General features: G+C 45.8%; 1 protein-coding gene across 2 annotated transcripts; it reads left to right on the forward strand.

Moving 5' to 3' along the window:
* Positions 1-5,111: 5,111 nt before the first annotated feature.
* On the forward strand, positions 5,112-28,904 carry NKX2-2 (NK2 homeobox 2). 2 transcript variants are annotated; one of them, XM_063633549.1, is made up of 4 exons: positions 5,112-5,325; positions 13,690-14,391; positions 15,318-15,629; positions 27,126-28,904. In XM_063633549.1, exons 2-4 carry the CDS (start codon positions 14,133-14,135, stop codon positions 27,434-27,436), a joined length of 882 nt encoding a protein of 293 aa, XP_063489619.1. In that variant the 5' UTR covers positions 5,112-5,325; positions 13,690-14,132; the 3' UTR covers positions 27,437-28,904. The 2 variants fall into 2 exon arrangements, with proteins under 2 accessions (XP_063489619.1, XP_055121800.1); XM_055265825.2 differs by lacking the exon at positions 27,126-28,904 and having other exon boundaries at positions 15,318-17,359.
* The last annotated feature ends 42,957 nt before the right edge of the window (positions 28,905-71,861 follow it).

Consider the following 71,861-nt stretch of genomic DNA (forward strand, 5'->3'; position numbering starts at 1 on the left):
ATCCAGAATAATTCCATGAAATGCCAATGCACTCTGTCTGTATATCTTTTTCTAAGTGTTTTACTTCCAATATTTACATTTGCATGATGCCTTCAAGGAAAAACCTAGCCTCATTATTTATTCTCCATGTTGTACCTGCCAGAGCAATATGCCCTGCCTTGACATTCCCTTTCTTAGTGGGGTACTCATAACCCCCAAAGGGATGAAGGACAAAGGAAAAGGAGGGGGCACTGACTGTGATCCATGCAGTGCGAGAGAGAAAGAGCTAACCTATGGTGAACCCGCTGTGATGAGACAACTGCCCCACCCTCTAGACTGCCTTGAGCCTGGAGGCCTCCTAGCCACAGGACTCAGTGCAATTCAGTCCTATTCCAGCCTAGGGGCTTTGCATCTGTAAGATAAATACATCACAAATATAAACCCTCCAACCAAAAACCAAAGGATCAGATTTACATGTCAAATTTAATACTTCTCTAAACCAGAGTTACTGGAAAGTGACATGATTTTCCACTGCAAACCTCTAGTCTTCTGCTGCATCTTTTTACTGGAAAGCAATAACAGGATGCCTGAGTCAATCATTTATTTAGTCTTGAATGCCAGCAGCTGAGATAAATAGTGTCCCTCATTGCCACCAGTAGAATGGACCGAAGAGAAGGAAAACACTACAAAGGAAAACAAAATTAAAAGAAATGGAAATGGAGGAGAAAAACCAAGTACATGTAGAAAAAAACAGGAGAATTCAGACAATGAACGCTACAAGCCTCTAGGTGAAAAGTTGTTGGAGAATATGGGGATATTTACTCAGTGACAAAGAATATTGAAACAATGCCAGAGGTCACTTATCCCTCAGTGACTTCTTAATCACTTACTAATTCACATAAGGTGATTTGGTGGTCACCACCTTAACCAAGTGATCAAACTTAGCCTGTCTAATAGAAGAACATGATTTGCCTCCTAATGAGATACAATGTGACACACTACAATGTGACATTCTTCCCACAAATGTGTAGCATATGCCTCATCATGACTCCAGATCTGGCATCCAGTTTCCGGTTATGCAGGGGTAGGGGAACAAGGCAGATAACACCAGGAGAAAGCAATCTGGCATATCCAGAATGTAGGGTGTTCTAAAAATGCCTTGGGTTCTCAAAAGTCAATGTCAGGGAGGGAGGGAGGAAAGGAGGGAGGGAGTAAGATAAGGAAGACTGTTGTAAATCAAAAGAGCATAAGGACATTAAAATATGTTGTAAACCAAATATAGTACATGAGCCTTGAATAAGTCCTGGATCTGGAAAAAATAGACTGGATATAAAAATACATTTTGTTTTTGGCAAAATGTGAGAAATGTAAATAAGGAATTAATATCACACAGTATTATGTAACTATTGTTAATTTTTAAGATGTGGTAATGGTGTTGTGATTATATTGAAGAATTGTATTCTTAGGAGATTCCTGCTGAAATATTCCATGGGGAAGTTCCTGCAATCTTCATTCCAAATAGTTCGCAAAATGAAAGTGCACTTATGTAGAGTGATAAAGTATATGTGGCAAAATACTAACAAATATTGAATCCAGGTGGAAGATACCCAAATGTTCACTATTCTTTCAACTTTTCTGTGTGCTTGAAAATACTCAGAATAAAAATAGGGAAGATGGAAAACAACTTTCAGGATCACCTGTCTTCCCCCAGTGCCTCCCTCCCCTCCTAGCTTCTATCCCAGCACCTTCTAGCCCAGATAAAAAAGAGATGCATTGGCTTTTTAAATAGCTTTATTTTATTGAGATGTAATTCATACACCATATAATTTACCCATTTAATGTCTGCTGAATATGGCTTTTAGTGTGTTCACAGATTTGTGCAACATCACCAAAATCAATCTCAGAGCATTTCCCTCACCCCAAAAAGAAACCCCACACCCCTCAGCCCTTACTCCCCAGCCCCCCAGCCCCTATCTCCCAAGCCTAGGCCACCGCTAGTCTAGTTTCTGTCCCTAGATGAATTTGATTGTTGCTTCTTGAAGATTTTATACATGTTGCCAAATTCTTTGGCTGTGGCCAACTCTTTAACAAAACAATCTGTGTCCTGCAGTGTCTCTTATCCCAGTTCTCTGGTTCTCTGCAGGAGATAAGAAGGAACTGGTATTACTCTTGGCTTCTGAAAGCCCAGGAGCCTCATAAGACCATGCCTCTTGCCTTCTGGCTATGCTGCTGAAGGAACTGAAGGAAAAGCATCAAGTCTGCTGGAGAGCACATTCAACCTTTCACTTGCTGAGGGCACACGGAGAGGCATTGCCCATCTTCAGCTCCCCATTGTGCACTGGGATCTTTGCAGTTGCATATTGCTTCCTGACAGCCCTTTGTGGTCTGGGGTTGGGGTACTTACTTCCTTCAGACTCCATCTCAACTCTCACCTCCATGGTGCCTCCCTGGAGGCCACATCTGAGGCTCAGGTAAGGTGTGAGCAAGGCACTTAGCTTCCTTAATTGAATCAACTGCATAGCAGTGCCAACAGCTACAACAAGCAAAGAACTTCTCCATGAGAGGACCTTTGAATAACTCTTTTCAAGACAATTCCATTATATCCTATTTCAAGTCAAAAGGCGCTAGAGTATTTATTTCAGCTGATTGTGTGTTGACTTGCAAGTGAGAACTGATCACTCCCAGAGGGGAACAACTATACCTGATGGTGCCTTTTGGAGGGGGCTTCGTGGAGGAAGGTTTTTCCAGTGTGAAAAGTCTGTGAATTTTGAGTCCATGAGTAGGACAGGAAGGTTTCTGAAGTAAGAATAGCATAAAAGATGGTGGAACTAAGAACCGCATGCAATCTGTTAAGGTTGGAGGGTGTAGTGTATGAAGTTTAGCACCAGATTACTGAATAAGCCCAAAGAGAAGAAACAGGAGTTGTATCTAAGCAGTCGTATTTCATTTATGCTTGCTCCCCACTGCATCTTCTTTGTCATGGATTTTTAGTATCAGTTACCTAGTAGATGCCCTGCTACATTTGCTGGTTTAAAATGGGTTTACCTAACCAGGGAATGATGTAAAGCCTGCCTTGATGTACTCTTTGCTTCATGTATCTCAGTTTTCCACCCTGGGAGCACCAGACCCTGACTTTCTAAGCTCCTTGTCTGCATCTCAGTCCTCTGCCTAGCACATATCTGTGGTACATGCAGGAAGAAAGCATGAGCCTCTTCACAGGGCACTTGTGAGACAAAGACACCCATTCCCACGAAGACTACATATGTGAAGGCCTGCCTTCAAATCCGCTTGTCTAATTTTGGTCATGAAGCAATATTTTCATCCAAAGAAGCAATTGATCTGTGATCTCAGCGCTTCCACTTGGAGGTAATGTAAACCCAGAAATAGACCCTATAGTTTGGTTTTTAACCATAAATAAAGATGTAAAAATCCAAGAAAAAAGAGTGAAAAATAGTATAATTTCCCAAGATCAACCACTCCTGCAGGCCTGAAGGTAGCCTCAGGTTTTTCTGCCATTAACTAAAGCTTTCTAGGAGCTCATCTAAAGCCCAAGAGAGCAAACCCAGAGAGTCACTGTTCCTGCTCAGCACTTCAGGTTAAGAGGTTCATTTTATAGCTCTTTTTGCCCCTATCAAATGGGTCCCTCCTCCCCACCCCCAGCCCATGTTGGTTCTCCCCTTCTCTCCCACCCTCTTTCAACAGCATCATTTTTCCACCCTTAACAGCCATCTAAGGATAGTTATCCAGTGAACACAGACCTGGGTTAACTGGTAATAGTAAAGTCAAAGGCTTATGTTTTTCCCTGCAATAGGGCAATATTTTTCATCTCTTATTTTCCTTGGCCAGAAGGAAGATGTCATTCAGGGAACCCCAGGTGTTTTGAAGATGAAAAGGAAGGTAGGGGGCCTGGCTCAGTGCTTATTAACCACAGAGAGAATTTGGTTCACTTCAAGAAATAGTAAAATAATGGCAATGGAGAGACAATGCCTCTTAATGAATTCATGTGAGTAAAGTACGAGGTGACCAGTTTGGGGACATGCAGTCCTGAGGCTGCCTTCTGAAGAAGGAAAGCAAAACGATTGTTTTCTATTAGAACAGAGTATTTACTTCCTTTTCCTGCAGCACCCAGGGCCACCGGATTCCATATTCCGAGGCCAGGGCTGCCTCTCCCAGTGCTCTGGCTGCCCTTCAATTTAAATAAGGCAGGTGACATGCGACCACCGGCCCGAGGCAAGAATAATTTCAGGTGCTCCCTCAGCCAGGTGAACTGCTCCACTTCCCAAAATCCTTTCCTCAGGGCTCAGGAGACCCCACCCTCAAATCCCACCCACCCACAGAGTTGGGCATCTCTAGCACACTACCCTTGCTGTGTCAGACCGGGTCCCATGAAACGTATCAACCGCCTGGAAAATAAAACAACCTCCCAGGGGCTCGTAATAAAAGGAAGGCAAGAGCAGGGGAAACAGGAAAGCTACGGAAATAAACCCCAGAGACTGCCTTTAATCCTGGACAGGTGGCATTTTGGCACAAGCGCACTGAAATCACTTTCCTCCCCTGGGCTGCAGGGGTGAATCCCTTTCCCGGGAAGACCGATACCCCTCAACCTGGAGAGGAGATCGTGCCGGGGGAGGAGCCTGGAGCCGGGGCGAGAGGTCTGTGACCTCCCGCGAAGTCGTGCTATCGGCCTTGGATCCGCGTATCTAGTGTAAACGCGGTTTCACACATAAATAACGTGCCACATCTGGCCCTTTGGTTTTATGGCGTCTTAGCGACCGAGCAATTTATAGATGGCGACCTTGTTAACCAGCAGTCCGGGCTCGCCAGGAGCTGCGGAGTCCAAGGCACTGCTGGGGAGGGAGGAGGGGCGAGGGTCAGGAGAAACCTGGGGTGCTGGAGGGAGGGAATCTACCGGCGCGTTTGGGGGCAGGGGGCCGAGGCGGGGTGGAAGCCCCCTCCCCGCAAAGCCGACCATGTGGCAGCTGAAAGAGCCATCGAAGCCCAAGTGTGTTTGCGCTCATACCCAATTTATTACCACTGAACATATGGCCAATATTTTGACTCACGTCAGTCCGGCAAGGAAAACAAACAGAGCGCGCGCGGCGCGGGGGAGCTGCCCCCTCCACTGGGGCTGCGCGGTGGCCGCGGGGCCGGAGCTGGGAGGGTGGGGCCGCTGGGCCGGGAGCCTGGAGCCAGGAGCCCGGAGCCGGGAGGGGGAGCGCTCGCCCGCCGCGTCGAGCCGCCGCCCGAGCGCCCGCGACTCCGCAGCCGCCCGCGACTCGGGATAAAGAACGGCCGGGACCTGCGCGCTCGCCCAGCCGAGGCTCCAGCGGCGCAGCCGCGCTCCAGGTGAGCCTCTAGCTGGCGCGCGTTTCCGGTGGACGCGGGATGGGGGTGGCGCGGGGCACCCGGCGGAGCCCGGGAGCCGCAGCGGAGCCCGGCGGTGGCGATGGAGGAAGCCCGGCGTCGCCCTCGCTGCCAGGCGCTGACTGTCTGGTCCTCCTGCCACAGCCGCCCGGCGCGGGAACGCGCTCCGGGCACGGTCACCGCGGCCTGCCAGCAGAGAGGGGTTTCAGGGCACCATCGTCGCCGCCGAGCAGCGCCGGAGCTCGGGTTCACGGCGGACCCCGGTTATGAGCCCCTCGCTCTCCCGGGTCCTGACTTGGCTCAGTCCCCAAGCCGCGTAGTCCGGACGCAGCAGGTGGGCAAGTGCGGGGCCTCTGAAGTTCTCCCCGACTTCGCGGATCACGGCAGGAGTGGGGAGCACTCGAGGACAGGCAGAGCCCCTCTGTCGCGCCTGCAGTCAGGAAAAGTTTTACCTGCCGCCGAGGCCAGGTGCTCCCGCCGCTGCGCACTTTCCGGTGCGGTCAGGGAAAGCGGGACTGTCCAAGGGGCTGGGAAGGTGCGGGGCTGGGGGGTGGAGGAGGAGGGAGGGGCGCGGCACCCGCGGCGGTCCCCGCCTGCGGTCCCCTGAGCCCCGCCTGGTAGGGCGCGCGGTGGGGGAAGGGCGCAGAGCGAGGGGGGTCCGGGTAGGTGGAGTACTAGATAAAGACGCGCCTTGAAATGCGGCGGGGCTGTCGCCGCAGCTCCGGGAGTAGGAGGCGGAGCGGGCGCGCGGAGCCCCTGTCTAGCTCCCTCCGGATTGCTCGGGGCCGGTTGCGCCTCGGCTGGCGGGGCCGCGGTGAGGAAGGGGCGGCCGCTGCACCCACCTCCACCGGGTAAGTCGCCCCCTGTGCGTCGCAGGGGGCTCGGGATCGGGGATTGAAACAGAGGCAGAAGTCCCGAAGGTAATTTGGAGATGGCGCCCAGTGGAGACAGGGGCTTCTCCTCAGGCGGAACTGGGACGTGAGGGGACGGTGGTGATGACCAGGAGGGCAAGTGGTGGGAGTCGCAGACAGGAGGAGCCGGGGCTGAGGGCCCGCGCCGTGGACTGAGGTCTCTGGAGAGGCGACTGAAGACTGGAGTTTGGGGGGCGAGTGTCGCCTGGGCCGCGGCCGGCTCCGGACAGTTCTCGTTTGTGTCAGTAGAGATCGCCAGAGGATCAGAAATGAACCTCGGTGTGGTCCTTGTCTCCGAGGGGCGCCCCCTCCGCCCCAACCTCCTCCCACAGCACACACGCACACACTACCAGGAGGCTCTTTGGAGCTCCTCTGGCGCCTTCTCGACTTTAGTGGCTCTTGGGGCTGGAAAGGGGACGTTGCGTCTAGGGGAAGGTTGTGAACCTCTGGTGCTCACACTGGAGAGAGAGAGACAGAGCCCTAGGAACCCCCCTCTGTGCCCGAGGGCCCAGGGGTGCATTCCCTGTCCTTCCCGGACCCAGCCCTTAGCTCGAGCTAAGAGCGTGCCTTCCCCGCGCCACCGACAACTACTTTTCACATCAGCCTGCCCGACCCAGCTTTAAGTGTTGAATGCTAACCCGTTAGGAGAGCCGCTTGTTTTCCAAAGTCTTGTGGTAATGATTTTGTCACGTGTTAAGAAGTAAATTCAGATAAGAGAGTGCTTTCAGCGCGCGTTTCCTGGAGAAACCCAGATCTCCCGTATTGAAATCGCCCTCATCCGGGAAGGTCGGGCTTGGCTGAAAGAACGTTCCTGAAGGCAACACTGACGATGCGTAATCTCATTGTAACATATTTAATCATTAGAGCAGCGCGAACGAATAAAGCGAAGGAGTTCGCCCAGGGGGACGTGGCATTTGGTTCCCCAATAAACCGGTGATAATGGATTGGCTGGGACAGGCTCGTTTGGCCCGAGGGGGGCTTAAAGCTAGGTTTTTAAAGAAAATATTGGAGAGAGGCCGGTTCCATTTTGTAGCGTGCCCGGAGCCACAGTTCGTGTTCAATTTAACATCCATGAAAGTTAAACGGCTTTCCTCGCCTTTTATTTTATTGGATGCATTTTTAAAGATCTCATTAAAGTGCATTTATCAAAGTCCTAACATATGCCCGCAGGGTCTTATGCCCACACAATGAGGCTGATTAATAGAAAGACAAATACTAATTTCTATTACTATTTACATCCTCGGGAGATATTTGCCCCTTTTGTGGTGGGAGGGAGGCAGATTAATTGGGAAAGTATTGTATATTTCGCCTTGAAAAAGAATAGGGAGAAGGGAGCTCACCTAGATGCCTTCCTCCTGCACCCACAGTTAATCGCAGGGAGACTCCAGGCTCTAGGTCCCAGTATCAGTTCTGTCCGTGGCATCAGTGGGGTTCCCGCCACTCTGTAGGAACGGGGTGGGGATTTTCCCCCAGACACAGAATCTGAACTCAGTCTCTAGGCCTGGAGAACTTAGCTACCCAACTCCTTCTTAGTTGACTTGGGAGGATTGTCCATCTGGGAGGCATCCACTCATTCTTCCCTTCCTGGGGCAATTTAAAGAGTTAATATAATATGGACCAAAGGAAAAAAAAAAAAAACTCACCTTAGGCTTGAACCCAAAGTTGGCTGAGATTTCCTTTCTTTTCACACTAGTGCCCACTTTCTCGTCCACCTGTCCAATGGCTGTGAGTCTCTCCTGCCAGAGATCTGCCGGGCACGGTCTGGCCTCTCCAAAGTTGCAGGCTCACACAGCTTTAGGCCTCCCCAACCCAGAGACTCCACTCTGCCACCCCACAGATAGAAGGGATTTCCTATGACCCTGTTTCCTTCTCCGGGGGCAGAAGGTGAGGGCAATTGGAGCTGGGACTGATTTTCATATTCTGGTTAGCAAAGGTCCCAGCACGGGGTAGTATTCCTGGGGTGCATTCCCCGATTTCTTTCATCCAGGACGTGAGAGCTGACACCTCTGCTTCCTGCAGCCCCTGCTCCCGCATTGGAAGGCGAAGCCAAAGTGGGGCTGTTTTGGAGATGCCATCCTTAAGGTGAACGTCTTTATCGCCACACTCAGGGACCAGATTGGGTGACATTTTCCTTCCCCATTGATTTCAAGTGCATGCCACGCTCTGAGTCTCCAACCCAAGATAAAATAAACCTTCCCCCTCCGACAAAACCTTTGTGTCCGCGCCGTTAATCCTTGCTGGAGCAGGAAGGTGCAACGCGCTTTGTTTCCGGAGTGAATGAAGACAAACGCTTGCACCTTGGCGCTAACCAGACAATAAACTAATCCACTTGAAGGTTGTTATCTGAGATGGGATGTGCGAGGGCCTGAGAGCTCAGCCACATACTGTACCAGGAAAGGAGTTTCTTTTCAACCCTTTTTCATTCCAAAAAAAAAGACGAAGAAATGAAATGAAGTCCAACAAATTAGTGTTTCCAAATAAAGGGAAAAGACCTTGTGTGTTTAATGATTGGAAGCGCTTTTGTGGGTGGGGAGTGTGAGGTGTGCCGCCTAGGGCTGCTGAAGCTTTGGGCTCCTCAAGGTCGCCCCCTCTTTAGAGCAGTCCCCAAGACCCCATCCCCCATCCCCGAAGACTTTTTCTGCCCTTAACTCCCCGGGAGGACAGGGGGCAGGTACCCGCACTGCAAGCTTTCACCACCAGCTTGAACGGGGAAGGATGCGAACCGAGCGCCGTCTCCCAAGAGGTGCCCAGAACAGAGATGGGGGGAGGGTCGAATGCCGTCCACGGAGCCCACTTCTTCCACAGGCACAAGAAAGGCTCCCCTCCGTGGGGTGTGCCGAGGCCTCGCCTGCTCTCCTGTATCCTCCTTTCTTGCCTGGTTTGCTGTTGTTTAGGGCTCACCCCCACAACAGGGGGCGTAAAGCTGAGGCGTGGGAGGACAGGAGCCGGGAAAGCAGGGTGCCTCTGGGCGGCCCCCGTGCCCTGGAGCACAGAAAAGGCGCTCGTGTTTGAGCTACCTGGGAAAGTAAACAGGTAAACACTGGGCCGACTTAGAGGGCCACTTGTCCTGGAGTGGGGCCACTTAGCCTGTGTACTTTCGCCTCCCCTCCTGGGCCTCCGGCGATTGTTCAGCCTCCCTGCGCCCGCTCCAGCCGCCTGAGCCCGAACTCAATTCGTTGCGGAACCCAGAGCAGCAGAGCGAGCGAGTCACTCCTCTAGCTTCCAGGGGCACAGGTTCTCTTCCTCCCCTCTCCTGCCTTTCCCCCGGGCCTAGGACTCCCAATGAGTCCGTTCTCAACCTAGGAAGAATGAATAGAACTAGAAATGTGTACGGAACCTGGAGCCCCAATGCTGATAATAAAGATGGAGTTGGGGGGTCCAGCTGTTCAGGTTACCCCAGCAGGGGTGCGCGGTGTTCTGGACGCTAAGGAGACACCAGGCAAATCTCCTCCGGCCCGGGGCACGCTGGGTTCAGAACTTCCAGCACCCGCCTTAACTTCCTCCCCAAGCATGCAGCAGAACGAGGCATCTTGCAGAGTGCCTACGAGGTCTCCAGACCACGGCAGCTCAGCCCAAAGCTCAAACCCAAACTTGACGGAATGGAGGACGTTGAACTCGCTTGGGTGCAAGATGGTACCTGGAAAGAATTTCTAAAGAATGCCGAGTGGGGGAGACGAGGAGCTGAAACTGGTGCAGGCAGACGCTGACAGGGGACAGAAGCTCCCGGGCTCTAGAAGGCCTAGCTGTGATACTCGCGGGGATGCCTCTTGGGGAGTCCTCAGGATGCAATCACCTGTTTAATTGGGACAGAAAAGGTGCGTTTGGCGCCTGGCCCCTAGGCTCTTTGGGCGCAAGCCGGGCTCAAGAAATTGAGGAGACACTGGACTGTGCTCTGGGCACCGGACTTGCTCTGGCCGCCAGCCGGGCCTGCGCAGGCCTCCCGGCGTCCACAGGCCGCTCCTGGGGGACTTATATTTTATGATCTTCCACTAACAAGCCCAGTTTCTCCCCTTCAATTACCGGCCTCCCAGCGGTCTCCCTGCGCCTTTTCAATTGCAAATGTTAACGCTCTGGAAACGGACGCGGGAACCACACGGACGAGAAGTGATGGGGAAATGGAGTCTCAAGGTCCCAGGAGAGGCTGAGTGCTGTGGACCCGGCAGCACCGATCGCGGAGGAGGCAAGGCGGAGGCTCTCTCCAGTTCTCTCCCTCCTTGCCCAGCTGTCCCCAGGCCAAGGGAAAGAAAAACTGGAAGACTAGCTGGGGTGAAAGTGTAGGAGGGGCCGGAGTCCAGGCGGCGTCCTGCGAGGGCAGGGGACGTGGGCGCCTCAGGTGCTCCGGCAAGAGGACACCGCAAGCTGAGACCCAGAAGGATTCGGCTGGTCGTTGAGGCTAAGGGGCAGGAGCAAAGGCAAACCCGACCTTTGAGAACTGGGCTGAGGGCCTCCCTCTCTAGGCGCCTAAGGCAGCACTCCCTCCCCAGGATTAATTCCAGAAGCCAGGATTCCCCTAGGAAGGCAGTCCTCTCTCAGGTGCTCTGCGGACCTTGCAGGCTCCCACGGGTGAAGGGAGGGGACTTGATCAATAGCAGCGGTGCTGATTTAGATCCTTGGAAGAAAGGCCCACTATGCTGGGGAAGAGGGAGAGAAGTTGGGAACTACATGGAACTTCAGCGAGGTGGTTCCCAGCTGAAGAAATGAACACGCTTTGGGAGGCCTCTGCGGGCACTCCCCCACCTAAGATGGCTCTGGGAATATGCCAGAAACGACACTTGCTGCCAAAGACCCCTTTGCCACCTGACCCAAGAATTTGCCTGGCCCAACCAGGCCCTATTCTGGGTCCCCATCCTGGTGGCTGCCCTGGACCCCAAGAGAGCCTCCACCCCCTTAGGACTGAGGAATAAGAGGAGGAACAAAAGGTGGGTCTTTGCTGCAACGCTTGGGTTGAGGAACTTTTTTTCTCACCAGTTATGTATTTAGCAGCCGAGTAACAATAGCAGTGGCAGGCCCACTCCCGCCCCTGGATCCAAACTCGGCGCTTCCCCGACTCCTGGAGAACCAACTTCCCTCCTCCGACGGGGCAGAGAGACGAGCTCCCACGTGAAAGGGCGGGGGAGGGGGGGCGCTGAGAAAGGGACGGAAAGCGAGCAAAAAAAAAAAAAAAAAAAGCACGAAAAGTAATGGGTTCGAGGAAGACGATTCAAACAAGTTTCTATTTCTTCCAGTGGAAAAAAGGGGGGAAGGAGGGGGAGAAAGGAGAAAAGAAAAAGTAGGAGGAGAAAGAGGAATCGGGGAGCGTCGACATGAAGGGGTTTCCTTAATATTGTGGACGGATTCAGAAATGAATGAAGAGATAGTCCATTGAAAAGGGTTGAATGCCATGACAACTAGGAACAACCTTAGATTTATTCCAAACAGTTAGGACACATTGAAAGAGAGCGTCAATCATGTATTATTTCGCCACTGAAATAAATGCAAAAACCGAGCCGGGACAAAGGCTTCCAACGGGAGCGGGACATTTGTCTACATTTCGCTCATTGTCCGCAGCTTAGCAATCGGTTTGTATTTGTGTTTGCCCGGGTCCGACCACCCAGGACGCGCCGACGAGGGGCTCGCTCTAACCTGGGCCATTGTCACCCACGTCACATACTGGGGGCGAGGCAGCGAGGGCTGCAGAAAGCCGCCGAGCGGCTCGGGGAGAGGTGCCCTCACCCGGCGCTGGCAACCCGGGGGCAGCTGGGGCGCGGCGGCGGCCGCGGCAGCTGCGCGCGAGGAGGACCCGGCGCCCGCGCTCTGCTTGGCCCGCGCGGAGGCAGCCCAGGTTGTGGGAAGACTAGACCTGGCCCCCGCAGGAGTGGCCTTCTGTAACCCTCCCCGCCCCCAGACAAAGCTCCTTCCTGACACTCCTCTGGGATGAACGAACATCAGGTAGCCAATCTACCCCGCTGCACCCCCCCAAAAAATTTTTAACTAGAAGGAGTGGTAAGTGCGGCGTGGTCTTTTCCTACCCCAGCGCCGAGGAGGAAGTGCAAGTCCCGGGAAAGTTCAGTTCCCAGAGCCGAGAGTGGTTGAAAACTTCACACTAACCTGACTTAACCTGGAAACGTGGAGCGCGTACTCCGAACGCGCCTAGGGAGTCCAAAAGGAGACCATACTAAAGAACTCGAGTGGGAGAAGAAAACTGGGGAGAAAACGCAGCATCGTCGAGCCACCCAGCGACCCCCCTCCCTCGCAGCTTTCTGGGTCCTCACCCAGGCTGGAGACACAACCCCCACCCCCACCCCCGCAATCCCGCCCCGCCGCCTTCCCGCTGCTCCACCTCTAGCCGGAGGCTGGAGAGGGAGGGGGCCGGAGAGGGAGGGATAATAGAGGGCAGGAAAGAGCAGGGCCGTCTGCCCTTTCCTCCACCCGGGGAAGGAGGCCCGCGGAGCTCAGAGGCACCAAGGCCAGGGTCCGACCCCAGCCGAAGTTGGAGCTCCTCGCTCTTACCCCGCCCTCCCCGGGACCGCCCGCAAAGCAGAAAGTGAACTGCGCGTCCTCCTTGGCCGCAGAGAGGTGGAGGCGGGGGGTTGGGGGTGGGAGGTAGGGGGAGGCGGAGTGAAGGAAATAAATGAGTCTTTAGCAAATAAAGGGCGGCTGGAAGGGGGCGGGTCGCTTGGTGGTGGCTCTGGCCGGCCCGGAGCGGAGCTCTCTCCTGGGTTTCGGGCTCTCTCGCGGTTAACTGGAATCAATTACTTGCCTTGTCATTTCTAGCACTCATCCTTAAGCCTCAACCAAAATATTGACCTAGGAGGCTTACAGAAGTTGGGCTCTTGCCATTTGAACCGGATCTTGTTTAGGGAACCACCAGCGATGGAAAGGAGAGATTTCCGCAGCTCGGCCTTCGCCCCCTCCCCCTTTTCCAAAGGCGCCACAAATAGCCAATTTTCCGGCTTGCAGGGGGTGGGCGCGCGGGGGCAGGGAGGTAGGAACCGGTGAATGTTAAAGAGGATTTTTTTCCTCCTCCTGGTTTCTGTTTTGTTTTCTCTCCTCCTCCTCCCCACCCCCACCTTTTTTAAGATGCAATTTGTTAAAACGGCCCTTTCAAGTGTGTGGACTCGCGAGCGACGCGGTGGCCCTTTGTATGTAAATACTGGGTTTTAAAAAAAAGGCTCGCCCCGTCTTTGCAATTAATTGACACGTTACACCTCTCATCTTGCTCTAGAGGGCCGTTGGCTGGGAGCGCGGAGCTCCCCAAAACCCACAATTTCACATCTGCAAATACTGTCTTCATCCACTTGACTCCCAAGACCCGCCCACACGTGGCCAACCTTTGCGTTTTTAATGTCTCTTCCCCCTTTTTTCCACCCTTCTCCCGCTCCCTCTCTCGCTCCCCCTCCCTCCCTCTTTCTTTCCCTCCCTCCCTCTCTTTCTCCCCCTCTCCCCCCCTCCCCAGGTTCGTGAGTGGAGCCCAGCCTTATATGGACTGATCGCTCGGGCAATGGCCCATTTTTTCCTCGCCACCAGCCGCCACCGCGCGCCGAGCGGCCGCCGGAGCCCGAGCTGACGCCGCCTTGGCACCCCTCCTGGAGTTAGAAACTAAGGCCGGGGCCCGCGGCGCTCCGCGCGCAGGCCGCCCGGCTCCCTGCGTCCATTTCCGCGTGCTTTCAAAGAAGACAGAGAGGCACTGTGTTGGGCTTCATTTTTTTCCTCCCCATCCCCAGTTTCTTTCTCTTTTTAAAAATAATAATTATCCCAATAATTAAAGCCAATTTCCCCCTCCCCTCCCCCAGTCCCTCCCCCCAACTCCCCCCTCCCCCGCCCGCCGGGGCAGAGGAGCGCCACGAATTGACCAAGTGAAGCTACAACTTTGCGACATAAATTTTGGGGTCTCGAACCATGTCGCTGACCAACACAAAGACGGGGTTTTCGGTCAAGGACATCTTAGACCTGCCGGACACCAACGATGAGGAGGACTCTGTGGCCGAAGGGCCGGAGGAAGAGAACGAGGGGCCCGAGCCAGCCAAGAGGGCCGGGCCGCTGGGGCAGGGCGCCCTGGACGCGGTGCAGAGCCTGCCCCTGAAGAACCCCTTCTACGACAGCAGCGACAACCCGTACACGCGCTGGCTGGCCAGCACCGAGGGCCTTCAGTACTCCCGTAAGTAGCAAAACTTGGCTGCTGAGGCCGTGGTCCCCTCCATTCCTGCGGCCGCAGCCCGGGATGGACGCTGAGAGTGAAAGGGGAAGGGGCCATGTAAGCCCGGACCCCCTCACTAGGATCCGTAGAAAGATTTTTAACACTTGTATAGGTTGTCCTCTGCCCTCCTCTTCAAGCCCCCTTAGTTCCGGGAAAGAACTTGGTCTCCAAAATTTTCTTCAGTGCGAGAAATTAAGGAGAAAGAGGGAGCAGGGCTATACCTCCCAGGGGCTGGTATATGATGTCAACCGGGACTGATGGCTCCAGCCACAGCCCCCGGACTCCGGCCGCTGGGAGGGACTGGCCCGGAGCCCTGTAGGTAGCCAGCGAGCCTCGTCCGGGTACGGGTGGAGGGTGGGGAGGCTTCGGGTGGCCCGGGTATAAATAGCTCACCCTGCCCCCTGCGCGATCACAGAGGACGCTTTGTGCAGTGCAGGGGGTGTCTAGAAGGCCCGAAAGCAGAAACGAAAGCCCCCAAAAACCTGCCTTAAATGGCCGAGCCGATCAATGCTGGGATTGTGGGGTTTTTCTTTTAAAAATCTGCCCACGTCTCGCCAGAGAGGAAACCGCTTAAGGGCGCCGGAGCCCTTAACCTGCGATGATCTTCAGTGCCACTCCCCCCCACCAAATTCTCACCCACACTATGTGAGCCCCTTGAAACGCGAGCCCCTAGCCCCCACTCCTGCGGATTTCCCTCTTTACCCTGGGAGGCCCCGACGTCTTCGTCAGGCGTAGAGCAAGGCAGGGGTCATGGTAAAGGCAGCAGGACTGGGCTGCCAGGCGCGGAGGTCCAGGGTCGCACGGAGGATCCAGAGTGCTCCGAGTCTGCTGCAGGCTGCGCGCGGCCTCCAGACGCCTGAAGCGCTTCTCTCTCCCCCTCCCCCCAGTGCACGGTCTGGCTGCGGGCGCGCCCCCTCAGGACTCAAGCTCCAAGTCCCCGGAGCCCTCGGCTGACGAGTCACCGGACAATGACAAGGAGACCCCAGGCGGCGGGGGGGACGCTGGCAAGAAGCGGAAGCGGCGGGTGCTTTTCTCCAAGGCGCAGACCTACGAGCTGGAGCGGCGGTTTCGGCAGCAGCGGTACCTGTCGGCGCCCGAGCGCGAGCACCTGGCTAGCCTCATCCGCCTCACGCCCACGCAGGTCAAGATCTGGTTCCAGAACCACCGCTACAAGATGAAGCGCGCCCGGGCCGAGAAAGGTATGGAGGTGACGCCCCTGCCCTCGCCGCGCCGGGTGGCCGTGCCCGTCTTGGTCAGGGACGGAAAACCGTGCCACGCGCTCAAAGCCCAGGACCTGGCAGCCGCCACCTTCCAGGCGGGCATTCCCTTTTCGGCCTACAGTGCGCAGTCGCTGCAGCACATGCAGTACAACGCCCAGTACAGCTCGGCCAGCACCCCCCAGTACCCGACAGCACACCCCCTGGTCCAGGCCCAGCAGTGGACTTGGTGAGCGCCGCCCCAACGAGACTCGCGGCCCCAGGCCCAGGCCCCAGCCCGGCGGCGGTGGCGGCGAGGAGGCCTGGGTCCTTATGGTGGTTATTATTATTATTATTATAATTATTATTATGGAGTCGAGTTGACTCTCGGCTCCACTAGGGAGGCGCTGGGAGGTAGTCTGCGTCTCCTTGGAGTAGCAGATTACACCCACCCAGCTCTGCCCATGCCTCTCCTGCTGAACCTTTGGAGAGGGCGGAACTCTACGCCGTGTTTACAGAATGTTTGCGCAGCTTCGCTTCTTTGCCTCTCCCCGGGGGGACCAAACCGTCCCAGCGTTAATGTCGTCACGAGAAAAAGACAGACCCCCCACCCCTGCTTTCGTGAATTTTGTAAAATATGTTTGTGTGAGTAGCGATATTGTCAGCCGTCTTCTTCTAAAGCAAGTGGAGAACACTTTAAAAATATGGAGAATTTCTTCCTTTTTTTAAAAAAAATAAGAAAATGCTAAATATTTATGGCCATGTAAACGTTCTGACAACTGGTGGCAGATTTCGCTTTTCGTTGTAAATATCGGTGGTGATTGTTGCCAAAATGACCTTCAGGACCGGCCTGTTTCTCGTCTGGGTCCAACTCCTTTCTTTGTGGTTTGTTTGGGTTTGGTGTTTTTTTTTGTTTTTTTTTTTTGTTTGTTTTTTGTTTTTTTTTTTGCGTTTTCCCCTGCTTTCTTCCTTTCTCTTTTTATTTTATTGTGCAAACATTTCTCATATAAGGAAAAGAAAACCCTGTAGGCAGAAAACCCTCTGCCCTGTCCTCCGGGCCTTGAGCCCCGAACTTGCAGCTCCGCTATTCGGCGCGGTTCCCCAAGAGCGCCGGGCGCAGAAAGCTTTCGATTTTTTAAATAAGAATTTTAATAAAAATCCTGTGTTTAAAAAAGAAAAAAAGAAAAAATCCCTGCCCTCCTGTTTGTCTTACTGCGCCGGGCCAGAGGCCTGGGCCTGGGAGCCGGGCCCGGACGCCCGCGGGGCTCTCACAGGCGGTTCTTCTCGGGCGGGGAGGCCGGGGGCACCGGGGCCCTGGGGCCAGCGGGGCTCCCGGTGCAGGCCCCTCCGACCACAGGCTACACCCCGCGCCTAGGATTGGGGCGGGGACGGGAACGCTCGGCCTCCGGCCTGCGAGCGGTCGGCCGGAAGCCCAGGGTCGCCCACCCTCCCCGGCCTCTCCCCGGGTCTCGCGCGCTGTCTGAACCCCGGGCGGCAGCGTCCGGCTGCGGGAGGAAAAGTGACTTCGGGAGCCGCAAAGGCGAGGAGAGCAAACCCCCCTCGCCGGCCCAAATCTACGAGTGGCTCCTTCAGCCGGAGAAGCTGTTGAAGCCACTACACTCGATGACTTTCACTTTGTTGCATTTGACTTACCTCACACTAAGAAAGTGGGTGAGTGGGGGTCTGAGGTTAAGACTGGCTGCCTTCTCCCCACTCCCCACCCCTTTTCAAAATCTGCGGGCTGGTGCTGACCTAGGAGACCGCTAAGGCTGGGGGTGGGAGCGGTCAGGGCGCGCTAGGCTTTGGCTTAGGGGGCGTAGGGGGAGTACGCGGGGTCCTGGGCTCGGGGGAGGGAGGGGATACTGCAGCCCTCTCTAGGATCTTTGGCCCCAGGAAGCCAGGGAGCGAGAGTCTTTGGCAATCCCAGCAAACCGTGCCTCCCCCTTCCCTTCCGCTCCCATCCTTTCCAGGCTTCCAGGCCTCTCTCCGGGGACTGGATCCCGGGCCACCTCCCCTCTAGCGTTCGGCGGTGTGCGGTCCCCCCAAGTCAGCCCTTGAGCGTGGGACTGAGTGGATTGCTAGGAAGTAGAGGTTTGGGGGTGGGGTGAGCGCCCGGGACGGGAAGTGGGCACACAGCCCCGGGCTCGCCCGGGAAGGGCGCATCCATCTTTCCGGCGGGGAACTGATTCCGTCCCACCCTTGTTGCTGGGGGCAGATCTCCTTGGCGGATGCTGGCGCACACTTGGCCACGCGGGGGAGCGTCTTAGGAAGCCTGGCGAATTGGAGGATGAGCCTTTCTCCTCTATCTCGGGGGTTTCTAAAAATACTTGGGGCTCTGTAGCTCAGAGCCCAGCGGGTGCTGCGAGACGCTGGGGGACTGAAAGTCGGCGCATTTGGAAATTGTATCTCTGTTCTCTCTGAAGCTGCACCACCAAGGCTGGGGGGTGGGGTGGCAGTGAGGAGGCCGGGCAAAAGGAGCGGTCCCAGCTGACTTTCTCGCTCCCTCTAGTTGATGATCAGGTTTAATTCAATATCTAAAGCAAACATGATTATCCGTGCGACCAAATCTGTGCGTCGATAGCACTCAGCGCAGCAGCGCAGGGACGCGATGACACTTTATTCCCACGTTCCACACCGCCCCTGGATAATTGAGGGCTCGGAAGTCTTTCTAACACCCCAGTAAAGGTCCTTTCCCATCTCCAGGCCCATCCTCCGGGAAAGGGCAGTTTTTCTAAATGCTGAAAGGTCTCCCTTTGTTCTCCACACTAGCTTGGCAATGTTTGGGGCTTATGTCTTACTGTTTTTAAAGGCCAATGAATTTCTCCCAAATAGTTTGTTGTGCAATAATTGAATGCCCAACGTGCCCTGGTACTAACCACTCAACATCCACTTACAACTTCCCCTAGTCCCAAAATCCTCTGGGAGGAAAGGTGAGGGTTTCAAGTCTCTTGGAGCGGAGCTGTCAGAAGGCCTGAGGCCATTTTGACTCTTCCAGGCCCCAGGGTTTCCAGGGTGAGAATGATCACAAGAGACCCTCAGGTTTCCAGAGAGGAAGGGTAAAGCGTGGAAGGTCCTCACCCTGGCAGGCTTCCACCACTTGCCCATTGAGGACACATTTGGAGCGGTGGCCAGGACCGCGGGTCTGCAATCTGGGTGTGCGCTCCTGCGGCCGTCCGGGAGCCCGGGAGGTGGGCCCGGCGCCCGCCTCTCTCTGTCCTCGGGTCCCCATGGAGTCAATAAAAGCGCCTGTGGAGCCCTGTGTGGCCCTAACCCCAGCGCCCTGGGAGCGCACCCGGCGCGGGGTCCGCTTCAGCAGTCTATCTTCGCCCAATCTACAGCGGGCGGTACAAAACCTCACAATGGGAAAGCTGGGAGCCGGAGATGTTAGAGGCGTGCATATTAAAAAGGGACAGAGAAAGGATCGCGGGGACAGAGAGAGGGGAAGAAGGAGAAGGGGCCCGCCCCCCACCCCCCGCCCCACCCCGCACCATTCAGCGCGCTTATCGCGGGCAGTGAATCCCGGAGTCAGGCAGAAGTCTCCTTGGGGTTTTGTTGGGCTTGTCACTGGGTCCCTTTGTCATCCGCGGGCTCCATGCTGGATTCCATATGGCCAGCTGGACCGAGGGAGCGCGAGGAGGGACCCGCACAAAACCTAAATTGTGTCCGGCTTTCAAACCCTGTATTGTTGTCTGTGAAAGGAAGACGCATTAAAAATTCGTGCTATATCTATTGGGGAGGAGGCTGGAGGAGGGGAGAAAAAGCCACCCCTGTCTTTGATGGCTTCAGAGGCCGCTTGCCCCGCCTAGGCCCCGTGACACTGAAAGCTGGATCTCTCTCATTCTGTCTCTCTCTCTCAAAATCTCTCTTTTTCTCTCCTCTCATAATCTCGCTCTCAGAATCTCTTTCTCTACTTTCATAATCTCTTTCTCTCATAATCTCTCTCTCTTCCTCACTTCTCTCCTTCCTCTCTTCTCTCTCCTTGACTCTAACGCTGGGACGGGAGTCCGCGAACCTGCGCCTTCAGGGTTTGGGCTCACTTACGCGCACTTTGCTCACTCCTGTGTGTGTATCAGGAAACTAACTTCTGCCTGGGAGCTCTGCACCATCGGACCGTCCTGGGACTCAGGAGGCAACTCAGGGTACCCAGGGCCTGGGTGATGCTTGGTCCCCTACGGGCTTAGCGGCTCCTGGGTAGATGAAAATCCACCCCCCTGATTTCGCAACCGACAGGCCCCGAAGCGACAGCGCGCGGAGCCGCCCTTCCACTCACCGCGACAAAGGTTCTGAGAGGACAAGGGTGCCGCTCAGTCCCGGTCCCAGCTACACTTGGGCTGCAGCCGGTTCCAAGGCGACTTGCGCCCTGCCGGGCCACTTAGTTACCAACCCCGAAGAGCTAAAGACGCGCGCGTTCATTTGAATTACGCGCGGGGATCCATCCCACTGGCCTCTTGGTGCGATCGGAAACCACTTCAGAAACTTCTTCCAACAGCGTCTCTCCCCAGTTTGGAGGAGGGAGATACTTCCTCTAATTTTCAATGTCTCCTGTATTGCGTGCTTACAAAATTCAGTACCAGGGAGACACAGCAGGGCTTCCAAGGAATTTGCCCATTTTTTGCCTCCTCTAAGCAGTCCAAATTGGCGCGAGGCAGTCGGAAATAATTTGGGTCATGCCTTCTCCCCTGCAATTGCCAGGTCAACACTCCCATAAGCAGTCCCCAAATAAACCATATGTACTAAACAAAAATAGTTTATGCTGAGCTCTGTGGAAATAAAAAATGGAACCCAGATAAGTTCCCCACAAAGTCAGTCAGCCCGTAATGAGCAGAACTGAGTTGGTGGAAATTCCGACTAATGGGAAACTTGGATGCGCCCCCTTTCCTATTTAGTACAACGGTCATATTTAGTAGAATCAGATAATTTAGTAAGAGTAGAAGCTCCCCTTCTCAACATTCCCCACCTCAGATAGGGAAATAACTTATTTCCTTACCTATTGACTGTTGGGCTTAGTTGAGACCTGGTGTGGATTTCTCGAGCCTTTTCAAGAGCCTGGTCATTGAAAAGCTAATCCAATATTTACCAAGCATAAGGACAGTTCTCAGACGTATTTATTAAGGCCCATCGCTAAGTGATTACTTGGACTGAAGACAAAGGCCAGGGGAGGGGGCGTCTAGGCGCACCAGATCCTTCCCGGCTGGGCTCTCCCCACCCAGAACCAGGAAGCCGGGAGCGCGCTTGTGCGGTGCCGAAGTTCTCCTCCCGGTGTTAAGTGGCGGGCGGATTAGATACTGTGCTGGGCGGTATTTCAGGAAATATGTACTTGTGGCTTCCTGAGAGGCTAGGCGCAGTGACACTCTAAATCGTGTCGATATATCATCTTTTATCCAGGATCTGCAAATAAACCCCTGATCCTCCCGGCGCATTATAGCCGCCGCTATCTAGCCAAGGAAGCGATCTGAGTTTTATTGCTTTCACCAACGCCCCAAGACACACAAACACACACACACACACACACACACACACACTCTCTCTCTCTCTCCTCTCTCGCACTCTGATTTTTAAAGGCTCTATTTTTTTCCTCCCGAGGCATCGTTATTAATAAAGAAGGGAATAGGCCTCAGCGCCGCCATCCGAGCAAGCGGGGAAATGCGGGCCCGCAGCCCAGGCCCGCGCGCCGATCCCGCCTAAGCTCCACGCGCCCCCTCGGGCCGCAAAACCATGCGTGTGCCGCGTGCTGCCGCCGCCAGGAGGCGCCCAAGACGCGCGTTCCCGAGCGTCTCTGCGCGCAGGTCCGGGCCGAGCCCGGGAGCCGCCGGGAGGCAGCTGCGCATCAGCGGACTGGCGGCCCGGGTCGGAGCCCGGTGAGTGGTGCCAGGAGGCGGCGGCGACCCGGAACCTTAGGGAGACCCGCGAGTCAGACGGCGGCGGGTGCGCGGCTGCCTGGGAGGTGCGAGTGGACCTGTCTTCAGCTGTGGTTTTCCCGCCATGCCTCTTCTCCACGTGCGTACCACCGCCCGTCCCAGCCTCGGTTTCCATCGTGTTTGGGCACAGACCACAGCCGACTGGTCCAGGAGAGCTCTGGCCACTGGGAGGGCCCCACCAGGCGCCAGGGCGCGCGGTCTCCGCGATCTCAGGGCCCCTGGCGGCGTCGGCCGCGCGGGTGGACGCGGGGACGGCGGTGCTGCAAGGGCCCGGAGGGTGGGTGCCCACGTGGGGAGGCGGCCTAGGGAGAGCGGGAGCGATGCGGAGGAGGGACCCGGTTTGGGTGCAGGTTTGCGGGGCAGGGGTTCTGGGAAGGAGAGACCCTCGCCTTCCGCCCGCCCTGGATCCGGGTCCCGCCGGACCCCCGGCTCCTGCCGTTCGCCGCCTGGAAGCGGAGCAGGCGCACAGTCCAGACGCCAGGGGGAGACGCTGAGCCGACCCGGACCGTGGGGTCCGGGCCCGGGAGGCCAGAACGCCGCCACCCAGCAGAGCACCCCGGGCAACCCTCACTCCGTGCTGAGACCTCGGCTAGGGTGCAAAGGTGTCCGGGAATGGAAAGGACACGAGGATGTAGACGCCTCGCATTCTACTCACGCCTGGTGCCTTTCTGAGAGGCTGGGCGTGGGGCAGCGGGTAGGGGACAAGGGGGTGACATTCCTCAAGGTCCTCCCCCCAACAAAAGTAGGGCCTGCAGTTCCAGCTTGATTCGTTGATTATTGGGTGCAACCGCCTCAGATCAAAGGCATCGTGGCTCCAAACACTGACCCCTTTACTTTCCTAAGCCCCCGTTTCAAAACCAGCTGTCGGTGGGCCGGTGAGGGCGTCTGCAGTACCCAGGCTTTCCGCGGGGCGGCGCGGTTGGATAAGAAAAGGCTTCCCGGCTGGGGCGCGGAGCGCAGCTCAGACACCTGCGGGATTCGAGATATCCCTGCGAGGTGTCCTCTACACCAGGGCTGCATTCCCTAAATAATGAAAACTCCCTGCCCTTGCACTTGGTGCCTGGAGTGCGATGAAGAGGCTGAAGGTATCCAGCCCGGCCCTTCTCCCCTCCCTCCTCAGGTTGCTGATGTGACATGCGTGTAACTGTCACCCCACGCAGGACGTGGAAGACTTCCACCACCCCAAAATGTTCCCTTCTAATGGAATAACGTGTTCTGTCCTAACAAAAGAATAGCTCAATACTTAAAGGTATCAATTCAAAGCTGCAGATGAAAAATCCCGTCCGCCCTTTGTTGCTTGTTCTCGCCTGTAGTATTTTTACCTTTCTTCATAAAATGATACAAAGAAAGCCCCAGGTCGCTGACCCCAGCCTCTCTCGCATCTGAAGACGATGACCATCACCGCTGCCACGTATTGAGCACCTTCTAGGCCAGGCTCCTTCTCCTTATCGTCTAATCAGATCATCATAGCCAATCTGTCCTTCTGCAGAGGAGCCTGTTTCAGAGAAGTTAAGCACCCGATCTTATAATCAAGCCAGTGTTCTGACAAAGAAAAGCATTCTGGGAGTGCAGGTGGGATCTACCAGGGCGTCTTCTCCTATTCCAGAAGAGTGGGCAGGGGTGGGGGAGGACAAAGGTGCCCTCCCTCTCTGCAGAAGGCAGTTGGGTGACTTCTCCATGGGGCAGGGTTCTGCCAGTTCTCCTCTGGCAGCCAGTGCCCAGGTCCCATCCTGGTTGGTGGGGGCTGGGCCAACCCCTTGGCATCCTCAGGGAAGCCTGTATGTACACCAGCACCTCCACTGGTGTAGAGTGGCCATCCCGGCCAGCGAGTGTCCCCCGAGAACTGAGGGGGAGTAGGCAGAGGGTCCACCTGAGGGGCACACACCAGAGCCTGTTCTCTCTCCTGGGCCTGGGCCTTCTATGGTTTCGATGACATGAGCAACTCCCCTCTCCCCCCAGGATGATAAAGTGCACAAAAAAACTATAGCGTTTTCACTAGCCAATTGATCTTACTGCTTTAATTAAATAATTACTTTTTTGCCTAATGTGGGGAAAAGGTAAAATAAGTTAACATGTTTTTCTGGGCATAGTGTTGGGCTCCCTAATCTGAGAGATTTGCAAGTTTTTGTTTTGTTTTGTTTTGTTTTGTTTTGTTTTGTTTTGTTTTGTTTGTGAGACCGGATTTCACTCTGACACCCAGGCTGTAGTTCAGTGATGCTATCATAGCTCATTGCAGCCTTGAACTCCTGGGCTCAAAAGAGCCTCCTGTCTCAGCCTTCCCAAGAGCTGGGACCACAGGCATGCACCACCATGCCCAGCTATTTTTCATTTTTTTGTAGAGATATCATCTCACTGTGTTTCCAAGGTTGGTCTCAAACTCCTGGCCTCAAGCTATCCTCCCACCTTGGCCTCCCAAAGCACTGGGATTACAAATGTGAGCTACTGTGTCCAACCACAAGAATTATTAAAAGAAATTTTATTTAAGTATCTACTTCCAGATCTCTCCATGTTTCTTTAACCCTACTAGCTACAAAATAAAAGAATTACCTCATCAGCCTCTGTAGGGTAAGATGAATTGTGTGGAATGGGCATGAAATGAAGGATAGTTAGATGTAGAAGGTAAAACAAAAGGAATCAGCTTTTTGTGTCTGTGACAGAGGATCTGATACTTGATGGTCTGACCACAAGGCATCTCTCAGAAATTGGCAGTCCTTTTCACCCAGTGAACAGCCAGCTGCTTTGAGCAGAGAGAGCTGTGGTTGGAACTCCTGCTTCATGACTCGGGAGGAGGCAGAGCTTGCTGCAGAGTGCAGCCACTGCCCACAGCCCCAGCGCACTCCCTCTTCCCTTGTGCTGGCTTCCCGCTGCCAGCATCTGCAAGTCTCTTCCTGGAGGTGAGCAGGAGGGTGCTGGGCCCATTAGACAGGTGGCTAGGGCTGGGGAGTTTATGGTCTTCACCCAGTTTCAGGTGGAGGTTGCAGGATATACAGCCCAGCTTCCTGGCCCCAGGTGGAACATGGAGACATGTTCGCCATCTCCCACAGGCCCTCAGTGGAACTGAGCCCTAGTTGTCTTCAGTGGCAATCTGCTCATTACCACCTCTCGTGTTGATTTTTTTTCCCTTCACTCTCTCATTTTTCCATTTCCTTGTTGGTCCCAATTAAACTACTTGCACATGAATCTTTGTCTCAGGGTCTGCATCTGGGGGACCCCAAAGACACAGACACTTGAGCTCTTACTCTGCCTTTATCCTAGACCTAGCATTGGTCTCTAGAGGTCACTCATGACTTAATGGCCCACGTTGATGGCCTCTTTCCCCATGTGTTCCTTGGGAATGTCCATTTTTGATGCCTCTTTCTGTACCAAGTAGAGTTTTTGGGCTGCAAGGAGGCAGTTAGCACAGGGAACTATGTAGTGAGGGACATGGAGACTAAACAGCAGCGGGCCCATCTCTCTGGCTTCTCATGGCCAAGGCTGGGACACACAGCTGCCCTCGTGCAGGTCCAGAACTATGGCACTTATTCCCTCAGGACCCATCCTCAAAGCCAGTGACTTGGTCTTTTCCTGTGACAAAGGAGCTCCCAGAATGTGGCAGTCCCCCTTCCTAGAGGGAGAATCTGACTGGGTCAGGGAGGCACCCCCGGTTTGCAGAGCCCCCATTGGTCAGGTTCAGTATCCAAAACACCTGAGGGGCAAGTGGCTTCTCGAAGTCCAGCCCATATGGTTACTTTTGACTTGGACACTCAAGGCACAGGGACACATGACACAGGCACAGGGTGTGACAACTGCATGCAGAAAGAGCCACTCTCATTCCTCAGAAGAGACTGTGGAGATGAGTGGCTGAGCCATGTGCCCCAAAATTCATGTTGAAGTCCTAACCCCCAGTATCTTAAAATGTGACCATATTTAGAGATAGAACCTTTAAAGAGCTAACTGGGTTAAAATGAATTCATTAGAGTAGGCCCTACTTCAGTATGACTGGTGTCCTTAGAAGAAGAAGAAATCAGGGTACAGACACGCAGAGGGGAGGGCATGTGAGGACATGGGGAGGAAATGCCGCTTGGAAGCCAAGGAGAGAGGCCTCAGAAGAAACCAGCCCTCCTGACACCTTGATCCTGGACTTCCAGCCTCCAGAACTGTAAGAAAATACATTTCTGTTGTTTAAGCCACCTGGTCTTAGAGTTCTGTCTTGAATTTCTCTCTGCTTCAGACTTTTCTGTTTTGTTTTTTAGCCTAAGTGCTATTGAAAAGAGCAGAGAAGATAGAGTGCAGTCCCCTAGAGACAGGATGGAACGAAACACACAGTGTGCGTCTGTGTCCTGCTCAGCATACGCTCTTGGTCCCCACTGGGCCATCTGGCTGCTGACTGGCATCCCGAAGAACAGGCAGATTGCACAGGGGTAGCTCTTTCCTCCAAAGCTGCAATGTGGTGCAGGAAGTCCTCAGATTTGGGAACTCATCCAGGCACTTGAGCTCAAACATATAGTTCTGATCTAACACATCACAGGTAAGAATATCCAAAAAGGTGAGCTTTCCCCCTGGAAACCATGACTTCCTCAGAAACAAGGAGAAATATTTCAGCTGCCCAGGTTGCAGTTCCGAGTATGGAGGCTTCCATGTTTCATGGTCAGGGTCATGGTGGAGCTGCTTCAGCTGCAGGTGGTATTCCACCATCTGGTCCTCCCTGATGTCTCCTGGCACCTTTCCTTCTTCAGTCTCACCACTCTGAAGAAGCATGCTTGCAAGCGCCGCGGGATGATCCAGGACGTCCAGAATTGTGGACGATCCTGTTCTTCCCATCTATGAGGTAAGGCAGATTAGGAACGTCCAGGTCTAGCTTGAATTTCACATCCAGCCATTGGCCGCCACCATGGCCAGGAGCTCCTGCAGATGGATCACCGTTTCCTCTCCCAGGAGCAGGCAGGTGTCCAGTGCCAGCCCCAGAACATCCCGGTCACCCATCTCCATAGGGCTTGGATGACATGGTGATGCTCTCTGTGCCTTTGAGGACGGCGCCTTGGGTCTTTGTACACTAAATCCCACCTTGTCCTCTCCTCTATTTGAAACAGCCATTTCCCAAATCCCAATCTGATGAAATCCTGTTCTTCCTTCCCTCATGTTTCTTTAGGCCTCCTGTGGACTCCCAGAATGTAGTCAGCATTCCCTTGAGCCTTTTGGGGACTTATAAGCGCATGGCCCAAGGTCCACCTAACTCCAGGTGTATCCTATAGAACCAGTATTCTAATCCTAATTTTAAAGGTCTTACACACAGGGTGTGTGTAAAAAGCCTGCTGCAAATCAGAGTGCTTCAGTTGAGTATTAATGAGATGGAGGAAAGAGGCTGTGAGTGCAGACAATGAGTCCCTGAGTAAATAGACTCCAGAGCCAAAGGTGTTCTCCACACCGAAAGAATGACTGTACCCAGAGAAGGAGCTCAGACTCACCTGGACAAACCCTGAGGGGACAGCCATGTCCCAGTGTGGCTAGGAGGGTCTGGAGCTGGGCACGTCCCCCATGTCTGCTTGATTCCCCTCCGGCCGAGTTCTACTCAGGTAAGTTGTGCTCATTCTTGCTTCCCCAGGGCCTGGATCACAGTTCCTCAAGCTTTGGGATACAAACGAATCATCTGGGATTTGGATAAAATGCAGATTCACATGCAGCCCTGGCATTCTGCATTTCTTATTTCTTTTTTTTTTTTTTCCGAGACGGAGTCTTTCTCTGTCCCCCAGGCTGGAGTGCAGTGGCGCGATCTCGGCTCACTGCAAGCTCCGCTTCCCGGGTTCACGCCATTCTCCTGCCTCAGCCTCCCGAGTAGCTGGGACTACAGGCGCCCGCCACCGCGCCCGGCTAATTTTTTGTACTTTTAGTAGAGACGGGGTTTCACCGTGTTAGCCAGGATGGTCTCGATCTCCTGACCTCGTGATCCGCCCGCCTCGGCCTCCCAAAGTGCTGGGATTACAGGCTTGAGCCACCGCGCCCGGCAGCATTCTGCATTTCTCATGAGCTCCAGGGAGACGCTGGCGCTGCTGGGGCAGGACCACACTTTGGGTGGCAAGGGCTTGGCAGGCAATTCCAGGTGTCACCCTAGAGATGGCCTGCTATTGCACTGTCGGTAGGTAGCTGCCACAGTGACGGCCGCTCCAGAGCAAGGGGAGAACCTTTTGAAAAGGGTCCTTGAATCATTTGGGAAATAAATCAAACCATATGAGTAAAAAGTAATCAAAAAATATGTTGAATATTGGAACCGGAGGAAATCTTAGCATCATTTTGTAATGACTCCCTCCATGCATTTTCCAGATGAGGAAACTGACAAATCCAGGTGGCCTGTGGCTGAAGAGTGAGACAGTCAGCGAGGTCTCCCTGCTGCACTCCCATGCACTTCCACAGTGAAACCCTGCTGAGAGACACAGGAAATGTTGAACATAGTATCTTTAAAATTAAGACCATGACTGCCCTAAACATTTACAAAGCACAAACCATGAGAAAAAAGCCTGTACCAGAAATCAGAAGATGGCTTTTGTCCACGTGCAACCTTGGACAAGTTAGTTACTTATCACTGCTCTCTGAGCCTGTTTCCCCACTGGTTACCAAAAAAATAGAAAAGGATATGCCTGTCCTTCCTAATTCGCAGGGCATCGCAGGGAGGTAGGTAGTTAATATGCTGAACCACTTCAAAACGGTGGAGCTGAACTCACAGTAGGAACCCTGTCACACACACCTTTCCATGACAAGGATATTGGTGGGGTGAGGGAGGTGGGGAGAGGCATGAGGATGGGAGACAAAGGGGTGGGGTGGGGGGCGGGGGAAGAAGGAAGCCAGAAGGACAGGCCCAGGCTAGGCTCTGAAGTCAGCAGGTGAGCGAGGTAGAGAACTAGCAGCACACTGTCCGTGGATATTTGCGGTGATGGAAATGTACTGTATCCATGCTCTCCAGTATGGCAGCCACTAGCCACGTGTGGCTATCAAGCACTGGAAATGTAACTAGTGTGACTGAGGAACTGATCTTTAATTTTTCTTTAATTGTTATTAATTTCCATTTAAATAGCCACATGTGGCCAGTGGCTTATGTAGCAAAGATCTAGATCATTTGTTTGAAGCAGTAAAAAGAGATGTGAATCTGCTCTTCTTACCTCCTATAACATGCTAATTAACACCACTGCAATTAACCACCATTCACAGCTCTTCAGCTGCTCTGTGGAACCTCAGCCCATTCTGAAATGAACAGCCGCAGTGGCAGGGGTTACAGAATGGGCTGGGAGTGGCAATGCAGATTCATCTCTTCACACACTCTTTATGCCCTCAATCAAAAATGCCTCAGGCTGTGTAAAATTCCATAAATAATAAAGAGATTTTAAAAATATGAGTCTTGATTGATTCCTTACTATGTATCTGGCTGGAATTGGGGTGGGAGGAGGCAAAGAGAGTGGCTGAGCACTCAGAAATGGCCATTACTGCTCAGCTGGAGGGAAGAATGGTGCCACCTTCCAGAGGTTCTTAACACTTTGTGTCCCACAGGCCCCTTCGCCAGGCTGAAGACTCCTATAGAACCCTTCTCAGAAGAATGAGTTTAGGTTATAAAGTAAATTAGATTAAGAGGTAATTCTACCCCTTGGGGATGAGGGACTGCAGATTAAGGACTCTTACCCTGCAAAGACTGACAGAGTCCCTTTGCTCCGGCACCTCTGCCCCTCCCCAACCAGCTGCCCTTTTTGCCAACCCTGGGTGAGTCAAGGAAAGGAAAGGACCAGCCAGGACTTCCCCCTCCCCTGGGAGGGGTGCCATAGAAGGCAGAGGACTGCTCTCTGTGTCAGAGCACCTGCGGTCACCGTGGGCTACAACACGGTGAGACAACAGAAGGAACAGTATTGAAGGGCAGCTCTGCCCTGAGGTAGAATTTTGGTCTTAATGGACATGTAGGCTGGGTGGGGGGCTGAGATGGGCTGCAGCATTTGCTCTTATGTTAACCCTTCCCCACTCCCATCTCCTTTCTGTGAACATAATGGCATTTCATAAAATTAGGCATGCTATCTATCAGCGAAAGGAGAAAATAATTTAACAGGGCAAATTGAAATACCACTCTTGATGCAAACACCCTTTTCAAGTTTATCACCCTGATCCTATGCAATTAGACAAAGGAATTATGAACACTGCTGTCCAGCGCCTTCCCCAGACTCCCTGGGTGAAATGAAAGAGGCTCTAGTGGAGACTTGGTGGGCCAGGCCGGAGAGGCTGCCTGTGCAGGGGCTGCTGAAGCAATGACCAAAGCGGGTTAATTAATCAAATGAGGAAGCAGATGAAAATCCGTGTTGCAGCAGCAACCCAGAGGGTTCACATGCAGAGGCCACAGCATAAACAAGGCAATCCACATTTGTCTGAATCCTTACTGTTAATGAATATAAAGTTGGAGGATCATGTTCTGATTTGAGTTCAACTATGTGGCTGAAAAGTACGAGAAGACAATACTAAAGACTGCTTTAATAGAAATCCCAAAACAAAAAACTGGTAATATTATATTCAACAGGAAGTTATCCATTCTTACATGATTTTTTCTTTTTGTTTCCCCAACATTTATAATATATACATTTATGCCACAATATAGCCTTCACGAATTCTGATAAGGCTGGTCTTAAAAGCAAATTTATTTCTTTAAACATTCTACTACCTCATCAATTTAAAAGGTTCTTCAGATTTTACAAGGCATGAAAGTTATTCAAATAGAATTTGGATGAATATTTTAATGACTGTTTAGTAATGGAATGAAGCTGTTCATGGTTGTGGCATGTACTAAAAACATACTTTTAATGTCGACATTTTAGAGCTCTCTGCTGAAAATTTCAATAAAGTCTGTGTCTAAAATGTATTATGGGCCATTGCCTCTTCATAAAAGTGACACAATATGCCATACCATTTTGTACACAATGAAACTCTTAATAAGCATTAAAACTATGTGTCCTTTCCAAGTTAAATAAACAATTTAAATGCAGTGTGAATAACCACCAGAATTAAAAGCAGACTCTGCGGAGTAGGACGAGGCAATTTAAACTGCTCATTTTGTGCCTCCTACATTGTTTGAATGTATATTTCTATATGCATAACTCCAGCAATAATAACAAGAAAAGCTAAAAATGTATCTTTTCTCAAACACAGTTAATCACAACAATAAAAGCCAGTAATCTGAGACATAAAATTCTGAAACCATTCCAGATGACTTTTTAATATGAACAAAAATTCCTGCCTTTTATACCAGACTTCAGAAAATAAAGGACATTACTAACTAAAACCTACCCATCTTTTAAAAATTGGATTACTTGGCCAGGCACAGTGTCTCACGCCTGTAATCCCAGCACTTTGGGAGGCCGAGGCAGGTGGATCACTTGAGGTCAGGAGTTCGAGACCAGCCTGGCCAACATAGTGAAACCCTGTCTCTACTAAAAATACAAAAATTAGCCAGATGTGGTGGCTCATGCCTGTAATTCCAGCTACTCGGGAAGCTGATGCAGGAGAATTGCTTGAACTCGGGAGATGGAGGTTCCAATGTGCAGAGATCATGCCACTGCATTCCAGCCTGGGCGACAGAGCAAGACTCCCTCTAAAAAAAAAAAAAAAGAAAGAAAGAAAGAAAGAAAGAAAGAAAGAAAGAAAGAAAGAAAGAAAGAAAGGAAGGAAGGAAGGAAGGAAGGAAGGAAGGAAGGAAGGAAGGAAGGAAGGAAAGAAAGAAAGAAAGAAAGAAAGAAAGAGAAAGAAAGAAAGAAAGAAAGAGAGGGTTATTTATTCTTAATAATTCCAAAGTCACTAAGGATCACCCAATAATTGATTATACTCTTGAAAAATCGTAGTTTGCACTATTTCAGTGAAATTTAAGGAGACTGGCCCTTTTTTCTTCTTTTACTGCGTATCGTCATTTTCCCCCCAACATGAGGAAGTGGTCCCCAGCTTACTTAAAGCAAAACAGTGCCCCTTCTCCCTCTCCACCAGCTGCCCTCTTGGTCTTTCCTGATACATTAGCAGCACAGCCTTATCTTCAGGCTCACGAGCTGACAAACTATTTCAAGGATGTCTGCATTCAGAGTGCTGATTCATTTCTTCCCCTGCCCACTCTCCCAACAAGTCGAGGCAAAGCACTGGGCTGCAAAGCACTGAGTACAGCACCTGTCTGTTGTGGGTGTTTAGTACAAAGTCATCTCCCTCATTATCTTCCTATTACTACCATTACAATTATTTGAATGTGAAGTAATGGTTTAAAGTCCCAGCCAGCTGGGCGTGGTGGCTCACGTCTGTAAATCGCAGCACTTTGGGAGGCCGAGGCAGGTGGATCCCCTGAGGTCAGAAGTTCGAGACCGGCCTGGCCAACATGGTGAAACCCCGTCTCTACTAAAAATACAAAAGTAGCTGGGCATGGTGGCATGCACCTGTAATCCCAGCTACTCCACGAGAGTCACTTGAACCTGGCAGACAGAGGTTGCAGTGAGCTGAGATCGCACCACTGCACACCAGCCTGGGCGACAGAGGGAGACTCCGTCTCAAAAAATAATAATAATGATGAAATAAAATAAAGTCCCAGTTCTGTGGTCAACTAACCCGAGTTTATATTCTGAGGAATACTGGACTGTATTAAATGTGATTATTCACATAAAGCCTTTAGCATGGGCTCTGGTTAAGTGACCTCTTAATGAGTATCAGCTAATTTTATTAATAACAGGTACCAGTTAGTCTTCTTTCTTCAGTTTTTTCCACCAGTCTTGACTGCTTCTACATATTGTTTCAAATAAACCTTTGTAAATGTGGTTTTGTACATTCTTGCTTTAAAACATGGCATGGGGCTTCACTACCATTCACTTCCCTGGCTGGGTGTCTGCCCCTGTCACCTACTTCCCCACTGCAGGCCTAGAACAGCCTTCTGACCTATACCAGAAAGTCTTTCCATCTACCCTAAACGGCTGCATCTCTTTCCTACCTTGGTGCCCAATTTCTAGGTTTTCTTTCAACTGATGAAGGGGTTTAGTCCTGTGCATCCACCGCACTCCTCAGCTTGGCTGGCAGTGACTCAAGGGCAGAATCTGAGTCCCACTCCTGGTAGGTACTCAATGTTAGCGGTTGTTGAAATAAAATGAGGAAATGCTATAAAGCCCACAAAGCATGGTAAAAATGAAAGGTGTTCATTAAAATGTCACGTTTACGTAGATTACTAATCATCATGATCAGGGAACTCTGAAGGGCATTAACAATCCAGGATCCTTCCAGATGATCCGTCTTTCTTCCTGGCATTTGTCACCTAATGAATCTCGAATGTGGAGCCTGTGAGAGCTCTAGTTTAATAAAGATCCAAGTAATGGGCTGTGCTCAGCTCTCCTGAAAAAGTTAATACACAGGGAAAGTGCACTCCAAAAAGCCCTGGGCCAAGGCTGTGAAAAGCAAAGGGGTTTCTCAAAGAAAAATAGACACCTGTACCAGTCTCCCCAATGTCAGTACCTTAGTGAATCTTAAAACTTCTTAATCAGGTCGTATGAGCCTTTGCTTATTTTTCTCTCTGGAGTTAAGACAGGCTTATTTTTAATTTTTTTAAAATACATATTTCTTTTTCTTTTCTCACCTATAATGCCAAATTTGATAACAAAGACAGCTTTAACCAAAGAAAAACACCACTAGGTTTTCTATGATGCTTTTAGAAGTCAGGATTTGGGACGTGCTGTTAAAAGATGTCAGTTGGACAAATATAAAGTTCTTTTCCACATATTCATAAATACATTTTATAATATGCTAGTGAATGTTTACTTTCACAATATCAATGGTATATTTTGTCAACAGGAAAAGCTTTGATTTTTTTATTTTTTATTTTTGGTATTTCAATTATTCCCTTAAGGTAAGGAGAATCTGCTTTGAATAGTTCTGTATTATAATTCCTTTTTTTTTAAAGCCAGTTTATGGCTTCACATCTGCCAGGCCAATTAAACCTGCCAAAACAATTTATATTTGGAGACTTCCTGCTGAAAAGGACACTTTTAAATTTTTTTCTTTAACTTTGTATTTTGAAGTTATTTTAGACTTATACAAAATTACAAAAATAGTTCAGAGAGTTTCCATCTACCCTTCACCCAGACTCCTCAAATATTAACATATTGACATAACCATTGTGTGACTATCAAAACCAAGAGATTAACTCTGGTGTGAGCTTCCTAGCTACAGACTTTACTTGGATTTCCCCAGTTTCCCCACTGCTGTCCTTCTGGCCGAGGACCAACTCCAGGACCCCACTTTCCATTCAGTTGTATCTTCTTATTTCCTCTCCAATCTGGGACAGTCCCTCAGTCTTCCCTTATCTTTCATGACCCTGAAACTTGTAAAGAGTACTGGTCAGTTACCTTGTAAGTGTCTTTCAATTTGGGTTTATCTGGTGTTTTCTCATGATTGAGAGTAGACTGTGCATTTTTTTTTTTTTTTTTTTTTTCAAGAATACCACCGAAGCGATGTTGGGCTTCTCTCAGTACATGATATCAGGGGTATACGATGTTAATGTTGTATCACTGGTGATATTAACCTTGATCTGTTGCATAAAGTGCTATCTGTCTGGTTTCTCCACCATAAGTTTACTATTTTTCCTCTTTGTAATTAGCAAATATCTTGGGATGGGGTACTTAGATCATGAAAATATCCTGTTCCTCTTCAGACTTTTGCCCCCTGGTTTTAGCATCTATCGATGGATTTTGGCTGCAGCAATTATTAGTGTGGCATTGGCCTACTGGTAGTTTTGTATTTCCCTCCTTTGCAAGCACACTTCTGAATAGACCAGATGCTTTTCAAAATAGGGGTCATGTTCTTGGAGATTTCTTCTTAACGGTAACTTCTAAAGATGTTAAAAGCTATCTCCAAGGTCATCTCAGGGCATCTACTTTCTTCCCCATACCCCAACAATTGTTCACAGTTGAGTTTTGTCTTCATACTTAAAGTGTGCTATCTGTGTCTCTATGGGTGTTTTAGTGTTCATTAACTGGAATCTTCTTCCAAAGGATACAGCAACTTGTCCTTGAAACAAATAAGACCATGCCAAAAGTGGCCACAGACCTCTGCTTTGTCCTGTTTCCAGGACAGCACAGACCATCCATGTTCAATAAGAGTACCTTATTCTCTTTGGTTTCCCAAAAGAAACATGGCCCAGGTATGATGAAGGTTATTTACCCAAGAGATGGAGGACTGAGCAATCTTCCACCCTAAAATATAAGAGGCTTTATAAGAAAAAACTTCCTGTGAAAGGGTCAAGGCTGCCTAAGAACTATGAGTTTTTCAAAATCCACAAGGAAAATAACGATGGCCCTGATTTTCTTAAGAAGACATTTGGAAACAGGATTGAGAAAAGTGTTGCTCAGAACAGGAGCTGCCCAATGCAGCTGAAATCCGAAGTCTTAATTCTGAAGTAATCCTCTTGCTGTCTTAAGTTATCCATACCTAGCCAGGTAAGCTCTCAATACCGAAGACGGGGAGTGCTGTTGATGCCGATTTAACTCCCAGTATTGCAAAATGAGGCTATGTTTTTATTGCCTTTATAATGCATTATATTGCATTATAAAGTTGCCTTTATAATGAAGAGTGCTGAGATCACAACAAGTCAATTTTAGTGATAACTGCTCATCACTCATTAAAAGAAAATGATTTTTAATAATCATTGTTCACATTTGCTGAGTATTTACTATGTTCAGGTACTGTTGCAAGTGCTTTCTATGTATTAACTCATTCAATCCTGACACTATCCCTATGTGATAGTACTACTTACTGCAACCATTTCATAGATGGGAAAACAGCATCGTGGAAAGGATTAAGTTACTTGCTTGAAATTACACAGTAAATAGCAGACCTGGAATTCAAATCCATGCTGTCTAAAGCCCGAGCTAGTATCTTAACCTTCTTGCTCTACTGGCTGCAAAATAAATGGCTCATTTAGTAGCACCAAATAAAAGGCAAATGCCATCTTTTGTAATGTGAAATGTCAGAGAGGATGCTTAGAAAAATCACCACCAGACACCATCTGTCAATCCATAGTCCAACCTTAGCTGTTATAATTACATCTCACAGATATCATATGTGTCTGTCATGGAGCAGGCAGCTCATCTGGGCCACAGTGAAGGCAGGAAGCAAAGGTACCTCTCATACCCGAGTGCATACTTACCTGAAACCCAACTCCCTTCCCCTCCTTCCCCACCTGCCTTCCATCGGGAAAACGAATGGGGATCAGAATGAATCCACTTATCATCAGCACTCTATGTGCTGGGCAGCTCCAGAGAAAGCTAATCTCAGCTAACATGAGAACTATTTTCTTCATTTCTTTTTCTTTTTTCAAAGATGGGGTCGTGCTCTGTCTCCCAGGCTAGAGTTCAGCGGCTATTCACAGGTGCAATCATAGCTCACTGCAGCCTAGAACTCCTGGGCTCAAGTGATCCTTCTGCCCCTCAGCCTCTGGTATATTTGGGACTACAGGTGTGACCCACTGTGCCTACTCATGAGGATTCTTTTGGCGAAAGTAAGCCTCAAAGCAAAGAAGAGGTCTTTTAGGATCGTCTCTGGGTAATTCTAGAAAAAAACAAGCTGGTCAAAGTAATGCTACTAGAAGAAACAGGTTTTCTTTATGTCACAACTGGAGTCTTTGGAAGAAAGTGAATAGCCCCTGGCTGTGGCTGGTGTGTTTTTGAGAATGCATTCGAGCAGCTGCAACAGCGCTGTCAGGGAGTGCAAATGGGAAGGGCAGTGCCCACAGCACATCCCAGCCCATAGAACCACAGCTGGCGCAGCCATCATTCTCAGAGCAACAGAACCCCGGGCAGGGAGAGCTCCTCTAACATCCAAATGAAGAAAGAGCCACTAGAGTTCGTAAGAAAGAAAGAGGAATTGAAATCTGGGACTGCTTTCCTTCTAAGAAGGAGGCAAGTGTCCTAAGGGAGGTGGTGGAGAAAAGGAGAGACTTAAAAGTGTCAGAGGAGAAAAAGGGGGATGGGGAGACAGAGGCACTCTGCCCTATTCTTCAAAGGGTTTCGTAGAACTGTGACCTAGATTTCCACTCCTGTTTCTTTCAAATTTTTTATTCCTCCCAGCATAGCAGCTCTCTGAGGTGTCAGGAAGAAAGCAGTATTGAATTACTTGACATTAAAATGTAAATAGCTGCAGGACTCAGTCTCCTACAGATCTTGGCATTTCAGAAGGAGGATAAAGAGTCTCTATTTGGTTGGATTCCAGGCATGGTCATAAGTGAAGACCATGTACGTGATGTATAGGTGGCTAGGGGCAGAATACGCCAACACAGAGAGACACCAGTTCTGTGCAAGTACCTTTCCTCAGACTCCAGCTTCCTACCCCTAGTTGTTACTGCTTTTCTTGGGCTTCTTTTCATCTCCACTGCATTGACTGAGATCCCTTCACTTTCTCTCATACACACAGGGGCACCAGTAGCTTTTGGGTTTGGGTTTGGAGGCATGGAGGTAGAGCAGCACAGTGACATTCTTTGTACGGTTGACAGATTTTTAATTCAGGTGTTCTGGCTATATATTGATGCTTAACAAATCACCACAACATTTCGTGGCATAAAACACCATTTGATTCTGTGCACAGATTGTGCAGGCCAGGAATTCAGGCAGGGCAGAGTAGAGACAGTTTATCTTTGATTCTCAGTGTCTGGGTCCTCAGATAATCTAAGCTGGAGGCTAGAGCCAGAGTGCTGGAGGAATCACCTCCAAGAAGGCTTCTTTATTCCCATGTGTGGTCCCCGGGCTGGGAAAGCTAAAAGTGGGCTCAGCTCAGACTGTCACGGACTATCAACCAGATGACTACATGTGCCCTTGCCAGCATGGTGGTCTTAGAGTAATTGAACTTCTTACCTGGGCATCTTAGAGTTCCAAAAGCCAAGATTCCCTAAGGAAAAGACAGAAGCTTTATGATTTTTTATGACTTGGTCTTGGTCGCAATGTAATTCTTCTGCCACACTGTATTGGTCAAAGCAGTCCACCCAGATTTAAAGGGAGAAGATAGGTCCCACCTTGTTATGGTCTTAATACGGCCCCCAAAATTTGTACATTGGAGCCTAAAATCCAAAGTGATAGTATTAAGAAGTGGAGCCTTTAGAAGGTTAACTCATGTGGGCAGAGCTCTTGTGGATGAGATTCTGGTCCTTATAAAAGGGCTTGAGGAATGGGTATGCACCCTTCCACTCTTCCACTGCACAAGGACACAGCATTCATCCCCTCAGGAGGATACAGCAACACGGCACCATCTCGGAAGCAGAAACAGGGCTCTCGCCAGACACCAAACCTGCTGGTGCCTTGGTTTTGGGCTTCCCAGCCTCCCAAACTGTGAGAAATAAATTTCTGTTCTTTATAAATTACCCAGTCTCAGATTTTTTTTAATAGCAACACAAGCAGACTAAGTCACAACTCTTGATAAAAAAGAGGTTTAAAGAATTTGCAGCTGCATTTTAAAGCTGCCACAAGGAGGTGCTTTTTGAAACCAAAGACTGCTTCTGCCACACGTTTATTTCCCATGAAAATTTTCCAGGAAGCCATTGAGAATGTTGCTCTGGCTATATTCAAGTGGTTCCTAAACTATAGGATGTGTAAGAATCGCTGAGGAGCTTGTGAAAAGTGCACATGCCTAGGCTCACCCCCACAGCTTCTCTCTTATTGCTCTACTTATCACCTGTAACCTGCACCCAGGTCAATCTGATACTTCTCTTTATTGTTTGTTTTTCTTTTTGTACCTTTTCCTTTGCCCCTCTTAACTGATTTAGAAGTTATACAATCTATCTCTATTCTTTTAGTGGAAACTTTGAAATTTTACCTTGCACATTTACTTTAATAGTCTTATACGAATATCTTAACATTTCTCCTTTAATACTTTAGAACACTTAACTCTGATCACCCATTTCTCAAATGAAGGCCTGCTGATGTGTAATATTTTAGTGCTATACATTTTGGATTCCAGTCCTGCCACAGACACTGTTGAGTGCCCTGCCATATCTCCCCAGTCGAGCCGGGAAGTCACCAGCAGCTTCAGTGGACAGTTCTTACACACATTGATGGCTGCCTGTCTCAAGCACCTGCATATCTCTTCTGAGGGTTTTCACTGATTGCAGGAGCATATTCTGCAGGCCAGAAAAGCTGACACCAAAAGGGAATTCTCAGCCAATACAAAACAGCAGTTAGTAGATAAATGCCCCAACTTCATCACTCTTTGGTGAGAAAATTCTAAAATGTGCTACACACAGATTTTCAGAGGATTCCCAGTGGGGTTGAGCCCTGTTGTCAACAGCAAGCAGTCACTTGCTCATTGATGCACCTTCTCTTGGCTTCCTTTCTGTTATGGACCAAATGTTTGTGTGTCTCTCTGAAATTTATATGTTGAGATCCCAACTCCCAGTGTGATGCTGTTAGGAAGTGGAGACTTTGGAAGGTGATTAGGTGAATGGGATTGGTCCCCTTATAAAAAGACACAAAAAAGCTCTCTCTCCTTCTCTCTGCTCTCTGCCACATTAGGTACAACCAGAAGTCAGCTGTCTGCAATTCAGAAGTGGGTTCCCACCAAAACCTGGTCATGCTGGCCCTGTAATCTTAAACTTCCAGCCTTTAGAAAAGTGAGAAATAAATTTCTGTTGTTTATAAACTACCCAGTCTATGGTACTTTGTTACAACAGCCTAAAACTTAATATTTTTCTTGAATAATACTTTAGAATATTTAACTCTGATCACCAACTTCTCAACTGAAACCCTACTTTGTTTAATATTTTAGTGTTATACATTTTGAATTCCAGTCCTACCACAGATGCTATTGAGTGACCTGCTGTGTCTCTCCAGGTGAGCCTGGAAGTCACCAGCAGCTTCAGTGGACAGTTCTTACACACACTGTTGGCTTCCTGTCTCAAGACTAAGACACTTCACTCCCCTATTGATGCTTCCTGGCATCATTTCCCAAATAAAGGATTTGTACCTAAATAGTTGTCTTAGGTCTGCTCGGGGAATAGCCTGAACTAAGACAGGCCCCACATATTAGAACTTTGTATTTTATGTAGAACAAACTTTAGATATACCATGCTTACTAAATCCTTTGCTCATCTTTCCTTCTTCTAGCTCTGACATTTCTTCTCGTTTCATTTTCCTTCTTAAAGAATATGCTTTGGTGGAAAGATCTAAAGGGGTGATTCTGAACCTCTCATCTGGCAGTGGCATGTTCCCTGTCCCACTGTTGACCATGTATTCTGCAACCAAGACTTTTGTAGATTTCTTCTCTCAGTGCCTCCATGAGGAGTATAGGAGAAAGGGCATCTTTGTGCAGAGTGTCCTGCCATACTTCTTAGCTACAAAACTGGCTAAAATCCAAAAGCCAACTTTGGATAAGTCCTCTTTGGAGACATTTGTGACATCTGCAATCAAAACAGGAGGCCTGCAAATCCTGAACCAATGGATAACTGGACCATGCTCTTCTGGGCTCCATAATCTCAATCCTGCCTTCTTGGATTTACTTTAAAATAACCATGGATATGAACAAGTCTACACGGGCTCACTACCTGAAGAAAACCGAGAATAACTAAGCATCAATAGCTACATTTTAACTTGGCCAGATGCTCCAGACTATGCATGTTCACTGCAAGGCACACTACTGGTCTTGAAAATCTGAACTTGTCATTTGACCAAATGTTAATTAAGAGGAAAACAGAAGTTGCTTTTAGGGGTCTCCGACATATATTGTGGATACTACCAGAAGTAATTTTGAAGTTTAATATAAATGCTCATATCAAATGAATATAGAACTAATATTGTCGAGAACAGCTAATAGGAAGGAATACTATTATAGCAAATCACAGAATGATAGACTCAAACATAAAACTCAGCAGTTTTATCTGCTCCAAAATGCCATTGATCATTATTCCTGTATTTTCTCTGAAGCTGATTATAAAAAGTAATGTCCAGCTATTCTTTTGTTTTTGACACTTTGAAGAAATGGTGATTAATTGATTTGATTTGTTTATAAGCAGACACACTGCAGTTTACAAAGATCTCTTTAACGTCTTACAAAATTATGTTCCAGTTTGTACATTTATATAGAATTGTTCTTTATCAAGGGTAGCTAATGACGTAAAAATAATTATGAAATATGGAGTTATTTCTGACACATGAAACCCACTAAACTATGCTTTCTTGTAATGCATATTCCTTCTCAGTTTAAATGTATGTAAATATCGAAGCTATATGGTATGATTTATAAAGATAAATGGGCCAAAGTGTACATTGAGACTGGCACCCATCTATGGTACCACTGAAACCCCGACCCAGAAAAGTGGCCTGCTTGGACACCCAGCCTTCTTTGTTTCTGCATTGCACCAATCTCACACATGTGACACGGGCTAGTCCTATAAAAGTAATGATATCATAGAAATGGCATTATAATTTTTAAATTGATACTCTATAGGTAGTTACTAATAAAATTAGTTTTAATAAAATATGCTGTAACCATGGTATACAACACAAATACATTTCTTTGGTGATTGAAATTAATTCATATTTACACTGACTTAATGCAAGACTGAGTTTTATCCTGCTTCATAACTTGTATGGAGAACTCACCAAGAAAGAATTCAATACTGTGAAATATGCAACAAAAAGATTGGCCTTTACATAGGCTGTGGTTCCTAAGCTCTGAGATTTAAGCACCAGTAGATTTGTATTAAAAAAAAAAATTGGGGCCTTAGTTGCTGGCTTTAATTTTGCCAGCTAAGGACATAAAACAAAAACAAACAAATAATAAAAAAAAAAACCATCTGCTATCAACATCATTATGTAAAAGAAAACATATTTTAGCCCCTAAAATTAGGAAGAATATAATTTCAGAATAAAGGTTGTCATTTAAATTGAATAAATATAGCTTTATGAAAAACAAAGAATATGCTTTAGAAATTTATTTGCCGGGCACGGTGGCTCACACCTGTAATCCCAGCACTTTGGGAGGCTGAGGCGGGTGGATCATAAGGTCAAGAAATTGAGACCATCCTGGCTAACACAGTGAAACCCTGTCTCTACTAAAAATACAAAAAATCAGCTGGGCATGGTGGTGGGCGCCTGTAGTCCCAGCTACTCAGGAGGCTGAGGCAGGAGAATGGCATGAACCCAGGAGGCAGAGCTTGCAGTGAGCCAAGATCACGCCACTGCACTCCAGCCTAGGCGACAGAGCGAGACTCCATCTAAAAAAATTTAATAAAGAAAGAAATATATTGATGACTGTCTGGTTTTTTTTGTGTGTGTGAATGTGTCTTTATTTCATATCCATTCTTAAAGGATATTTTTGCTGGATGTAGAATTCTAGGTTGGTACTTTCTTCTAGCTTCCATTGCTGATGTGAAATCTGCTGTAACTCTGCCATTACTTTGTTGGTGATCTAACTTTCGGTCTTCTCTTGGTCTTCAGGATTCTGCGGCTCCACTATAATTTAAGTATGTTTTTCCTTTTCTTTATCTTAGTATGCAAAAGTTTCATTTTTATTTATTTGTTATTTTTTTATTTTAATGGAGTCTCACTCTGTCATCCAGGTTGGAGTGCAGTGACATGATCGGGGCTCACTGCAACCTCTGCCTCCTGGGTTCAAGCGATTCTCCTGCCTCAGCCTCCCAAGTAGCAGGGATTACAGGCACGCGCCACCATGCCCAGCTAATTTTTGTATTTTTAGTAGAGACAGGGTTTCACTATGTTGGCCAGGCTGGTCTTGAACTCCTGACTTCAGTGTGATCTGCCTGCCTCGATGGATAATCCCACAGTGCTGGGATTATAGGCGTGAGCCACTGAGCCCAGCCAAGAGTTTCATTTTCTATACCTGTAGATGAATATCTTTCATCAGTTTCAGAAAGTTCTTAGGCACAATTTCTTCAAATATTACCTCTCATTCTTTGTATTATCTCTTCTGGAATTCTGACTAGATATCTGTTACATCTTCTCATTTTATCTTTTATGACTCTTTATCTCTTGTTCATATTTTCTTTATATATATTTATGACCATCCATGCAAGGGTAACTCACTCGTGTACCTCTCAAGCCCAAATCCTGCTCTAGAAATTCAGATTTCCTATTTCTGACTCTATAGGATATATGTCCCTGAAGGGCCCATTGACTCTTCAAGTCAACATTTCCCCCACAGTCCAGCCTCACATAACAAAATTAACCTTTTTAAAGTTTTACAATTCAGTGGTATTTAGCATGTTTGCAATGTTTATACAACCACCACCTCCTTCTAGTTCCAAGATATTTTCACCACTCCAAAAGGAAAGCCCATATCCATTAAACATTCAATCCCTACTTCTCACTCCCTCCTGGCCCACTAGTCTGCTTTCTATCTCTATGGATTCTAGATATTTCATATAAATGAAATCATACAATATGTGACCTTTAATGTATAACTTCTTTCACTTAGTTTAATGTTTTTGAGGTTCACGCATAGTGTAGCATGAATCAGTTCATCATCTCTTTTTATGGTTGAATAATATTCTATTGGCTATATATACTACATTTTGTTGATTTATTCATCAGTTGAACATTTGGGTTGTTTCATTTGGCTATTGTTGATAGTGCTGCTATGAACATTCATGTACAAGTATTTGAGTACTTCTTTGCAATTCTTTTTGGTCTATATCTAGAGGTAGATGCTGGATAATACGATAACTTTTAATTTTTTGAGGAACTACCATGCTTTTTTTCACAGTGGCTGCACCATTTTACATTCCCACCAGCAATGCACAAGGGTTCCAGTTTCTCCACATCTTTGCCAACACTTATTTCATTTTTTAAAAGCCAACTTAGTGGATGTAAAATGGCACCTGGTTGTGGTTTTAATTTGCACTTCCCTAGTGGCCAGTGACGTTGAGTATCTTTTCATGTGCTTATTGGTCATTTGTGTATCTTCTTTGGAGTAATGTCTATTCAAATCCTTTGCCCATTTTAAAATTGTGTTTTCCCTTTGTGTTGTCACTTTATTTCTCTGTGCTGCATTTTGGGAAATTTCTTCAGCTCTGTCATAGTTTTTAATTATGTCTAGTCTTCAGTTTAATTCATCCAATAACTTTTTTAACAACTATGTTTTGTCTACAGCCATATCACCCTGAATGCACCCAAACTCCTTTGATCTAGGAAGTTAAGCAGGGTCAGGGTGGGTTAGTACTTGGATGGGAGACAACTATATTTTTATTTCTAAAAGTTCTAATTGGTTCTTTTTAAATCCACTTTGTCATTTTTTAGTCTCTTACTGATTCTTCATTTTTGTGATGCCATCTTCCATACATAGTTATTCTATATTCTATAGGTGAAATTTCAATATCTGAAGTCCTTGGGGTCTTAATCTGTTTTTTTGTTGATTCTGCTCTCACTCCTCACGAACTTTGTGTGTGTGTGTGCGTGCATGTTCTGTTATCTTTGATTTTGAGCTCATATTTGGACCTTTGGTGTATAGAAAACTTAAAAGCCTAAATTGAACAGTCTTTACTCCAGAGTGGATTTGTAAGTGATTCTACAAAGATCCAGGGATACTAATGACCTGGGATCACTTTTGTCACCTTCAAAGGTTGCCAGCTTAATCCTGGAGGCTTGAATTTGCTTTCTATATCCCCAGCTCTCCTCCCAGACTTTCTCTCTCAGACACACACACACACACACACACACATACACACACACACACACACACCTTTTAACCCTGGAAATGCTGATAATGGCCTTTGTGTGTGTGCATGCCTGGCTTACTGTTCTCCACTCCGGTTTCGGCTTACTTTTATTTTTGCTACTACTACTCCCCACGCCCATTGGAGATTTTCCTTACATACTGAAGTCCAGCAAAGGTGTAATTGTTCCACAGTAGAAGGATCCCTCAGGAAGTTCTCAGTCCACTATACTTCCCAAAGTGGAATGATTCTTACATTTCTGTATCTTTGGCTCACACATTAGGTAATACTGTAGAGTACCATATAGGGCATGTGTGTTAGATTGTACTACTGTTCAACAAACATTCACTCTCCCCTCTTTCCCAATAGGACAAGTCTCGTCCCTTTTTCATTGATGTTAGTCTTGGCTATATGACTTGCTTTTGCCAATGGGATATAGGCAGAAGTGACAGACATTTTAAATGTCCAAGCAGACATTTAAAAAAAATTGGAATTTCTGCCAATACTTTTGAACTCTTACCCATTGCCATAAGAGAGTGTCCATTAACACCGCACTGTCAACATCAGACAGATCAACGAGACAGAAAGTTAACAAGGATATCCAAGAATTGAACTCAGCTCTGCATCAAGTGGTCCTAATAGACATCTACAGAACTCTCCACCCCAAATCAACAGAATATACATTCTTCTCAGCACTTCATCACACTTATTCAAAAATTGACCACATAGTTGCAAATAAAGCACTCCTCGGCAAATGTAAAAGAACAGGAATTGTAACAAACTGTCTCTCAGACCACAGTGCAATCAAACTAGAACTCAGGATTAAGAAACTCACTCAAAACTGCTCAACTACATGGAAACTGAACAACCTGCTCCTGAATGACTACTGGATAAATACAGAAATGAAGGCAGAAATAAAGATCTTCTTTGAAACCAATAAGAACAAAGACACAACATACCCGAATCTCTGGGACACATTTAAAGCAGTGTGTGAGGGAAATTTATAGCCCTAAATGCCCACAAGAGAAAGCAGGAAAGATCTAAAATTGACACCCTAACATCACAATGAAAAGAACTAGAGAAGCAAGAGCAAACATATTCAAAAGCTAGCAGAAGGCAAGAAATAACTAAGATCAGAGCAGAACTGAAGAAAATAGAGACATAAAAAACCCTTCAAAAAATCAATGAATCCAGGAGCTGGTTTTATGAAAAGATCAACAAAATTGATAGACCATTAGCCAGACTAATAAAGAAGAAAAGAGAGAAGAATCAAATAGATGCAATAAAAAATGACAAAGGGGATATCACCACTGATCCCACAAAACTACTACCTACCATCAGAGAATACTATAAACACCTCTAAGCAAATAAACTAGAAAATCTAGAAGAAATGGATAAACTCCTGGACACATACACCCTCCCAAGACTAAACCAGGAAGAAGTTGAATCTCTGAATAGACCAATAACAGGTTCTGAAATTGAGGCAATAATTAATAGCCTACCAACCAAAAAAAGTCCAGGACCAGATGGATTCACAGCCGAATTCTACCAGAGGTACAAAGAGGCCTTGGTACCATTCCTTCTGAAATTATTCCAATCAATAGAAAAAGAGCGAATCCTCCCTAACTCATTTTATGAGGCCAACATCATCCTGATACCAAAGCCTGGCAGAGACACAACAAAAAAAGAGAATTTTAGACCAATATCCCTGATGAACATTGATGCAAAAATCCTCAATAAAATACTGGCAAATCAAATCCAGCAGCACTTCAAGAAGCTTATCCACCATGATCAAGTGGGCTTCATCCCTGGGATGCAAGGCTGGTTCAACATACGCAAATCAATAAATGTAAGCCAGCATATAAACAGAACTAACGACAAAAACCACATGATTATCTCAATAGATGCAGAAAGGCCTTCAACAAAATTCAACAGCCCTTCATGCTAAAAACTCTCAATAAACTAGGTATTGACGGGACGTATCTCAAAATAATAAGAGCTATTTATGACAAACTCACAGCCAATATCATACTGAATGGGCAAAAACTGGAAGCATTCCCTTTGAAAACTGGCACAAGACAGCCATGCCCTCTTTCACCACTCCTATTCAACATAGTGTTGGAACATCTGGCCAGGGCAATCAGGCAAGAGAAAGAAATAAAGTGTATTCCATTAGGAAAAGAGGAAGTCAAATTGTCCCTGTTTGCAGATGACGTGATTGTATATTTAGAAAATCCCATCGTCTCAGCCCCAAATCTCTTTAAGCTGATAAGCAACTTCAGCAAAGTCTCAGGATACAAAATCAATGTGCAAAAATTACAAGCATTCCTTTACACCAATAACGGACAGAGAGCCAAATCATGAGTGAACTCCCATTCACAGTTGCTTCAAAGAGAATAAAATACCTAGGAATCCAACTTACAAGGGATGTGAAGGACCGCTTCAAGGAGAACTACAAACCACTGCTCAACGAAATAAAAGAGGACACAAACAAATGGAAGAACATTCCATGCTTGTGGGTAGGAAGAATCGATATTGTGAAAATGGCCATACTGCCCAAGGTAATTTATAGATTCGATGCCATCCCCAGCAAGCTACCAATGACTTTCTTCACAGAATTGGAAAAAACTACTTTAAAGTTCATATGGAACCAAAAAAGAGCCCACATCGCCAAGTCAATCCTAAGCCAGAAGAACAAAGCTGGAGGCATCATGCTACCTGACTTCAAACTATACTACAAGGCTACAGTAACCAAAACAGCATGGTACTGGTACCAAAACAGAGATCTAGACCAATGAAACAGAATAGAGCTCTCAGAAATAATACCACACATCTACAACCATCTGATCTTTGACAAACCTGACAAAAACAACAAATGGGGAAAGGATTCCCTATTTAATAAATGATGCTGGAAAAACTGGCTAGCCATACGTAGAAAGCTGAAACTGGATCCCTTCCTTACACCTTGTACAAAAATTAATTCAAGATGGACTAAAGACTTAACTATTAGACCAAAAACCATAAAAACCCTAGAAGAAAACCTAGGCAATACCATTCAGGCCATAGGCATGGGCAAGGACTTCATGACTAAAACACAAAAAGCAATGGCAACAAAAGCCAAAATTGAAAAATGGGATCCAATTAAACTAAAGAGCTTCTGCACAGCAAAAGAAACTACCATCAGAGTGAATAGGCAACCTACAGAATGGGAGAAAATTTCTACAATCTACCCATCTGACAAAGGGCTAATAACCAGAATGAACCTACAAAGAACTTAAACAAATTTACAAGAAAAAAATCAAACGACCCCATCAAAAAGTGGGCAAAGATATGAATAGACACTTCTCAAAAGAAGACATTTATGCAGCCAACAGACACATGAAAAAATGCTCATCGTCACTGGCCGTCAGAGAAATGCAAATCAAAACCGCAATGAGATACCATCTCACACCAGTTAGGATGGTGATTATTAAAAAGCCAGGAAACAACAGGTGCTGGAGAGGATGTGGAGAAATAGGAACACTTTTACATTGTTGGTGGGACTGTAAACTAGTTCAACCATTGTGGAAGACAGTGTGGCGATTCCTCAAGGATCTAGAACTAGAAATACCATTTGACCCAGCCATCCCATTACTGAGCATGTACCCAGAGGATTATAAATATAAATCATGCTGCTATAAAGACACATGCACACATATGTTTATTGCGGCACTATTCACAACAGCAAAGACTTGGAACCAACCCAAATGTCCATCAATGATAGACTGGATTAAGAAAATGTGGCACATATACACCATGAAATACTATGCAGCCATAAAAAAGGATGAGTTCATGTCCTTTGTAGGGACATGGATGAAGCTAGAAACCATCATTCTGAGCAAACTATTCCAAGGACAGAAAACCAAACACCGCATGTTCTCACTCATAGGTGGGAATTGAAGAATGAGAACACTTGGACACAGGGTGGCGAACATCACACACTGGGGCCTGTCGTGGGGTGGGAGGAGAGGGGAGGGATAGCATTAGGAGATATACCTAATGTGAATGACGAGTTAACAGGTGCAGCACACCAACATGGCACATGTATACATATGTAACAAACCTGCACATTGTGCACATGTACCCTAGAACTTAAAGTATAAAAAAAAAAAAAAAAAGAAAAGAGTGTGTCCAGGGTAGCGATTGATCCTCCATTGCAGGTCACAGAATGAAGGACAAAGACCCACAGCCCAGAGCAGGGCCATTGCAGCTGACTCACAGATATGGGGCAAGAAAAACAAATTTTTTTTTGTGAACCAATGAAATTTGTGGTAATTTGTTAAGCTACATAATAACAGAGAAGATGAATAATACTGTGAAATAAAATTTGTGGGAAGCCACTGATTTGGACTCCTGCACTAAGTCCAACAGACCAAATCAGTATGGTCTTCTGTTTCCTGAGACTTGGTACCCTAGACACAAATAGGAAAGATAAAGTGAAAGGGATCCCCATTTCAGAGGATGAAATGTGTGCGTCATCAGCGTTAGCCCCAGGAGAAAATCCTGTGTGAGGAACATAGTCCAATAAACCAGAGGAATAGTAGTATCAAATATTCCATTCAAATCTTCCTTTTCTCTCCTTCGGAAATATTTGCAAGCATTTTGAGTTAGTTGTGTTTCTTTGGGAAATAAATGCATTGCTTTGGGTCCATCCTTTGAGACAAACCATCCCTAGCAGAATTGCTGCATATGGGGAAACAGTGATGAGATAGTCAGAGAGGAGGGATGTTGAAGCCCCATGCAAGCAGCATCAAGTCTGCCAAGATGCATTTGTAGAACTTCACAGCATTCTTGGGAATTCCTAGGAATACAATATAAAAGGAACTGATGAAAGATAAGCACTTTCTGCTGAAGATGGGATTTCGGACATTATTACCAGTATTAAAGGGGAGGATGGTCCTTGAAGGGTGAAGACAGAGAACAAAGAGGTGCTTATTTATTTCTCTCTTAACTTTTTAAAAGTTTAATATTCACACACAGAAAGGACAGATATAATAAGTATATGGCAGGCCGGGCGCGGTGGTTCACACCTGTAATCCCAGCACTTTGGGGGGCCGAGGCGGGTGAATCATGAGGTCAGGAGATCAAGACCATCCTGGCTAAACACGGTGAAACCCCGTCTCTACTAAAAATACAAAAAATTAGCCTGGCGTAGTGGCAGGTGCCTGTAGTCCCAGCTACTTAGGAGGCTGAGGCAGGAGAATGGCATGAACTTGGGAGGCGGAGCTTGCAGTGAGCCAAGATCGCACCACTGCATGCCAGCCTGGGTGACACAGCGAGACTCCATCTCAAATAATGATAATAATAATAATAATAAGTATATGGCTTGATGCATTTTCACAAAGTGAGCACACCTATGAAACCAGCATCTAGATCAAGCTTGTCCAACCCATAGCCCAAGGGCTGTAGGCCGCCCAGGATGGCTTTGAATGCAGCCCAACACAAATTCATAAACTTTCTGAAAACATTCTGAGAATTTTTTGCTGGTTTTTTTTTTTTTTGGTTCATCAGCTATTGTTAGTGTATTTTATGTGTAGCCCAAGATAATTCTTCTTCTTTCAATGTGGCCCAGGGAAGCCAAAAGACTGGACACTCCTGCATGAAACAGAACATTCCCAGCACCTCCAGAAGCCCCCAAATTGTGCCTCCTCTCAGTCACTACCCACCCAAGAATAACCGCTATCCTGACCTCTAACAGCGTAGATTCGTCTTGCTGGGGTTTATACTTTATATAAATGGAATTATACAGTATATATTTCCTTGTGTCTAGCTGAAATTCAAGATTGTAATTATGAGATTCTCCTGTATAATTCCATGTAGTTGTCATTCATGGCATTCTCATTGCTAAATTCCTTATGTGAATATAGTACAATTTATTTACCCATTTTACTGTAGATGGGCATTTAGGTACATTCCAGTTTGGGGCTTCTGAACTGCTTTTACTCACAACACTACTGACACCAAATGTGTTGGCTCTTGTCATACCACCACCAAGTTCTCCAATTCTCTGGCACCAGTTGGGTGTCCTACAATTCAATTCTGACACTACTTAGAGTGTTAGTGTCAGATTCTGCAGGTTTAAGCACTCAGTCCCATAAGACTGTCCTTACTTCAGATGCCAGTCACAAGTATTATGTGCCCAGGCTACCCATGCTTCTGTCTGACTTGGCTACAAAGTTGGGGATTCCCAGAACACCCAGTCCTTTTCAGGTTCAATAATTTGCCAGAACTCACAGTACTCAGGAAATCACCTTGCTTACTACTATCAGCTTATTATAAAGGATACAACTCAAGAACAGCCATATGGAAGAGATGCATAGGGCAAGGTATGAAAGAAGCAGGTGCATGGAGATTCCATGCCCTCTCCAGACATACCACCCTACCAGCACTTCAATGTGTTCACCAACCTGGAAGCTCTCCAAATCCTGTTGTTTAAGGGATTCTATAGAGGCTTCATTACATAGATATGATTGATTAAGTCATTGGCCATTGGTGATGGACCTGAATCTCCAGCTCCTCTCCCCTCCTCAGAAGTCTGGGGGTGCGGCTGAAAGTTCCAGTTCTGTAATCATATGGTTAGTTGCTCTGGCCACCAGCCCTCATCATGAAGCTGTCTAGGGCTCCCACCAAAAATCACTTTATTAACATAAACTTAGTTATGGTTGAAAGGGGTATGTTATGAATAACAGAAGATAGTCCTACCACCCCTATCACACAGAAAAGTTCAAGGTTTTTAGAAGCTCTGTGTCAGGAACTAAGGACAAAGACCAAATACATATTTCTTACTGTAGCACAAGACTATTATGAATATTGTCTTTTGGGTGTTTTGTTTTCTGTTTTTTGTTTTGTTTGAGACAGAGTCTTGCTCTATCACCCAGGGTGGAGTGCAGTGGCAGTAGCGTGGTTTTGGTTCACTGCAGCCTCAACCTCCCGGGCTCAAGCGATCCTCCCGCCTCAGCCTCCTGAGTAGCTGGAACTACAGCCACGTGCCTCATGCCTAGCTAACTTTTGTGTTTCTTGTAGAAATGGAGTTTTGCCATATTGCCCAGGCTGGTCTCGAACTCCTGGGCTCAAGCAATCCACTTGCTTTGGCCTCCCAAAGTGCTGGGATTTGACCATGCCCGGTCGAATATTGTTTTTATAAACATTCTAGTTTATGTATATTGTTGAACAGATGTATACTTTTCAGTTGTATATATACCTAGGAGTGAAATTGCTGGATTTGCTTAGGTTTTAAAATATCACCTACTTCCAAAATAAATTTGTGACTGATTAAAACAAAAATAAGTCATACATATAACAAAATTCAAAAGTATTTGAAAAATTAAAGGTCCTAAAGAAGGAAGTGTATTTTTATATGTTCCAACAAGAACTTAACTATTGTCCCCAAATGCAGTTCATCTTGCTTATCTCCTTTTTGTCAAACAACTAAAACAAACTCTATCTCTAAATGATGGATTAAAATATATTTCTGAATTGCCAACTTACTCTATGTGCAACTTTTACTTCTAATTACTAAAGAGCTGGGGAGCAATCTATTATAGGGTGTGTTTTATGGCTTAGTATGTGATCTATCTTTAATGTTCCATGTGAGTTTGAGAAGAATGTATATCCTACTGCTGTTGAATGAAGTAGTCTATAGATGTTCATTACATGCAGTTGATTAACAGTGTTGTTATGTTCAACTGTGTCCTTTTGATTTTCTCTCTGCTGGACCTGTCCATTTCTATTAGATGAGTATGGGAGTCTCCATCTACATTAATGGGTTCCTCTATTTCTCCTTGAAATTCTATAAGTTTTTGCCTTGTACATTTTGATGCTCAGTTGGTAGGTGCATATAAGTTAAGGATTGTTATGTATTCTTGTAGAATTGACACCTTTATCATTTTGTAACGCTCCTCTTTATCCCTGATAACTTGCCTTGCTCGGAGGTCTCTGTCTAAAATTAGTATAGCTACTCTCACTTTAGTTTTTACATTTTTAGTTTTATTTTTTATTTTTCCTCTGTCCATAGCACTCCATAGTCTTATTTTCTTTTGATTAATGTTAGCATAATATATCTTTCTCCATCCACTTATTTTTAATCTATCTGTCTTCATATTTAAGGTGCATTTCTTTTTTTTTTTTTTTTTTTTTTTTTTTTTTTGAGACGGAGTCTTGCTCTGTTACCCAGGCTGGAGTTCAGTGGCGCGATCTCGGCTCACTGCAAGCTTCGCCTCCCGGGTTTACGCCATTCTCCTGGCTCAGCCTCCTGAGTTGCTGGGACTACAGGCGCCCGCCAACACGCCCAGCTAATTTTTTGTATTTTTAGTAGAGACGGGGTTTCACCGTGTTAGCCAGGATGGCCTCGATCTCCTGACCTCGTGATCCGCCCGCCTCGGCCTCCCAAAGTGCTGGGATTACAGGCTTGAGCCACCACGCCAGGCCTAAGGTGCACTTCTTGTAGATAATACATAGTTAGTTCTTGTTTCATGGTACAGTCTTTTAATTGGTGCATTTAGACCTTTGATGTGCAGAGATTGCTGATACAGTTGGATTCGTATCTATTAAATTTGTTACTGTTTCAATTGTTGTCTGTGATGGCTAATTTTAGGTGTCAAGTTGACTGATCTAAGGGATACCCAGATAATTGGCAAAGCATTATTTCTGTGTATGTCTCTGAGGATGTTTCCAGAAGAGAAGGGCATTTAAATCAGTGAATTAAATAAGGAAGATCTGCCCTCACCAATGTTGGCTGGTGCCATCCAATTCGTTGAGGGCCCAGATAGAATAAAAAGGCACAGGAAAGGAGAATTTTCTCTCTCTTCTGGAACCAGGCAGGACACCCATCTTCTCCTGTACTTGAACATTAGAACTCTAGGTTCTCTGGCCTTTGGACTCCAGGGCTTCCACCAGTGGCCCACCAGCTTCTCAGGCCTTTGGACTCAGATTGAATTATTTTACCAGTTTCTCTGATCTTCCAGTTTACAAATGACGTACCATGGGACTTCTCAGCCTCTATAATCACATGAGCAAATTTTCATAATCAATCTTAGCTAGCTAGCTAGCTATTTGTCTATCTATATATCTACACATCCTATTTGTTCTGTTTCTCTGGAGAATCCTGACTAGTGTCCTTGTTCTTCACTTCTGTTTTTGTCTTCCACTTTTTTTCTGCCTTTTCTTTTAATTGAGCCTTTTATGTAATTCCATTTTTTTCTCCTTTCTTGTCATATCAGCTGTACTTGTTTTACTTTGTTCATGTTTGCCCTAGAGTTTGCAATATGCATTTATAACTAATCCAATTCCACTTTCAAATAATACTATACGACTTCATGGATAGTGTGAGTACCTCATAATAGCTAAATAATCCTAGCCAGGCACAGTGACACACACCTGTAATCCTAGCACTTTGGGAGACCATGGTGGGAGGATCACTTGAGGCCAGCAGTTCAAGACCAGCCTGAGAAACATGAGAAGACCCTGTCTCTACAAGAAAAAATTAAAAAATTAGCCAGGCAAGGTGATATACACCTGTAGTCCCAACTACTTGGGAGGCTGAGGCAGAAGGATCACTTGAGCCCAGGAAATTGAGGCTGTAGTGAGCTATGACTGAGCCATTGCACTCCAGCTCAGGTGACAGAGTGATAATCTGCCTCAAAAAAAAAAAATCCCAATTCTATCCTTCTATCCCTTTCATCATTGCTGTAGTTCACTTCACTTATACATAAGCATATATGTGTGTGTGCATACATATAGACATACATAGGCATACACAATTGAATACATTATTGCTATTATTATTTTGAACCATTATCTGTTGATAATCAAGAATGAGAAAACAAGTTTTACTTTACCTTCACCTATCCCTTCTTCAGTGTACTTCTTTTCTCAATGTATATCTGAATTTCTCACCTATATCATTTTCCTTCTCTCTGAAGAACTCCTTTTAATATTTCTTGTAAAGCAGGTCTACTGGCAATAAATTCCCTCAATTTCTGTTTGTCTGAGAAAGTCCTTCTCTTTCACTTTGGAAGGATAATTTCTCAAGGCACAGAATTCTAGGTTGGTGTCTTTTTCTCTCAGCATTTTAATTAATTCAATACATACTCTTCTTGCTTGCATGGTTTCTGAGGAGAAGTCAAATGTAATTTTATCGTTGCTACTCTGGAGGAAAGGCATTTTTTTTCCTTCTGGCTTCTTTTGGGATTTTTTCTTTATCTTTGATTTTCTGTAGTTTGAAAATAATACACTTTGGTGTAGTTTTGCGGCATTTATCCTCCTTGGTGTTCTGTGAGCTTTCTGGATCTGTTTTATGTGAATGTTTTATGTAAATGCAAACAAATATAGTATGCACCTTATATGGTAACATACTAGAGTACTTCCACTTGCATAGAGTAATCAAGGAGAAGAAAAATCATGAATTGTTTCTCCATAGTCAAAGCATGTTAGAAGATAAAGGTATATACACAGCATGTGCACGCTCACACATACATCTTTAACTATCTCAACCCCCTTGAAAAAATTACAATGTTATAAGTTACCAGGACCCTGAATCATGGACTTATGGGTACGGAGGCATCCTGGTTACAACAAATTCTCCAGTACTTTCGTAAAATCATTGACAAACCAAAACAAAAAATAAAAAAAGAAACCTTGAACCAAATATTAGTAAATTTACCATTAAACATTTGTAAAATATGGGGGGAAAGGATTAACTATGAAAATATCCACATTGAAAACTTTGATCCATACAGATCTGGGTGGTGGCTGATTGGAAGGACATAGTGCTGGAATAAATTGTCTTAGTCCATTTTGTGCTGCTATAACAGAATACCTGAAACTTGGTAATTTAAAAACTATAGAAATTTATTTTCTCACAGTTCTGGAGACTGGGAATTCCAAAATCAAGACATCAGAATTTCGTGTCTGATGAGGGCCTTCTTGCTGCATCTTCATATGGCAGAAGATAGATGGGTAAGAGAGCAAATTAGCTGAATGCTGCATGAAGCTTATTTTATAAAGGCCTTAATCCCATTGAGGAAGAAAAAGCTCTCATGGCCTAATCACCCCTTAAAGGCCCAACACTTAAGACTATCACATTAGCAACATCTGAATTTTGGAAGAGACACATTCAAACCATAGCAGTGTAACTCCTTGGAGGGTGTTCTGATAGGAAGCAAAGGAAAGGAAGCTGTTCTTGTCCAAGGTGACAAGAGAGTCAGATGACTCATCTACACTGCTCAATACCATGCAGATGCAAACTGGAGGCCAAATAGTAAAGAACTGACACCAGTAACCAAGAACAACCACACCACAACTGCAGGCCCAGGGTGAGAATGAGCACTTTCTTTCCTCAAGAGAATCTAAATAGTCCATGACAACTAGATAAAGTAAAGGTGCTCAGAGGAAGCATGAACATAACTCTTGATAACTGGGCAGAGGGGAGGGTCTTTTTAGGCATGACATGAAAATCAGAAGTCCCCGACTAAAATTTCTGGTTGTAAATTTCTCTTTGTAATTTTGTCAGTCTTTGCTTTATTTCAAGGCCACATTGTTAGGAATATACAGTTTCTGAATTTTATTTCCTTGTTATAGATTACAACTTTTATCATCATCCCTATTTATGTTTTTCACTTTAATTTTTTTCACATTATTGCTACATGAGCTTTCTTTTGATCAATATTTGCATGGTAAGTCTTTTTCCTTTCTCATTTTGATTTATGTATTAGGATTACTAAAATATTTGAACTGATATCTACTGCCTTCTATTTTATGCTTACCATCCTCTTATGTTTACCTTTGCTTTTCTTCTTTTCTGTCTTTTGTTGTACTGGTAACATTTTACATATTCCCTCCTTTTATCCTCTGCTCATTTGAAAGCTTTATTTATTTATTTATTTATTTATTTATTTATTTATTTATTTTGAGACAGAGTCTCGTTCTGTCACCCAGGCTGGAGTGCAGTGGAGTGATCTCAGCTCACTGCAGCCTCCACCTCCCAGGTTCAAAGTATTCTTGTGCCTCAGCCTCCCAAGTAGCTGGGATTACAGGCGCGCACCACCATGACCAGCTAATTTTTGTATTTTTTTAGTAGAAACAGGGTTTCACTGTGTTGGCCAGGCTGGTCTTGAACTCCTGACCTCAAGTGATCCACCTGCCTTGGCCTCCCAAAGTGCTGGGATTACAGGCATGAGCCACCACACTCAGCCAAAAGCTTTATTCTTTTATTGGTAGCCTTTCAGATATTAACATGCACAATTATCTGTCCGTTTTTTTCCAACAGTTATTCAATATGTCTCATTTCCTACAGACCACAATGACTTTAGCATACTTTATCCATTGAATACTACTCAACACTCCCTTCTTCATATTGTTATTGTTTAGAATTTGAGTTTTACCTTTCTTACACCCCAAAAGAGGTTTCTCTTTTTTTAGTTTTACAGTCAATAAATAATTAATTTTACCAATATACTTTACCAATTGACATAGTCACTTTTGTTTCTGATAGTCCATAATCTCCTGTGATATCTTTTTTTTTTTTTTTTTTTGAGATGGAGTCTTGCTCTGTCACCCAGGCTGGAGTGCAGTGGCACAGTCTCAGCACACTGCAACCTCCGCCTCCTGGGTTCAAGTGATTCTTCTGCTGCAGCCTCCCGAGTAGCTGGGACTACAGGCGCATGCCACCACACCTGGCTAATTTTTGTATTTTTAGTAGAGACAGGGTTTCACCATATTGGCCAGGCTGGTCTTGAACTCCCAACCTCGTGATCCGCCTGCCTCAGCGGCCCAGAATGCTGGGATTACAGACGTGAGCCACCGCGCCCAGCTGGTATGTTTTTAAAAAATTTACTCAAGTGTATCCTTTAAAAAATGTTATTTTAGAGAGAATCTGAAAATAGTATTTGTATAACTAAAAATAGTTTTATTTTGCCTTCATTCTTGAAAGATAGGTAAACAATTATTTCTCCCTCAACATCTTGAAGATATTGCTCTACTGTCCTTGACATTTATTGTAGCAATGAGAACTCTGCTCAGTTTAGCCACAGTTCTGAGTGGAAAGCAGGGGATTCCCTCAATACCCTTTATAAAGTAAGATAAAATTGTATCCAGTGAAATGCATAGCTCTTAAGTATATAATTGGATATGTTTTGATAAATATCTACATCTATGTAACCCCCTCCTAACGAAGATCTAAAATGTCTCTATCACTCTGGAGTCAGAACCTCAGTGCACTTTAGGATTGTTGCTTCATCCTTGCTCTTCCGTGACCTCATTATGATGGGTCTAGATGATTTATTTTTATTTATCCTTTCTGGAGTTGAAAGTGCCCTTTTGACTTCAGGACATGTGGCTTCTCTCAAATTCTGGAAAATTTTAAGCTATCACCCCTCTAAACGTTGTTCATCTTCCACGACCTCCATTCACTTCCGTATTCCCTATGACTGTTGGAGTCATTTAGTCTATCATCTATATCTCAACTAATCTTTCATATAGATGTGTTTCACATATGAAATGATTTTAAAGTCTCTTTCTATCTCTGTTCCACATCAGAGTGGAATCCTTTTAGCTTCCAATTCACTGATTTTTCTTCTCTTTAATTTTTTGATATAAGGAACAACATGGATTAATCTTAAAATCATTATGTTGAATGAAAAAAGCCAGACGTAAAAGAACACACACTGTATGGTTCCATTTATATAAAGCTTAGAAACAGGCAAAGAGTAATCTATGAGGATAAAAGTCAGAATACTCATTAACTCTGGTGGAAGTCTTTATGAACTGGGAAGGAACCTAAGAGAACCTTCTAGGGTAAGGTTCCCCATTCCATGCCAGACAGGAAATTACCCTGTCTGGAATGGAATGGTGGTTACACATGGGTGTTTACATATGTGAATGTTTGTAGATATATATAGTTTGTGGAGCTATACACTTAAAATTATGCACTGTATGTCAGAGGAAGGAAGAGGGAAGGAAGAGGGAAGGAAGGGAGGGAGGGAGGGGAGATGAAAGAAAGAGAAAAGAAAAAAGTTAGGGAAGGATGGAGGGAGGAATGGAGGGAGAAAGAGAGGATGAGAGAGAGAGAAAGAAAGAACCAAACCCAGGAATATGTCATCTCTCAGCTCCTGGGGCTGCTAGGAATGGCAGATCCAGTAGTCCATGTCCTAAATAAGCACTGAGGTGCAAAAAATGGACTAATTTGAAAACAGGAGACTGATAGGCTATTATAAAGGCACTGGGCCTCATAAATACCTTCAAAGATAATAGCAGGGCCAAAACAGGGACATCATTTATCAAACGGCCAGAAAGAAAACAGAATTGGTTCATTCATTCCCTATACCACCATTTGAAATTCATACTCAGTGTCACTGAATGTAAGCAACACTGACTCTGTACTAATAGTGCTCTTTTATGCTGCACCAAGCCTACATTTGCCAGGGACTGAAAAAGGTGCCATGAGATGATTTGCTGCTGCTGCTGCTGCTGCTTCGGAAGCTCAGAAGCAATATGAAAGCATTGCAATAAGGATTAGGTTTGTCTGGGAATGACAGAAAACCCTAAATGACAGTAGCATTTTGTGATGCTTAATTGTATGTGTCAACTTGACTGGGATAAGGGATGCCCAGATAGCTGGCGAAACGTTATTTCTGGGCTGGGCATGTCTGTGAGGGTGTTCCTGGAAAAGATTAGCATTTCTTTTTTTTTTTTTTTTTTTTGAGACAGAGTCTCGCTCTGTCGCCCAGGCTGGAGTGCAGTGGCGCAATCTCTGCTCACTGCAAGCTCCGCCTCCCGGGTTCACGCCATTCTCCTGCCTTCAGCCTCTCCGAGTAGCTGGGACTACAGGCGCCGGCCACCACGCCCGGCTATTTTTTTGTATTTTTAGTAGAGACGGGGTTTCACCGTGGTCTCAATATCCTGACCTCGTGATCCGCCCGCCTCGGCCTCCCAAAGTGCTGGGATTACAAGCGTGAGCCACCGCGCCCGGCAAAGATTAGCATTTCAATTCATAGGCTGAGTAAGGAAAATTCCTCTCACCAGTATGGGTGAACATCATCATATTTGTCGAAGGACTGAATAGAACAAAAATGTGGAGAAGGGTGAATTTGCTTCTATTTGAGCTGGAACATCCATTTTCTCCTGCTCTCCAACATTGGCACTCCCAGTTCTCAGGTCATCAGACATGGACTAGGACTTACACCTCTGGACTCGAATTGAATTATCTACCAGCTTTCCTGATTCTCTAGCTTGAAGATGACAAATCATGAGGCTAAATCACTTCTTAGCCTCCATAATTATGAACCAATTTCTATCCTCTCTCTCTCTCCCTCTCTCTCTTTATATATAGATGTATGTGTATTTGTATACAGTCAGCCCTCAGCATCTGTAGCTTCAACTTCAGATTAAAAACTGCAAAAAAAAACTGCATCTCTACTGAACATGTACAGACATTTTTTCCTTGTCATTGTGCCCTAAACAATACAGTTAGCAATTATTTACATAACATTTACATTGTATTAGGTATTATAAGTAATCTAAAGATGATTTAAAGTATATAGGGAAGGGGCCAGACACGGTGGCTCATGCCTGTAATCCCAGCACTCTGGGAGGCCGAGGGGGGTGGATCACCTGAGGTCAGGAGTTCAAGACCAGCCTGGCCAATATAGTGAAATCCCATCTCTACTAAAAATACAAAAATTAGCCAAGTGTGGTGGCGCATGCCTGTAGTCCCAGCTACTGGGGAGGCTAAGGCAAGAGAATCACTTCAACTCAGGAGATGGAGGTTGCAGTGAGCTGAGATTATGCCACTGCACTCTGGTCTGGACAACAGCGTCTCAAAAAAAAAAAAAAGTTAGATGGGAAGAGGTAAATAAGATATACATAGGTTACATGCAAATGCTATGCCATTTTATATCAGGGACTTGAGCATCTACATATTTTGTTACCCACGGGAGGTCCAGGAACCAGTCTCCTGTGGATATATGTATATATCCTATAACCAATAGGAAATGTGTGTGTGTGTGTGTGTGTGTGTGTGCATGCGTGCATTTCCTATTGGTCTATTTCTCTGGAGAACCCTGAATAATACACTTACATAAGATAGAAATTATTTTTCTCTCTTGCAAAATAAATGTGGTGGCATACAGTTCAGGGACTGGCAAGGCAGCTCTGCAAAGTCATCAGAAACCTGGCTCTCTGAAGTCGTCTGTTCTACCATCTCTAGAATGACTCTTTTTCTCATGACCCAAGACGGCAGGCAGTTGGAGGCCTAGCCGCCCACATCCGCATTCCAAAGTAGCTGGAGAAGTAAGGAATAAAGATGTGCCTCCACTCTTCAAGAAATACCATATAACACTTCTGCTTTAAACTCATTGGCCAAAACCTAGTCACATGGCCTAGTCATCTAGCTTGGACACTGGAAAATGTGGCCTTTTAGTGGATCATATGTTTGTCCTAAATAAAACTAAGCTTCTATTAATATTATAGGAAGAAGGAAAGAAGAGATTGTGCTAGGCAAACAGGAGTCTTCCACAGAAGTCAATATACATGAAGAATTTATAATCATTTCCTCCACAATACACATTTTTGTACATGAATAATGAGTTAGATATATTTTTAAACACTGTTTGTGGCTGTCCATATTGAGAAAAGATGGTCATTATTATTAAAGGTGCTCACTATTGTTTTGCACTTAAAGTCAGTCTGTATAGTTGAAGCCAGGCAAATAATTGAGGCAATCAACTTGTTAACAGTATTAAGAAAATAATCTCTAGGTCTTTATGTTAGTACTCACAAAATCTTAAAAACCAAACAATGCAAATAATTATTCAATATTTCAATACATTTTTGGATAATTTGTATCGCAAAGAGTAAGACAACCCACTTACCTCAAATGAATTGAGGGATTAAAGATAAACAGTGTATGAGGAAGGCTTAATTTTCATTATTTTCCTATCATTTGAAAGAAATTTTACCATCTACTTACATCACCTTTTCAAAACTTTTTGTGGGCAGGGTTGCTCTGACACCTAGGCTGGAGGGTAGTGGCACACTCATAGCTCACTGCAGCCTCAACCTCTTGGGCTCAAGCAATTCTCACATCTTGGCCTCCCAAAAGTGCCAAGACTACAGATGTGAGCCACTGTGCCCAGCCAGTAAAAAAAACTTTTTTTAAGAAAATAGTGTGATTAAGATCCAAGGCTATCTTGTTTCTATGCATTTGGGGAAGAAGTGGGATTTGGGGAGAGTGAGGTTCAAAATCAGCAAAACTCTGACATCTCCCCTTTTTGAAGGCTCATTCAGGGAAATGTATCTTTGAAATGATGGTCATGTTGCTTTGGCCTGCCTGTTATTTTAAATAGAACCCATTTGTTCTCCTAGTGACTCATAATATGGCTTAATAAAAGCCTAAATCAAGAAACTGGTGCTCCCTCCTTTCTCAAGGATACAATCCTTAGACAAAGAGTGGGCTTAGATTTGGTTGTCGTTTACATTTCAGTCATGGTTATTTATGATTCTTCTGTTATGCCTATTCTAAACTCTACCATCGTTTAAACAAATTTACTTTCAGTTCTCCACTGAGTTCACCAAAGACAAATAATCCTTCTGCAACTGGCAGGGCTGAAGATTAAGCCACCCTGGGCAATTAAGCATATCCCAAGGTTCAGCTGGTATGCTGTAGTTTACATTCATTACAGCCATTTAGCAAGGTTCGGCAGCTTATACCCCTGGTCTGAAGGATGATTTGTATCCTTCATTAGCATTGTTATATTCAGCTAGGATGTTGTGGCATATACCACTGTCAGGCTGAGTCCCAACACTACGAGATTAGGGCTGCAAATTTCACCCTTCTGCCACTAATGGAATCCTCTAGGACTTGGCCTCTGTAACCAGCTGTGGCAGCTTTTGAAGGAAAAGCTGGAGTGTGTACCAATAAGGAAGTATAAACAACCAGGGTTGATTATTATGGTCATACAATTTGAAACTGGGAATTCAGTTTTGAATCAGGACCCAAAATGGGTACAAAAGAACTTAATTCAGGATCTCCAGTATGGTGTCTTTTAAAAAGGAAGCTACAAATATGGTAGCAATATGGCATATCAGTTAACTATTGCTGCATAATAAGCATCCTCAAAAGAAATCTCAGCAGCATACAACAATAAGAACCTCAACCGCTTGCAGATCTCTGGGTAGGCTGAGCAGTTTAGCTGACTTCAACTGGGCTAACTCACATGTCTGGGCATCAACCAATCCAGCCTGGGCTTGGCTAAGGTGACTGAGCTCTGCTTCACATGACTCTCATCCTCCTGGCACTGGCTGGTTAGCCTGGCCATGTTTTTTTCATGATAATGATGGAGGCCAAAGAAAAAGACTTCACAAGTGCTGTCCCAGCACTTTCTTTCTTGTCTGCCGATATCCCACTAGCCAAAACAAGTCAGGTGTGCAAAAGTACACCCCTTCTTTGCAAAGCTACATGGCAAAGGACACAGATTCAGAAAGGGATGAAGAATTTAATGTAATCTACTAGATAGGACAACAAGACTTGAAATTATACATGTGATTAACCCATTTATGCTTGAGGTTGCAATTTTTTGAATTTGAAAAATCAGACCTTGGCAATGACCTTGAGCAGAAGAATATAAATAACTCCCACATGCTTAGCATTCCAATAATGGAACACTACGCATAAATAGGTTCAGAATAAAGAAAGAAAATGAGTTAATAAACAATTAGGTCCTTCATTGAAAAAGTTGCTAAGGCTGCCAGCTATGTTGAAGACCTAAAGAACCCTGGAATAGTACAGCTCAAACTGAATTTAGGGTCCTCTAGATCAGTGGTTCTTAGCCTTTGTGAGGTCTGAATTCTTTAAATATATGCAAAAATACACATTTTACAAGCATTCTGTGGACTCTCTGAAAGCCATCTGTGAACACCTTGGAAATCCATAAACCTATTGTTAACAGGTGGAGAAGCTGAGTTACATTATGATTTATGCTCAGAGAGATCTTTCAGCTACCGTGAAAACTGCATTTAGTTGAATTTGGTGTTGTATCAAAGTGAATATAAGCCAGACAATAGTCCACTGCTCAAGAACCTCCTAAAGCATTCCTTCACACAGTGTAGAACCCATACTCCTTATTATGGCCTTCAAGGCCCTCCAAGGCCTGACTCCTGCCTACCTTCACAAACTTGCTTTCCCTCTTGCATCAGCATCCGACTAGACAGGCTTCTGTGCTGTTTCTTGCACTTGCCAAGTTTGGGGCCTGTGCAATTGCTGTTCCCTCTGCCTGGGATGCTCTTTTCCTGCCAATTCACACTGCTCTCTCCCTTGCTTCATTTAGGATTCTGTACAAATAAAGGCCTTCTCTGAACATCGCATTTAAAATGCCAACCGTCAATCACTCTTGCTTTATTTATAATTTGAGCCATTTGTTTTTTCTCTATGCCTGTGGTGGATACAACTACCTGAGCATAGGGACTTAATTTATTTGTTCCTTCACATATCTCCAGCATCTAGCACCAGGACTGAAACAGAGAGGGCACTTGAGTAGGTATTAAATGAGTAAATTGACATGATACACTATAAGATATATATCCACAGAGAAACCCAGAGATGAAAGTATACCAGAATACATTTCACAACCAAATTGTAAGAGATTTCATACAGCTCAGTCTTGCAAAGAAAGTGGAACCCTTCTACCAGCTTTCTGAATGGTTTTCATTTAAGAATCTTGATGTTTAATTTCAAATAATAACAAGTCATCAAATCAAATGATTAGCCATAGCTAATTAGCCCTACCAAGGATTTTGTAGGGTTTTTATTATTTAGGAATAGATCCATTGGTGCAGGTGGGAATGTTGTCTGAAATAAAGCTTTGGAGCAAAAACTCGTAATTGACTGATCAATGGGTATGTGTGTTTCTTTACAGGTGGGCACCATAACATAAGGCTTAGTTTCTTGATATGTAGCTTTCTTCCGTGTAACCAGCCTAAGATTTGGAGCATCTTATCAAACACTGAATAGAGATGATGAGTTGGCTGTGAGGCGGTTATAAGCTGTCCTTAGCAGTGATTTATGGAGGCTCTGATTTCAGAGGTTAACAAAGATTTGCTTTAGGTTTATGTGCCGTTTTCCAAAGTCATTCTGAACTGACAGATAAATGTGTAGCCCTCTTTGCTGGCACCTTTTATGGGTAGGTGCAGCTGGATGAAAATCAGCCACAAAAGAGATCCCAGTGTTATCATTAATGGTGACTGTGTAACAGATGTTGTCTACATATTAGGGGAGGCTGCTTAATTTGTCTCTTGCAAACATGAAGCCTCTTAAAACTATTATGTGCCAAACATTGTCTGGAAAATTTCATTCTTTTGTAACACAGTCCTCCTTTAGGAAGAACAGCAGTTTGAAATTAAAAGAATAAAAGAAAGACTCAAATGAAGGAATACTATGTGCATTACATTTTTGTTCATCATGATTATGGTGAAGAGACAAAAAAAAGACATTATGGTATTGCCAAGGGAAAATACACGTATTAAAGACAAAAGTCTAAATGAATAGGTACTGAGCAAGTGATGAGAAATTAGGGCGGGGATGGGGTTTTGCCTCCTGTCATTTATAAGCAAGCATCCCCATTGACTTACTGCCTAGGAAGAACAGAGTGGGTGACAAAGAGTTAGAAATCTTGCCCATAATGGTAGGAAAGTGATTTCATTCCACTCACCATCTGGTCAGCTCAGCCTATTTTTCAGGCAAAAGATTAGTCGTTTGTTAGATACATTAAGCCCCAATTCTTTACAAAGCCCACCACAAACACACACACACACACACACACACAGTTGTGATAGTCCAACACCATGTTTCTCTACCTTTTCTTCTCTCTAAATATATGCATGAATTTCATTTTCATTTTGGAGAGACTTTGGGGAGTTTATCATGCATATGATAACACAAATGGCTTCCACTTTTTTCTCAGTAAATAAAAGAAGACGTTCATAAGACCATAAAAAGAAAGTTGTGTATGGGAGAGTTGTACATTGGTATAGTCATTTTGGAAAGAAATTCGGAAATTTTGTCAAGAATTAAAACGATTTCAAACATTGTGCCCCAAAACTTCACTTCTGAGAACCTGCCCTTAAAAAGTTCAAAATAATAAAAAGGCACATAATAAAAATACATTTTATAATAGCAAAAATGGCATTTTTATAATAGTAAAATTGGAGGCAAACTCAAATTCTTATATTAGGTTATATTTAAATAAATTATTACAAGTTACCTAACAAAATAATTTTAGCATTAACATTATAGATATGAATACTACATAATAACTTGAAGACATTTATGCTATATATTAAATTTTTAAAAGGAATGAAAAATTGAACATAGATGATTTGTATCCTTGTAAAGTATGAATATGAAAAAGTCTATAGGGAAATATACCATTAAGATAAATATTTTTGTAAAAAAAAAAAAGAAAGAAAGAAAGAAAAGATGGCTATAGAACGAAAGCAGGTTGTATCCGAAGAGTAATTTTTTCCCTCAGTAAGCACCAGCTAGTGTATTTTAGAAGCAGTTTCCTGCATATCAGACTACTTTACTATCTGTTTATCATTCGTGGCAATCTTCCTTCCCCGGCCATATTTTCAGATTATTCATTAGATTATCAGTATAAATAAGAAGGTAAATGTTTGCATCAGCACTCATTTTAACACTAAAATGGCAAGCCTGTTTCTCCTCTTGATTTAGGGGGCCAAGGTGTAGAAGTCTTTCCATCCTATTCCCAAGGAACCTCCAGATTCTCAGAACAAAGGTAGTATGGGAGAACTGAAGCAATAAAATGTCCTGCAATGTTTCATGTAAATTAATTCCCCAACACAGTGATTTCAGGGCATGTCATTGCAATATACACTCAATAAATACCTTTCCACTTTGGAATCCTTCCAGTATTCTAAGTGGAGAGACGTTGGTTGACCTAAGAGATTAATAAAGACCTCCAAAACTGCTTGAATTTTAGGGCCAGTTTAAAATACAGGTCTCAGGCATTGTCACTGGCTGCCAAGGAGCACCACAAGCTGGAGTCAGGGAATATCTGTGAACTTATAGATATCCAGCTTCAAAGTCAAATGTAACCTTCCAAAAACGTTTTAAAATTGTTGCCAATGCCATATTGCTCATGTACTGTAAAACAATTTACCTGAGCTATACCTTTATTTTATAATTAATACCCCCCCCCCCCCAACAATAGGTGAGAAAGCATTAGTTTAAAACAAAACCTTTGTGCCACCAGTAGACCAAGCAGAATGTAAAGATTATCCAGGATGTGGGGAAGAACCTGCCTCTGCTCTATGCCCAGTGCGGGCCTGGCTTTTGGTTGTTTCAAAAGCATCAGGTGTATTCCTGCCCTCAAAGACCTTCGAATCTTGTATAGGGACACAACATGTGAGTAACTGATGCAGCAAATGGTCTCTGCTCAGCAGGCAATAGACAGAAACTGGCTTCTATTTCTCTAGCCTCTGCTTCCAACTTGGCCACATCAGGTCCCTTGTCCTAGTCCTCATCTTAGGCCTATCAGAGAATTTCTCCTCTAGTTGCTTTTGGTTATTAAATTCAGTCCATAGAATTCCACTGAAATCTCCTTTCCTCCTGTCCCCAGTGTGGGCTTCAGCAGAGACCCCGACTGCATGGAGTCTGGGGAAATGGAATACACAGGGTTGGAAAATGATGCTGGGATGAGGAGTGAAGGAAGAAACTTGTCTCATTCCTCAGCTGGCAGCAGCTGGCATTCTTTCTCCCCTGAAGTCATTGCTGCCCTGGCTGACAGTGTCTGGCCCTGAAGCCCACAACAAGGCAGGCTCCATGTATCAGCTCTCCTGGGATATGTGGATAATTTGGGGGAGATCCAGCAGCAGCACCTCCTAAAGTTCCCTGACATGGGAGAACTACCTTGCTAAGAACTGTCATTGTTCTCCCTTCTGGCAGGCCCTCTCTCTACTGGAGTCCTATGGAAGCCCCCTGTGACCCCTCAGCACTCCCACCCCCCCCATAGGGAGGAAGGGGATAACCCGACCCTACTAACATTTTCCTTCTCCAAGGCCCACTCTCCCCTCCCAGTGTCCTCCTGACGAAGAGATGAGAGGTAGGCTGCTTGTAGGAGTGTTTGTTGAGCTATTTCTGCCACCTCTTAGGTGATGTGTGGAGGGGAGGTTCTGGCTTTAGTTGTAGCTGCTTTCTTAAAATTAGAACACTGGCTCCCAACCTTGGTTGCTCATTAGAATCATTTTGGGGAGTTTTTTAAAATTACCAATGCCTGGGTTGGCCCACCCCATGCAATAGCAGAGTCTTGGGGGATAGGCCTAAAAGACAGGATAATTTTTCAAGAAATGTGGTTTGAATCTGCAGTCAGGACCCAGGGCAACTACAGTCTAAACATTTAGAGTGGAGGTTCTCAGCCTTAGCTGCACATTGGATTAACCAGAGGGCTTTGAAAAGCGCATATGCTGGGTCCACCCCACAGATTCTGATGTCATTGGCTGGGTGCTTCCACTGCTGTGGGAATTCCTGTTTTCTGTAGCTGACATCACTGCATCCTAAGAGAAGGCTCCAGGGAGGAGGGGATTCTCAGGCCACAGAAGGCACCCAGGCCTGGTGTACCTCAGCAGCTCTGCCAACCTGTGCTTCGTCTCCTCTGCCTATAGGAGCTTCTCCAACGATCCTCCGTCACCTTTACCCCCACCCACTGCCCACCCAGCTGCTTCAGTCATACACTGGTCTGAAAAATAAATCTTCACATCAAACTGTGTGGTAAGGCTTTTGGCTTATTATGATGAGGAAGATTAAAAATACAGGCTGTACTAATAACAGAAATTTTATGTCATCCTTGGTTCACCTTAGTACAAGTTAAGAACAGAGGAACCCTGTCTTGGGACATCATGGGTCTGGTCTACCTATGGCTGCACACGTGCTACCCTCACAAACACTCAGAAATGATACTGAACTATGGTTTGAGTTTTCCAATATTATCTTTTTTTTTTTCAGCTTACTCTAAAACAAACCCATCTGATAACTTTTCTGGAGGTTTCCAGTGGCAAATTATAAAGAAAATCTAACAGGGTGCTGGATGGGAGTCAAGCTTGTGAATGCCTTTCATCTTTCCTTCTCTTCCTTTATCTAAATTTTGTTCAACCTCCAAAACTCCCCTTCACCTCCTCCTTGAAGCCATTCCTGACATCTCCTGCTTATGAACTCCTACTGCTATTAAATCCAAAACCTCAAACATTAATACGTATATTTTGTGTATGTGTCCATATTTTTCTACGTACATGAAACAGAATGTTGAGCAGGAACTTCTTTGCTGCCCTAGAATCAATGGCTGGAGAAAACAGATTCTAAGTCTCAAGCTGGGCTACACATCAGAATGCCTTGGGTCTCTCACAAGCCACCAGGTGTTCATGCAAAGGTCAGAGGCCTCAGCAAGACTTCTGGAAGATCTGGAGAGGAAAATTCAGACACTGGCAAAGTGACTTTTCATCTGGTAGACTCATCTGGTTTGGTCATAGAATCAGGCAATGTGAGAATGTGGTCTGGGAGAGCAGCAACCTCAGGGTGAGGGGCCCAGTACTGGGGGACAAGGAGGGGAAAGTGGAACTCAACAGCTGTGAGCTCTGAGTGGTTGAAAACACAGTCAGAATCCTCCCAGAAAAAAAACTCCACAGTGGCATTTTGACACAGAGGGTCTTTAAGAGCAAAACTCAGTCATTCAAACTATAGTTGAGTAAGAACAGGGGTAACAGTGGTTATGTCCCCAAAAAACAGAGTTCTCCCCTCCATAATGCACAACTGCAGCCTAAAGATGCCAAAGACATCTCTCCCTCGAGGAAAGAGGGAAGAAATGGAGTAGCTTCCATGTTCCAGGCAAGGTACTAAGGATTTTCACAAACGTCATCTCACTTAATTCCCACATCAATCCTTTTAGGATAAATATTAACATTCCTGTTTTCACAGCCAAAGAAACCAAGGCTCGGAAAAGTTAAGTACTTTGCTGACCGCAGAGTTGGGATTTGAACCGAGATCTGACCCTATGTCTCTTAAGCCCACTTCAACTCCCAGTTTCCTTTGGGAGGCCTCAAGTGACTGCTTTTATCTTTCTAAAGTTTTAGGTAAAGTACATATCCACAGTGTCTCCCATCCTTGTCCAGGTTACCAAGGGGAGACCCAGGGCAGTGATGCCTTGAATTTCCTAGCACTGGACACCAGTCATGGACGGGCACATTCTCTGCATTTCATCCTGGGAAGAGGATGGCAGGCCAAGAATAAAGGACACCAGTGGACAGGAACATGTGGGAGATTAGCAAATATGTCCATTTGGGTGATGCCATTATTTATGTTGTCATGCTGTTACCCAGTTTAAAAACAAAGTTTATTATGAAAATTTTCAACCATTCAAAAGAATATATAACAAATCCCCAAACACTCATTATGCAATTTCCACAGTTACCTAGATGCTGCCGCATTTGCTTCATCTATCCTTTTTTCTTGCTGAACTGTTTTAAAACAAATCCCAGACATGTCATTTCACCTCTCCATGATGTAATACACATCTCTAAAAAATGCAAGTATTTTGTTATGTAATCACAATGCCATTATTATACCTCAAAAAAAAGGTATCATACTTGACAGGTATGAGACTCAGGTGAAGTAAGCAAGGCACCTAGGGCATGAAAATGAAGGAGGAATTACCCTCTCGGCTGTGCTAATGCAGGGTCAGTGCCTCCTTAAAGTTTGTACTACAAGGCACCTCGTGTGCCTCACCCCAGGACCAGCTCTGTTATTTGGTACTCAGTCCATAATTGTATTTCCCCTATTGTTTCAAAATTTTATTTCTACACTTTATTGTTCAAATCAGGATCCAAAAAAGAGCCAACTCTTCCTTATAGTTGCCATGTGTCTATGCCTTTCATGTAGGATGATCTTCACCCCCTTCTTTTCCAGTTACTGATTTGTTGCAAATACTGGGTCACACTCTGCATTTGTTTCCTTCTTGATACTTTTTAAAACTATTTCTCTCTTCTCTGTATTTCCTATGAGTCTGCAGTATATGATGCTAGGAATACATTCAACTATATACCTATTTTTTAGAAAATATTTACTTCATCTATGGTTTTTTATTTATTGGTACAAAATTGCCCACAGCAATGTTTCATAAGTCATCTGTCAGATGTATCTTTTATAAGTCTCTGCATCTGTAATTATATACCTTTTCTCATTGCAACAGATCTCTGTTTTATAACCACAATTCTATTTTATTAATATTTTGAAGAATCAGCTTTGAATTTCATTGAACTACTCTTCTGGGTTCTTTAATCTTTTATTTATTTTTATTTTATTTTATTTTATTATTTATTTATTTATTTATTTTTTGAGACGGCATCTTGCTCTGTCGCCCAGGCTGGAGTGCAATGGCACGATCTCGGCTCACTGGAACCTCCACCTCCAGGGTTCAAGCAATTCTCCCGCATCAGCCTCCTAAATAGGTGGGATTACAGGCGCACAGCTAATTTTTGTGTTTTTGTAGAGATGGGGTTTCACTATGTTAGCCAGGCTGGTCTTGAACCCCTGACCTCAGGTGATCCACCCTCCTAGGCCTCCCAAAGTGCTGGGATTACAGGCATGAGCCACCACGTCTGGCCCTTTTTTAATTTTTAATTATTTTCATCATTCCCTTTTCTCTGTTTTGCTGCCCGACACCTCATAGAAGTAGGGACAGGTTGGCCAGGCTGCCTCCAGTTCTAACCAGAAATAGTCCTTCCCAGGACTCACTGAATAGGTGCACCCATTCTGTAGTAGGCCTCCCTAGGAATATCTTGGGATAGTTTCTTCTTTCGCTCAATTTCATTTGTCTTCCACTTTTCAAGGATTCATCATTGGTCCATTTACTGAATACAAACCATTTCAAACTTGATGGCTTAAAACAGTAACAATTATTTATTTTGCTCAGAAATCTGTAATGATCTGGGGTTGGACGGAAACAGGTCATCTCTGCTCCACGTGGCATCACCTGGGAAGGTGCAACTGAGTACTGGGTATCTGTTGTTAGATGGTTCATTCACATGGCTGGTAGCATGGTAGAGGTTATCAGTTAAAAGCTCAACTGAAGATGCGGGCCAGCGGTCTTGGGTCCTCTCTACAGGCTGCTTGGGCTTCCTCACAACATGGAGACTCTGATCTCTCCAAGAGAACAAAGCGGAAGTGTGTGACATTTTTATGACTTCTCAGACATCATATAACATCTGTTATACTATCTCTATGGTCGACTCACAGAAATCTATCCAGGTTAAGCGGAAGATCTACACCTTACCATTGAGTAGGAGGAATGTCAAAATCACACTGCAGCATGCAGGAAGGGAGATATTGTAGCCAATGCAATCTGCCACTCATTACCTCTGATATTTTTCTGTTTTCCACTACCATCGTGACTTTACATTAAATAAAACTTGCAGTTATTTCTGGGAGCGGGAGCATGTATTGATCAGTAATTTCATGTTATTTTCTCTTTCTGATTAGAACTTTTTAAGCAACTTATAATCATTATTAAAGCTCATTAATGAGCTATTAGATGAGAAACTTTGAGATTTGTCAGACCT

The sequence above is a fragment of the Symphalangus syndactylus genome, chromosome 24 (genome assembly GCF_028878055.3).
Source record: "Symphalangus syndactylus isolate Jambi chromosome 24, NHGRI_mSymSyn1-v2.1_pri, whole genome shotgun sequence".
Taxonomy (NCBI): domain Eukaryota; kingdom Metazoa; phylum Chordata; class Mammalia; order Primates; family Hylobatidae; genus Symphalangus; species Symphalangus syndactylus.

What these genes read in the sequence shown, in the direction of transcription:
- NKX2-2 (XM_063633549.1), top strand. Translation starts at nt 14,133, where the DNA reads ATGTCGCTGACCAACACAAAGACGGGGTTTTCGGTCAAGGACATCTTA. An exon ending in CGAGGGCCTTCAGTACTCCC is followed by an intron (nt 14,392 to 15,317) that starts GTAAGTAGCAAA and finishes CCCTCCCCCCAG; the next exon opens with TGCACGGTCTGGCTGCGGGC. An exon ending in GCGCGCCCGGGCCGAGAAAG is followed by an intron (nt 15,630 to 27,125) that starts GTATGGAGGTGA and finishes TTGCTTCCCCAG; the next exon opens with GGCCTGGATCACAGTTCCTC.